This window comes from Miscanthus floridulus, chromosome 1, assembly GCF_019320115.1.
Source record: "Miscanthus floridulus cultivar M001 chromosome 1, ASM1932011v1, whole genome shotgun sequence".
In the NCBI taxonomy this organism is placed as follows: Eukaryota; Viridiplantae; Streptophyta; class Magnoliopsida; order Poales; family Poaceae; genus Miscanthus; species Miscanthus floridulus.
Window position 1 is genome coordinate 35,621,824 of NC_089580.1, and position 71,455 is coordinate 35,693,278.

Below are 71,455 nucleotides of genomic sequence, written 5' to 3' on the forward strand. Positions count from 1 at the left end.
GACAATTTAGAGAAAGAGGATGCTTTTCATGGACTGTGTGCAATGGTATATCCAGACCTCCAGGTTATGGCTGCATTCTTCCTATCTAGGTGATTTTCTTCTAAAATCTTATTTGGTTACACCAGGTGGCGGCAAACCCTACAGGAGTCACTAGTTCATTAGCTTACATCTACCAGACCTATGCAAGTTGGACTATGAGTTGCGATTCCTATTGGATTGGGAGTCCTTTTTAGGTTCACCTATACTCCTATTGAATTCAATGCGTGCTCTTTGATCTATGTAAAGGAGATAAAAAGTGAAGGTCTTCACAATGAAGTGTGCCAGATTCTGAATAGGACAAGTAGGTAAAGCTGGCCTCTTTACTCGCCATTGCATTTGCATTATGTGATGACAAGGATGACAAAATAACGGTGGTAAACTATTTTTTGTCTAGTTGCTTGGAAACGGTGGGTGGGAACAATGCATGGACACCCTGCAACAAGATGTTGTGCAGAAATTAGCAAGATATGGAGTATGATGGCAATCGAGAAGCAAGGTCGTGTGGTTTATTCACCTCATAGACCATCTTTATGGTGGAGACAGAGAAGCAGAAAGGGCCATGAGAATGTATGTTTGTGTCTGTCTATGAGGGGTCATCGAGAGTGCGTGCTGCTGATGCATCTTACATATGTGGCACTTGAGAATCGATTTGGTTCATTGGGTGGTTGGTTGATACTCCATTGTCCATTGTATACTGGTCTACTAGTTGGTGAACAGCACAACACATTACAACATTTGAATGTTCTCAAACTGTAGGAGTTGTCATGGAGAACAGCCATGAGTTAGCATTGCTGTTGTTTCAATTCATTTGAATGTTGCAAGGGCTGTAATGGGATGTTGTCATGTGTTTGAATTGCAATAAATGTTGCCTTTGCCGCCATTTTTTTGAATTCAAACACTTGTTATAATTTGATCGACTGAAGCTGGGCAGAATCCACTATGTGCGGTTGATTTTGGTATCTGTAGCAGTACCAGCCAGCAGCCGGAAATCAAGCATCCAAACAGGGCCAATGCGGCTCCATGTCAGACCGAACCATGCTACATGCCATGTGGGACCGTCATTGAACCAATATATGGAAGAGCATGGCTAGCGTCTAGGCATTCGGATAGACCATGCAGCCCGCCTCCGTCCGCCTCACTCTGACTCGCACGTGCACCCCGCCCGCCGCTCCTTACGTTCGGATGGCCGCACCACCTGCCCCCGTCCGCCCCCACGCACCCTACCCCCGTTGTTGTGCCCCACTCCTTCTCCCTAACCCCATCCTCTCTCTCTCTCCGTGTGGGCGGGACCTAGGAGCTAGCCCCTAGCTCGCTACACCCCATCCGCTGGTCCCTAGATCACCGCGCCTTGTCCCTCGGTGCTTGGGCCATGCGCCCATCATTCACCATGCCCCCATGAAACACTTGCAACATGCAACACTTGGATGTAACATACGTCTGACATAGATAAAACATTTGAAATATACTGTTGCAACATATGTGTGAAACATATGCAACATCCAAATAAAACACTTGCAACACATGTGCAAAACATATGCAACATCCAGATAAGACATTTGCAACATGTGTGTGACACATATGCAACATCCAGATAAAACACTTGCTGCAATATATGTCTAAAATAGATGAAACATTTTTTTCAAAACGCTTGCAACATACCACTAGAAACACTTGCAAAATATGCAACATCCTGATCTACTTTTGCAACATCCATATGTAACCATTGCAACATGCCTCTAAGACATCTTAAATATTTGAAACATACATTTGCAACATAGGGGACGAAAAGGTCGGAGCCGGTAGATTTCGGTCATTCGGGTGGGATCCGGCGGCGAGCGACGGCGCGCGAGCACCACTAGCACCAGCACCAATGACGGCGCACGAACACCACCGCCGCCGCCACCAGCAGCACCGGCCTTGGCTTGGCCAAGTAGGCGGCGCGCGCTACGGGAGGGAGCAGGCGGTGTGGCACACGGCCAAATCGAGGAGCGAGGTACGGGTGGGGCGAGCGATGGGCTGGAGAGAGGAGCGAGGGGCGAGCAGCGCATGGGTCGAGGGCGCAGTGGGAGAATGCCGCAGCAACAAGCGGAGTAAGGCACGGCGTCCGGATGGGAAGGACGCCCGTGACCAAGCATTACCGGGGCTACAAATGTATGTTTCAAGTGTATGTTCCACATGTTTCATCTGTTTGAGACGTATGTTGCAAATGTATGTTCCAAATATTTTAGCTATTTCAGACATATGTTTCATATGTTTTATTTGGATGTTGCAATGACTATACAGGTATGTTTCAAGAGTATACTGTATATGTTGCAACGGTCGAACAAATGTTGCAGAGGAGAAGAGACGTTAGGAAAGAGAAGGGGCGCGACCGAGATAGAGCACGGCGGGGATAGCGCTGCAGCGAGAGGAGCAGCACGACATGGCGGGGGAAGGAGCATGGTGGACTTGACGCCAGAGTGCAGCTAGGATGGGATCGAGTTGCGGGTGGTCGGACACGGACGCTGACGCGGGATGGGTCACGGGCGGCCGGACGTGATTCGCTAGCCAGGATCTAGTACGAGGGCGGGGACGTCCAATGCGATGTGGGTGCACACGTCGAAGCTACGTCCGAACGCGGACCTAAAACCGGACGTCTGGGCGCTAGCTCTGTCGCATCAGAATTGATAGAAATAGGGTGTGCGGACATCCAGACGGCATCAATTTTTTGTACACAATGTGCCTGGGCCCGTAAGGCCCAATAGCTTAGTCCACTTATGAGTACTTGGCTTCTCCCCAATTTCCGTATGTCATTCGCCCAATTTCCCTTCCTCGTTGTTTGCCAAATGCCGCCCGCTCGAGTTCCTGCCTCGCTGTTCACGTGATGCCAGCCACCTTCTCCACCTAGCTCGGTGCTAGCCGCCTTCTCCACCTCGCTCGCCCGCCGGTTGCCTCTCTCTCCACCGCGCCCTACCACCAGCGCTCACGTTGTTTCTTTTCCACCGCGCGCTCGCCTATTTTGCGCTCCATCTCTGGCGACAACTCCTACTGGGAGCGGCGAGCAAGTAGCATACTATCTCTCTCTCTCTACCACGCCCATTTGCCTTCATCCATCGACAAGCCGCTGCTCACGGACGCCTAGATCCACACTCTCTTTGGATCTAGGGCTACGATTGCTCATGTTCTAAGCTAGGACACCTTGTGGTGCTCAGGGACGTCCAGATCCATACCCTCCTCTTTGCATCTAGGGCTACAATTGTTAAACATATGGTTTTTGGAATGTTGTATTTGTTATTTTTTCAATGTTGCATCAGGAGATTTTCTCATATTTCCACAACAAATTCAGATGTTCCAGTATATGGTCTCTCGTGTTGCTGCAAGAAAACTAGCATGTTGAGTTACATGAATGTTTGGTGTTGCATTAAGCGGTGATTCCTTGGTGTTTCAGTAAGCAATTATTTTCTCATGATGATTAGAGATGTTTCATCATATTTATTTTGATGTTCCAGTAGCTCATTGTTGGATGTTGCATTTTGTTGATTTTCTATGTTGTAGCAGACTGAGATGTTATAGTAAATGATTTCTCATGTTGCAACAATAAAATTGAGATGCAAAGCTGATGATTTGCCTGTTGATTAACATGTGTTGCAACAAAAACATTTTATGATATTGCAAACATGACCTTTATTTCGATGTTGCAATATGTGCTTTTGAGATGTTGCAGTAGCAATTCATGGATGTTGTTGTTGATGTCTTGATTTGTTTCATGAATTTTCTTGCACAAAAACGTGCTACAATGAGGCAGAAACTAACCATTTTTCTGATGTTCCTAACTATAGCTTCTATTGTTGAGATTGAAACATTTTGACGTTGCAAACATGGTCTTTTTCTGCTATGTTGCAACACGTGCTTTTATGATGTTGTAATAGCAACTCATGGATGTTGTGGCTGATGTCTTGTTTTGTTTCGTGAATCTTTTTCATAAAACAAGTTGTGATGGGCCACAAACTAATCATTTTGTTGCTATTCTTATCTCTAGCTTCTATGAGATTTTATCGATTTATGCTACAGTGACAAATATTTTTCTCCATCTCTTTCTTGTTTGTCTCTCTCTCGTGCGTCGGATGTGTGTGGCAGGAACACGGCAACACGAGAGCCCAATCCGCCGTAGATGCCACTCGAGCCTCCTTGCGTCTGTCAGGCATGGCGGGGACGGGGGCGCGGCATCGTGCTGCGCGCTCCTATGTGGAGGAAGTCGCATGGAAGGCACAAAGAAAGGTGCGGTATCTAAGCGTCCGACTAGGACTAGGGGTCCGGACACAACTTGTTGTATGTAACATATTACCTCTGTTACATACAACAGTCACCACCATCTAGATTTAATCGTACTCCAAACAAGTGACCCCAATCTTCCGGAGATCCGTGAGGCTGTCGTTTCTCTCCTTTTCTTTTATATAAATTAGATTACTCAGCGCTTATATTGGAAGCAATAAGCTAGGTTTGTAGCACAAGAAGTAGATGCCGGGTTTACTATACCAGCTTAACAGGAACAAGCAACAAAAGCACTAGGCAGCAAAAGAGAAAAGGCCTAAGAAGTAATTGCCCTTTTACACCAATACTAAATTTCTCCAACATCAAAGATAGACACGCACAACATTTGGCTCCAAGCTGTGAAGGTGGTTAAATAGTTTCTCCACCACGATGCCTAGTTTTCCATGATACATTTGCTGCTAGCAGGGTTCGCCACTTTGCAAGAAAGCAATACCGGTGAATACAACATCCATTTATTTGGAAAGGAATGCTCAATCGGCATCTTGTCATCTTGTTTCTGCTATTCCACGTTTAGCTGGTCTGGTATTTGATGATTCCTAGACCACAATAATCTTTGGGCCTATTCGCGGTCTCTCACTTAGTACTTGAATTCGTTGCTGGAATTTAGCTTTGACATAATCCGTTTTTTTTTTCACGAGTGCTACAACAAGGAGGAGGTAAAATCTCATATTGTAAGTGGGGAGTGTGCTCAAACAATTGTTAGTAAGAATTAGTCTACATCCATAAGTTAAATGCTTATTGTTCCAGGGGTCTAAGCTTTTAAGCATTTTGTGTTAAGAATAGCCTTGAAACGACAATGCCTAACAAAGAATCGGACCCGAGATTGGAATTACAAGATATTTGGGGGATGATATATAACTGTCCCAACTCCCAAGTTACACTTCACGCTTGTGATAATTAATTCTGAACCCTGATATCCATTCAAAAGAGCACCAAATCAGTTTGAAGCCAACAATTTACTTGTCTGATCCATCTATCATAAGAGCCTCCCTAACACAACTGACAGCACGGATCAAATCTGCAATGCACCGTGGTAGGAGGACTACCTCAGTTGACGCCTTGGGGGCCTTGGCAGCAATTAAAAAAAATACAGCAACGACGAACGTCCACAGGTGCTAAAGGCCCATGGCCTAAGGGTCCCCAACTGCCCGACCTGTTAACGCGTCAACAAATACAAAACACGAGAAACCATTTGGTCCCTGAGAATATATTGGTCCCGTTGTGTTAACCATTTGGACATACTACACACAGAGTGGCTAGTACGCATTTGCACGTCTATCTTAGCTGCTGTGCCTGCAACGCGGACATCTGGTGTAGCCGGGCACTGACCGCTAGTGCCCAACGCCGGAAGTGCTGGGAGGAAAGGGAGGGCACACGCCGCCGACGTTGTTCCCGTAGGTGCAGTTGGACGGCTGCGCTGAGGAATCCGTGCCTGACGCCAACTCCACCGAGACGACGACGCGATTGCCGGAGCCGCTGCCGCCGCTCTGCTGCCCCAGCCCCACCACCGGCCGCGCCGCCGCGCCAACAACACCGCCGGAGGCGAGGACGACGACTGCGAGGACAAGAACCGCTGCTGCAACCGTCGACGACGACCTCATGATGGCCGATGGGTCGTCGACAGGTACCAGGCTACCACTACCAGCCAACCAATCGATCCGAAGCACCGAAGCACTTGCTCTAGCTTAAGCGCGCTGCCCGTACTTGCGTGTTTCTCCTACGACTAGGATCGGAGCGCGCTCATGTGATGAGCATGAGCTGTGCTGTGTCGTGTATGCATGGATGCGCGAATGTATAAATACACGCGCGCGCAACGAGGGAGCACGGCGGCTGGATCGGACGGAAGTGCGTGGACGGAGACGAGAGGGAGAGACGTTTTGCATTGTCATTTGACCTTGGATGAACAAGTACTGGTTTGGAATTATTGGAAGCCGCTGCATTATTTCCACAGATTCAGACTTGCAGACTTCATGCGTCCAGCATGTTATTATTAGTTCATTCAGTCTAGGAAAGTAGGAAGCAACAACAAGGGGAGGCGAATGAATGACCTAATGTATTCGATCTTTTAATCCGTTCTAATTCCTTTTTTGACTTTTTCTTTCTACGTGTCATACTACCGCTGTGCCCTCGTTGTGCTCATGCTTGACTCTGTACTGGAAGCGGAGGACGGACGGCAAGCATCACTTTGGAAGGCAGCAGGGAGTGTGCTCGCAGTCGCAGAGCGAGGTCGGCGAACCTGGGCACGACGACGTGGCTGCTGCCCTGCTGGGCTTGCATTGCGTGCCTTGGCAGGGGGAGACGGATCATGGGACGGGCCTAACAGGCTAACTCAGGAGCCCTTTAATTTCGGCTCTAGTCTTGCATTGTCCGCGCGCGCACCACCGCAAACTCCGTGCGCTCATGAGCCACCGTCGGCGCCGGAACGCGCACGCTCACGGGTGCCGCGCGGCGGCGCGCGCGTGCGTTGCCGCGTGCGTGGTCCACCCGGTGCCAGCGGCAGGAAATGGGGCGGCGGTGAACAAGAGTACGTGGCCGGAGAAGGCGAGTGAGTAGACAAATTTCAAAAACCAACCACTATTTTGACACGGTATATCGGTATGATGCGAGAGCAAAATCGTCTCCTGCAAATTTCAAAATCGACACGCATAAGACCTTTTGTATCAGTACATATTTGGTTGCCCAGGAGGCCCCAGTACAGAGTGCAAGGCCAATATATATTCTAAAATTTAGAAAAAGAAACAAATAATCTTAAAAAAGAAAGAAACCTTTGGAAATTGTGTATACACACACACAAACACAAACACACGCTGGTCAAATCGCAAGCACTAAAACTCTGCAATGCAATTCCGGTGACTTCACGCGGAATGCTCAGCGCACTTACTTGCATACTCACAACCTCAATCACAAGTTCACAACCAGATGACAGCAACCGCATGCACTTCACATGTGTTCCACTACAATCAGCTCATCATTATTTACACCCTAAAAAAATCAACAGCCGTCAGTTAGCTCAGACCGAGGATAAATAAATAATAACCCATACAGTACTAACCAAAAATAGTACCACGGGATCAGTGATTCAGTAGAATTCAGAAGATTAAGTTTTTTTTTTGACTGAAATTCAGAAGATTAAGTTCAGTCAATGGGAGAGCATCCCTGACTGAAACATTGCATTACCTCTGCTACAGAAGCCAGTCGCCACCATCTCCACTTCTCCAGCTAATGATCCTACTCCTTCCAACCGATCCCCATCTTCCGAAGCTCCCTGAGGCTGCCAGCGATGTCGCGGATCAGCTCCTCGCCTTCTTTGCCATTTCTCAGCGAGTTCACACTGTGCTCCAGGAAGCTCAGGTCCGCTTCCAGTGCCATCAGCCTCTCACTGACCTCGGAAATCTCGTCTTCAAATGAAGCCAGGTCATTCTCACTGACCATGGCATGGTACTGCCCCTTGGGGTCACTTTGTTTCGAGTCCCCGGAGCTGTATTCATTTCTTCCTAGATGCTTCTCGAACACGGAGTCATCCATTTCGCCGTCTTCGTAATCATCATCGCTGCTTCTGACGTCAACTGGATCTTCTTTGCCATCACTGAGCTTTTGCACTGGAACATGCTTGCTATTGTTTGAGAATTCATGAAGCTTCTGCCTCAGCTTCCTCAAGCATTTCGCGATGTACGTCTTCTCGTCCTCAAAACAAGCGAGTGATTTAATTCCGGAGATGCTAGAGCCAGCATGTTCTTTCTGACATGAAAGGCGCATTTGGTCACGTATTTCATTGACGAGTAACTGATCTTTAAGTTTCATCCTGTAGCCTTCGATCTCAGCTTGAAGATTTTGAACGATTCCGGTCATCTTCTGAAGGTCCTCACGGTCATACTCGCTTTGCTCTTCCATCATCCTCTGGTACTGCAAGGCTTCCATCTGCTTTGCTGCCTTCTCTTCCTGCAGTCTAATGATCATGGCCATCGTTTGGTTCGCTGCCACAGCTGACGCGTTTCTTTCTTCCTCCAGCTCCTTCCAAAGACGGCTTATCGACTTGCGGTCCAGCTCAATTTGTTGCTTCAGTTGATCAATCGTGCACTCTCCTTCAGCTTCATTTACCATGCTCTCGGAGATACCTGAATAATTTCTGTCAAGGGATAGTGCTCTTGTGATATTGTTTAGTATGGCTTGTTCATGGTTGTTCTGTACAGTAGGGCTATCACTGTCAGTTGCACGGGATGCAGTAGACAGCTGTGACAACAGTGATTTCAAATCTTCATGGACTTTAAGAGAATTATTCCTTGATCTTCTTTGAGTAAATTCAACTTTGTTTTCATCTGGCAAGGTGTCGGTTTCAACAGATTTAGTGGTTATTGAAAACTCATCAGAAGAACTAAGAGCATTGTGCCAAACATCATCTTCAGATTTATCTCCTGGAAAAAGAGAGAGTATCCTCAGCACATATAAACGAATTAATCATAAACACAAAGGGTAGCAGATACTTCAACATGGTGAAGGATATAAATGGATAATTCAGACCTCTTGTATTAGAATCTTCAGCAATTTGCTGCCTGTCTTTGTTCGAAAGATCAGTTGACTGAAGGTTTGTGTTGCCATCATCTTGGATGTTGTGCAAACCTCCTGAACTTTCAGAAGGCTGATTATCGCAACCATCATTCTGGACTGGTATCAACCCAGGCTCCTCAGGTAATTTCTCCTGTGAGTTATCATATGGGGGTCTGTCATCTGCAATCTTTGTTAGATGATGGTCCCAATACAAAACCTTCCTTCAAATTATCTTGGTCATCCTTGAGAAAACTTCCAACATTACCACCAGGCTGCCAGGGCTCTGATTCAGTGTCAGAGGTCTTCAGCTCACCGTATGCAACATAATTGATCTCATCGATACTCTGTTGGTCTCTTGAAACAACTCTGCAAATCCCCTCGATGCCAATGCCACTAGCTTTGCTTTGAAGAACCACAAAAGGATGTGATTAACTTGCAATGGTCTTGAGCAACATGAACATAGAGTGTCCTTCTTCATGACTGGTGCTTCAGTTGCATCATTCTCAAAGTGAAGTTGTTTCTGCAACCCTACATTGCTGACACCGACACCGACACCGAGTTTCCCCACCAAGGACCGGTATGTTTCTAGGTTAGATTTCTTGTCAGCGGCAAATGACAGGAGGCAGGCTTCACACATCCTGTGAACATCAACAAGGTTTTGATGGATGTGGCAAAATGCCCATGATGATGCTTCTGCCTTGTGAGAACTGCACATTAGTTCTCGATAAAAGCCCGGCTGTGCCTTGCCTAAGACATGATCCAGCCTCGTGCATATTGGGCATGGGGGTTGCAGCTTGCATAGCTGTGCAAATGTTGTCACCAGATAGGAGAGCAGACCCTCAAGCAGCAGCAGAAGCATCAAAACCCATTCTTGGACTACTGAAGTTAGTAGAGCAGAGAACTGCTGATATCTGCATGGATCACCAGTACTTGTTCTTGAAGCCATGACTTCAACTTGGGATGGAAATTTCTTACTGGATGAATAGTTTGTATATTTCATGTTGGAAAAGAACTGAAAATATAATGTGCGGTTAGAGGCAAAACAATAACCTAAACTCTGAAACTTAAGCCAACTGGCAACTGCAGCACAAGTAAAAAGCCCCATAATTTGATTCAAATTGAACATATCCAACTCAGATTTCCATTTGCAGGGGAGGATTAAGGTTGAGGGTTTTAGGAATGAAACATGTGATTCCATCATGCTAGAGGGGCTCCTAAAGTAAAATCTTCACCACGATTAGCCATGTTATGTCAAAGATTATTCAGATTAATGTAAAATAAGAACATATACATCTTACAGCTTTAATTTAAACTGGAGGCTAATTTATGACCCAACTATATACAATAATCGCACAAGAACACAAGAAGTTCAGGTTGTACTGGATCGGCCACAAAACTCAACGGCAAGAACTCAAATGAAGAACCAATTCATTCATACAACCGAAACTTCTAATCCTACTATCCCAGTACACAATCCGATCAAGCAAACCGGATTAACTCCAGAACTCCCAATTCGCATCAGCAATTACTTAAAGAAAAGGGAAGATCAAACGGCTTATCTGGCATACCTTCATCACATTTCTAGGTGACCATGGATTTTGTTTGCCTCTTCGGGATACGAGACAGGAAGTGAGGAAAGGAACGGCTTGCTCAGATCTCCCCGACGCCCCCCCCCCCCCCCCCCCCCCCCCCCTCCCCTCCGTGTTCCTGGAGCACAACTTGCCAACTACCATGGAACCAATAAATAAACCGAAAATTAAAGGATTTACTTGCATCAATAAATAATTGAAGGACAGGTTAGAAGGTATCAAATGGAGAAATATGCCCTGTTCGTTTGGCTTATAAACTATACTTTTTCAGCCACCAAGACTTTCAGTCATGGCAGCCAAGCAAACAGGACAATAAAGGTGTGGGTACCTCCCAGAGTTCGTCATAACAGGCTGTGATAGTACAGAAGATTAGTCGGAGAACAAAATAAACAAATAAACAAAAGAAGAGGCAAATGAGTGCTGATCTTTCATTTCATTTCATTTTATTTTATTTTCAATAAATATGATAGTGGCCTTCTCAATTTACGATTCAAATATGCCATCATGCCCTGTCTGACTTTTTTATATTTTTTATTTATTTTCTGCCACCGGGTCACACCGACTGAAAAGCCAATCTAACTATAACCAATGAACTAATTGATACCTTGCTCTCGGCTCGACTCATTCCCTTGTCAACATTGACACTGACACGTGGGTCCACGTCATTAGTCAATACTGCTTCGAGAATATTTGGACCAAATTACCCTAATTGGTTTGTCACTGAGACGATAATTGCACTGAGGTTTTGGCTGCATCTTTCCAATATCAACTTGAAACCGACCGTCGATGCAACGAACCACCAGGAATTTTTTACACACCTCAGAAGAAGGCATGGTGGGTCTTCAGCATCTGCAGGCACCACCACAACCCTTAACAGGGCTTCCAACCTGGGGATGCATCAAACAGAACAGTGCCATTCCGATAGCTTTTTCAGCTCACAGATCAGTTAAGGCCTCAAGGGCTTCACAGGACCAAAACGCCAGGCTCCCTACAAGGATCCTCAAGTAATTTACATGGAATGTCAAATGGTCCCAGCAACAGAGTTCTTACGAGTACAAGACGAATGTAAGAAAATGGGCAAGGTGCAGCAGCGCGAACAACGTCATTGGCCCTACAGCCTTCTTTTGGTGGAGATGTTGGGTATAAAATAAAACAAAAAATGCATGGAGATGGAAACGGCTAAGAGTTAGGCAATTCGGTTTGTACAGAGACAACCGCAGCACTTGGCTGCTCCATGCTCTTCAGACGGCCTTCAGCTCAGGCTTGACAGATCTAGTTTTGGTCGCCACACCACTCTTTGGCGAGCATTGTACTCTGTTAGCAGTCTTTAGAAGTCCCAATGCTGTGACGATGTGACCAGGGTAGATGTTGCATTGGTATTTTTCCCCTCAGGTGTCTGTGGTGTATCACTGCAGCTCTTTCTCCTTGAACTTGTAAACTTTGGTGATTTGGCACGAGTAGGAGGCACCTTGACAGAACAGAAGGCAAAAATTAAATTCACCACTAGAACCATCGAAAAGTATAATACTTCACACAATGTATTCATGCCGCAAGCAACAATCATGCATTTCTATTTTTGTCAGGAAAAAACGTTCTCAAATACTATTTGCTCAAGGCTCAAACTAATTATACCCACGTCATTATTGGACAATCAGCTTGGTATTAGTGGAACCATGTGTTGTTCAAAAAAGGGGGCACAAAATCTGTCCTTCATTTTAGAATAGTGTGCACATTCCATTCTTGGAATTACTATACCCTCAACAATAACCATGATTATGACATGCAAAAATCAATAAAAGTCTCAGGACTCACAGCTACACTTTTTATTGAGAATTAGAAACATGAAACTGGAATTACCTTCTTAAGTTCAGCCTTTGGTGGGGGCCCTTCTTGATAGAAGCTTGGCATGGGTTTCGCTTTAATCACCAATGACTTCCTTAGTTGTTTTAAAGCAACGTCTTGCTCTTCCTACCCAAATAATGAACATTATAAGATTAGTTAATGATAGATAAAGGTAGTAATAGTGCTTTCCATATAGACAGGACTAGAAAACAAAACTAGCACAAACACTTACTAAAGGAAAAGCACAGATGGACACAGTCAATCAGACTACTGTACAATTTGAAAGAAACAGCATATGGTGGTCAATGGCATCAAATAACAATACCTAACTTAGCCCAACATTAACTAGATCTAGATGCATATGATAGTAGATGTCATTCAACCAATCATATCTAAATGAACACATCATTGATTAGATAATCACAACCAAGTCTTGAATTTCTGTTTTGTCTACAACGTGCAGATATTGCTTGTGTACAACTTGGATTTCATTTGAAAAACTTATTGACATTTCAGATTGAAAGACAGAAAATGATTACAATAGCAGGCAGGAAGATTATATAACAGGTGTACATGTGACGAAACTATATAGATGAAATATGTGAAATTTAATAGATCCCATATTCCAATTGCTTGTAGGAAAGATTGAAAGGCATTTGAAACCTCAACAGTTACATATAAAGGAAAACTGGAAAAAGAACAAAGGAAATGAATGAAATAAGACTGGTGCGTAAGTAAAACAGAATGAAGTACTATGTGTTGAGCGAGAATCTTGAGTTTCCATAAATTTTATAAAGAACAGGTAGCATAAAGCTCACTTGTGTGTACCCAGAAACAACTCAATTTGAATACTGTCCTTATTGCTCTTATTTTCAAAGCAATAATTACTATATCGATCAAAAGAATAATATACAAAACTCAAGTGACCTGACCTACAATAGTCTGATTGCAAGAGAGAGATCAGAATTCAGAAGCAAGTTCTTACCTTTTTCCTGGCCTCAGCCTCGTCCTTCTCTGCTTCCAAAGCTTTATGTTTCTCCTCTAATTTTGTGTAGAACTGGGTAATTAACAACACTGTCACTACCAGAACCTTTTTTTGGAATAATAGTGCTTGCTAGTTGTGAATAATCAGCATGAATTAAGCGATCATCTGGAAATAATGCAAGAAACTATACACACACCTCCTTCCTCTTGTCAGCACGGTTAGCACACACAAATGATGGGGCAACGGGAACAGTTGTCTTAGTTCTGCCAGCTCTTGTTGATGTTGTAGTTCTTTACACAAGCTCAGGAAAAGGGCCACATGCAACTCTGAACGCTTGTAAAATTCATGTGTTTCTCAATTTAAACATTTAACTATGAAAATGGGCATCATCTTGAAAAAATATTGAGCATAAGAAAATATTGTAAGTTTAGTGGATACAGAAAAGCACCGTTTAGACGATGCTTTCATGTTCAAAGAAGATAATTGTATGAGTATGAGTGTTCATCATTATTTACTGTGAAACATCAAAGAATTTGGTGCTTAATTTAAGAAAAAACAGTATGTGATTTTATGGTCATCAATGAACATGAATATTCAAATCTATTTGTCGGGGACCGAATACCGGGGTACCCAAAGAGGAGGAGCTAATAACCATCAAACGTTGATGCTTCCGAACAGACAAGAACGCAACTACACTTCTTGCCCAAACGACCGAAGGTTGGCTCCGCCTCGCCCGACCCCTGAGGACTGGCTCCGCCTCGTCTAACCCCCGTGGGCTGGACTCCGCCTCGCCCGACGTCCGGGGGCAGGCTCCGCCTCGCCCGACGTCCGGGGGCAGGCTCCACCTCGCCCGACGACTGAGGGCTGGCTCCGCCTCGCCCGACGACTAAGGGCAGGCTCCGCCTCGCCCGACGTCTGGGGGCAGACTCCGCCTCGCCCGACGACTGAGGGCTAGCTCCGCCTCACCCGACGTCCGGGGGCAGGCCTTGTGCGTTGCTCCTTCATAACTACGCGTGCAGATAAGGCGGGGCATTCAAGTCAACCGCAATACCGAGGACCATACCCTGCACACCTGCAGGAAAGTACCATCAGGATATGACCAGACGGGCGCTTTAAGCCCTTCCAGGCATGTCAGAGCCCAAACAGTGCTGTGGGCGCCGACATTTGTCCTACAGTGTTATGGGTGCCGGCATTTGCCCTCGAACACGAATCCTGACGGAAACATACGACAATTGCTACGGTCCAAGAGGAAACTCATGTCATCTACAGTAACGAACGTGGGGGCCTCTACGTCATCTGCTCCCCGTAGGGTCGTGGCTCGGCACCCTGGTGCGTCGCGCCGCCCACCGGGGCAGGATGGGACGTGACCACTTGCTGAACGAAGCCAGAGCACGGCCCTATCAGGATCACCGAACGTGCTATCTCTGGCACCGTCTGCCGTGTCAGCAGGGCAGGCTCAAAGGAAAAGGAGGACCTTCTTGGCATCTGGTTTTTCTTCTTTCTCCCATCTGTAAATCCCTGCTCCCCCTTGATCTATAAAAGAGAGGGCAGGGCACCCCACTAAGGGGAGGGATCAATTCAACACACCACGCATCACATAACACACAGCTGAACAGCAACCGAGCTCTCAGCACCCATTCGACCTTTCCATCAGAGACTTGGGACCTGTCCCTTTCTCGACCGTTTGTACCCCCTACTACGAACATTTCAGTGCTAATAACACGAGCAGCAGCAGCAAACTGGACGTAGAGACATTCTGTCTGAACCAGTATAAACCTTGTGTCTTTTAGCACACCATTCGGGCCCAACGCGCAATTTTAGCACACCATTCGGGCCCAACGTCCAACAAATACAAATTTACTAGTTGGTGTTTATTCGAAACACTGACACTATTATTCCATCCTTACGTAAGTAGGTGTGAAACATCCGAAGCTTATATACCGAAAGTTTAAAAAATTAGGTGCATAGCTATGAAACAGCATAAAAAAAGGGATGAGGTGCTCAACAAATCTTAGCACACAGAAAAAGGATACGAGGAAGTCACAGAACAAGAGTCCTCTTCCACAGGGAGAAATGCCTGCTCAGGCTGCAAAGTCTTCCTAGGTGGCATCGGCGTACTCTGAAATAAATAGCCAGAGTAATTCTGTTAGTATAGCCTCCTATTTCACAAAAGTATACCGCAGAATATTTTCAGACAAGAGAATAAATTAGCCATGTTCCCAATTAAATAGAAATGACATGGGTTCAGTTTGTGCAACAATTTTTTAGATGATCCTGTGTGGTAGAAAACTTAAACATGGAAGAAGTCCATGATCAGGTAGCTTCAGTGCATAAGATAGAATATGTATGATCTAGCTAGTAAGAATTAGCCCAAGAAAAACACTTGCTGCATAATAAGAAATAACAGAATCAAAACAAGAGGTAATGATATAGGCAACACCAAAATTTAATGAGAAATGTGCAGAAGGCAATGACCATACCTTCTTTGTCATACTTGCTGGAGAGATGCTACTTTTATCACCAGATTTATCCTTATTTTCTGATGGATTAGGTCACACCGCCATTTACTCCAGATGACCTTCTTTGAGTAGAAAGAGAGAATGGTTGGGGAACAACACGTTTAGGCCTCTCCGATCCAGAACTGGCAGTCGCAGACTTTGCTGGGGACTTGGGGGGAGCAGACTTCTCTTGATCAATCAACTTCAGTGAATCTTGATTTACACACTTGTCTTCCTGTGTGTCACCTTCAACATCAGGGTCCTTAATGGAACTAGTTTCCTGGCCTTCTGGGCTATCATAATCATGACTACCACTAATGGTTTCGTCGCATCCATCAGTGTTGCCATTCAGGATGGCATATAACAACACCATCCTGATTCTTCATCTGTAGACATTTCCACAGCCTCTTTCAACATTGGACTGCAGAAAAGAATATAAAGATTAAATACACATGTAGCTTCTGCAGCTGGAGGCCTAGAGAAATTCAAGTAGAACTATAGAAGAGAAGAATTGATATACAATACATGGCTTGAGCAACCATCATGGACAAAAAGAACAAATCATAAATATTATTCACAAATACCATGCTCCCTACGTTCGAAATTCTGCAATCACGTTCTCACGATAACTGAAGGACCTGGTTCTTTTAGCACATTCTGGCAGCCGATTACCTACGCACATATATTCAACTATAACCATGCCAGCAGTCTTTGAGGTATGTGACTACAAAGGTATACCTGGAAACAAAACTATGGGGGTGTTTGGTTCTTTAGTCGCTCCTAAAATTCATGTCACATCGAATGTTTAGATACTAATAAGGAGCATTAAATATAAATTAATTATAAAACCAATTACATAAATGGAGGCTAATTTGCGAGACGAATTTTTTAAGCCTAATTAATCCGTCATTAGCACATGTTTACTGTAGCACCACGTTATCAAATCATGGACTAATTAGGCTTAAAAGATTCGTCTCGCAAATTAGTCGCAAGTTGTGCAATTAGTTTTATAATTAGTCTATATTTAATACTCCATGCATGTGTCCAAACATTCGATGTGACAGGAATTTTAGGAGGCACTGCAGAAACCAAACATGCCCTATTTATTATCCAAACTGAGCACATTTGAAGAGAATAGCCTTCGGAAAAGTAAACATTAATTAGTATGCTCCAGACATTTTTCAGTGAAATTCAAGGCTAAACAACCATCGGATATGTAAAAAAGGAAAAACATAAGCAAACTCGGCAATCCTAACAGGAAGCTGCAGGTACAATATATTAAATGCCAGGATTTTCGAACATCAAATGAGATACCTAAGGAATGCATGTGAAACATTTCATGTATGCAAGAGTTCAGAATCGCATCCACAATACAACTTTGAAGCACCAGTGGAATGATTTCAGCATGTTCAACAAGTTGAGGCATAGAGATGTCCAGATTTGCCTCTTCAAAAGGAAGAAACAGCAGCTCAAGTTCAAATTTCGTGCTTGATAATTCCCAGCAGTTCCACACATTCACATAAATGGAGAAATGTTGCAGAGGCCCCCACTGGGCCACTTGAAGAGCACATTGCTTGGGGAAATACTATGTGTGATAATCTTCTACTAAGATTAGTACAAGCACCGACAGCGATGAGGGACGCAATGCAACATGAACTAAGACACCCAGCTTATAGAGCAACACTCGACCTTTTGTATCCCCGCAAGCTCCAAATCTCCAAGCTCACCAATCTATCTCCTACTAGAGCAACCAAACCCTAACTCGCCAGCCCAGACCAAGTAAAAAAATACCACCAAAAATCACTAAAAACCGTGTGAATCACGGAGACCTCCGCCAGATCTGCCAACAAGCTAAGACGATGAACTCCGACAGCGACATTGCTCCAGGGACTACACCCACACCCACATAGCCCACCGAAACAAACTGATAACGAAGGGAATGCAGCTGAAGGCAGTGGCATTACGTGCTCTCGGGCCCATTGTTGGTGAGATCCCAGCGGCGGCGCGCCGCCGCCGGATCCCCGCCGCTGTCGCCGGTGGCCGACATGGAGCGACAGCGCAGCGTGAGCCCGCCCACCCGCCGCGCTCGGCTACGCTAGCAGCTAGCTTCCCCGCGTCTCCCGGCCTCGACCACCCACGGCGCCCGCAGCGCCGTCGGCCGTCGCCTCCTACTCCTCCCTCGCCGCGCAGCCGCAGCCTCGGTGGCCCGAATGCGTGCGTTTTTTTGGTGGGGGTGGCTCCCTCGCTGTGTGCGTGGCTCTGTGTGTGGATCCCCCGTGCACGAGGGGTCGTCGGCCGCTTCATCATTCCAGTAGCGGAGCGCAGTGGGGGAGGACCGAGGAGTGTGCCGTGCTCGCCGTTCGGGCCCACGTGTAAGTGGCGGCCGAGGGTACCTGGGTTGGGTTAGGTTAGGTGGTTCAAAATGTGATGCAGTAACGGTAACAGTAAAGTACTCGTTTTCACTGTGCTGGCAGAGGCAGGTGATCAGTCTTGCTCTTGCAAGCTGGAGCTGGAGCTGGAGCCCCTGCCCCGCAGTGCCGCAGAAGATCCGGACCCGTAGAAGCTGGGGAAGGAAGACGACGGCGAGTCGGCGACCGGTCGGTCGGTCACCGCTTCACCAGGGACTGAGGGAGTACCCGATCCGGTCCCCGTTTGCTACTGTACCGTGACCAACATCGGATGCTTGTACCTGACAGTTAGGCCGGTCAACCGTAAGCCTCGCCGCAGCGGCAGCGGCAGCGCCCCCATTCATCGCTGCTTCCGGACGTGCTCCAAGCCTCCAAGTATTTTTATTAATGCCATCATTGCCATGTCTGGTTTGGGCCACCGACGTGTTCGGTAGACGCTCAGCACACCACAGTATGTGGTCGGAGGCTCCGTTCGCGATTGGAACGAGTTTTTTTTTTTTTTTGTTGCAAAATTCGTTCTCCTCGAGGAATCAACATGCTTCAGCACGAGCAACTAGCCTGTTTCAGAAATCAGAACGTAAGAAATGTTCAGTCGACAAGGATGTGCTATTAGTAACTCTAAAATCTGGATGTTGACATTTTACTTTTTGTTCCACACCATTGCTCTTCATATAAATATATGTGGATATGGCATTGTACCGTGAAGACGTTGCTTGTATTTGTATATGTTTTCCAGGCTTTACATTGCTCTACAGGTCGATCGAGTCAGGTAGAAGGAAAGCCCATCATGCTTTTTATCAGACCAGTACAGGTGAGGAGTGCCAATTAACCTTTGATGACGGCTTATCTGCTTGGATTATTACAAAAAAGCAACTCTTTACACCAAAGCAAAGCTTATACCAATTTTCCATTCATACTATCTTGTGGTACAATCTAGTGCTAACTTTAGCTTCTTTAAAGCGAGCCGTTTGTGCCGGTATACTGCACGGAGGACCTTGATGGTGAAGCTTGAGCTACCACACAAGGTTATTTCTTGCGTGGCAGTTTTTCTGATTTCGTGGGCAGGTGTTCACCCGTTTCCATAAAATAGGGCTACTACCTCCGTCTCAAAAGTTTTGATGCTTAGTTTTATCCTAAATCAAACTACTTTTAATTTTAATCAAATTTATACATATTATTATTAGGACATTTATGATATCAAATAGATATGCTTTGGAAATATGACTTATTATGAATGTAATGATACTTACTCCCTTGGTCCCAAAAAAATACGCTTATTTTTTCAAAAAGTTAAACAATTTCATGTTTTCTCCAAATCTACAAAAATATACTAATATTTATGATGCCAGATAAGTAACATTTATGATACTAGATAAGTACTATTAGATTAATACTAGATATATTTTAATAGTAAACCTTTTTTGAGACATAAATATTGATATTATTTTTTCTATAAATTAGTAAAAGTCAAGTTTAAGAAAAACTGACTTTGTCCAAAACTATATGAGCACACTCTTAGGATGGAGGGAGTATTTGGTAATATAAACTTGGTAGTTTCTTATATAAATTTTGCAAAGTTGAGATAGTTTGATTCAGTTTGAAATAGAATATAATGTTTTTCTTTTGGGTACAGAGGTGATTTGAAGAGTGCCGCTAGCTCCTCACTCAGCTGAGGATACAAACATTAGAAGTGATCAATCACTGACGTCAGACTTCACTGCTTCTGGTACAAATGATAATACACCAGGGAGTGTGCGGTTTCTGCATGGAATATGCACTGCAAGTCCAGCAGCAGCACGGCTCGTATACATGTGACCTTGGTCTGGTTTGTTTTAATCTAAAAGAACTAGTAGATTTTTACTAATTTCTTTTTTGGAATACATCTAGTTAAACTAGTTTGAAGTTCTGTTACTTTTTTCTAAAATGAAAAAAGATAAAAAGTTTGAAGTGGTGTTACGTTACAGCGAGTTGTGCCGGTCGCTAGGTCTCACATTGGGTTGGGCCGGCTGAAATGGCAAGCGAGCAAGTGGTGGGCTGGCAATTCTTAGCCGGGGACCAGCTAGGTCCTCCAGGTATTGTCACACACAGCCGGACTAGGCGGCCAGGCCAATCCCAGGCCTGCTATCGTCGGTTTCGGCACTTATTTTGGCTCGACTGATTCGTTGCGAGAGGAAAATAAATGTCCGTTTCATTTTGTTTCTGCAACGCTTTTTCGTCTCCGCCACGCTGACGACTCCCATCAGCCCCGCGGGTGTGGGTCCGTCCATCAACCACCGCGCCGGCCGCCGGCACGGCACCGTCCGCGTCCGTTCGTCAGGTGCTCGCGGGGCTCCCGCGGCTGCGTCCAGATCCACGTTCACCAGCGCCAACTCGCCCAGCTCCGAGTTTGCCACTGAGAGGCTGTTTGGTTGGATGATTTGAGCCCGTCGTCGCTTCGCAGTGTTTGATGTTTGGACAGACCTGCCCGTAATAGATGGCAGCGTAAACGGAAACAGCGCAGTATATCACTGTTACCCCCTCCTATCCCAGCGGTATTCGCTCCGTTCCCGGAGTCAAGGTCAAAGCGACAAAATCAGAGTCACGTTAATCCTTGCTCTGTAACGGTTCGCGCTGGTTTCAGTTTCGATTTACGCCGTTGCCTGCACTGAAACAAACAGCACCTAAATGGTGTGGTCTAGCTCTAGCCTGTGCCTGTATGTAGAGGCCGTCACGTCACGGCAAGCTTTCCGCTCGCACGAGCAGGCGAGCTCGTGCTTCCCGTGCAATGCACCACCGGATGTCTGTAGACTGACAATGTATGAAGGGTAGGTGCAGAAATGCAGCGCTGCCGTATCGTGTAGGATCGGATCGGTCGACTCGTTTCGCCAGCTCGTCGTTTTTTACCTAGTTCCGTGGATTCGTCTGCCCATTCGAGTCAAGACACGACACCGGAGAGGCAGAATCCACATAGGGCTAGTTTGGATGCCAAAATTTTTTGGTAAAACGCTACTGTAGCGTTTTCGTTGTTATTTGACAATTAGTGTCCAATCATAGTCTAATTAGGCTTAAAAGATTCGTCTCGTGGATTTCGTCTAAACTGTGTAATTAGTTTTATTTTTATTTATATTTAATGTTTTATGCATGCGTCTAAAGATTTGATGTGACGGAGAATCTTGAAAAATTTGACGTTTTGGAGGGAAACTCAACAGACCCCTATGCATCCCCTCCGAGTAGCAGTAGGCCAGTACTGCTACTGATAGTAGTGGAAAGATATCCACCTCGACTCCAGCTATCAACAAGCGAGATTGCTAGCTAGGCGCAGCTATGTCAGCCTGGCTCGCCCACTGGACACTCGACCGCGATCAGGTGCGGAAACGGAGATACTCCTAGGAGTATCAGCAGCAGTCCAGTACAGCACTGAGAACGATGTGATGCAGGGAAAGGAGAAGTCGTTCTCGCTGCAGCAAAACCCAAGAAGATGCAAGATGACCGAACAAACAGCGAATAAAAGCAGTACTGTAGCCAGTTTCACAGCAAAAAGAGGCGCACACCCTTCTCCTTGGTGCGTATCTTTACGCTCCAAATCAAAAAAAGAAAAGAGAGAGAGAGAGGGACGACGGCCTGAGAAACCTTGAGCTCTCCCGCCTCAAACCACGCCTACGAGTGGCGTCTAGTACGTGTCAGCCAGCGGCTCGGCCACGCCACCAGACCTGCCTTGGCGCGGGGCGTCAGGACATGCAACGCGCGGCCTGCAAGGGTTTCAACTGTTTTATAAGCCCAGATCAGCTCAGCACATCAAACCATATATAGCTTATCCGAAACGATACGAAAATCACGACAATAATAATAATAATGAAATAAAGATCACTATTACAGCTCATGAAGCCCCTGTAGGCTACCAGACGTAGGACGAAAGGCAACATACAAATCGTACGTATACAATGGATGCTGTGCATGTTGGTCACGAAATGCACACCGAACGATCCTATTTCAGATCTGGAATTCAGAGGACCCCCAGCCAAGAACAGTTTGAACATACAAAAACACAACAGTAAATCAGCAAAGGTAGGTAATTCTCGACACAAACTTTATCACCACATAAACCTTAACAACTCAATGAGCACAACTCCATCAGCTACAGAAATACACCCTTCTTCTAGTAATAATAACACAGACTCCTTCGTCATCGTCGCCGTCGCCGTCGCCGTCGCCTCCGCCCTTTCACCATGGGTACCGACTGACCAGTGTACCCCCGCCCCCCATATCAAATTTACAAGCTAAGTACCCCAGACAACCACCTCGACTAAGGGAAGACCAAAAAAGAGTAAACATCTAGCACCAAACGAGAACGAAACCCTAGATTCCTCCGGCGCCGACAGCCGCTCTACTTCTTCGCCTTCCGGGCAGGCACCTTCCGCGCCGGGGCAGCAGACTTCTTCGCCGGAGCGGCCTTCTTGGCAGGGGACTTCTTCGCGGCCGCCGCGGGCTTCTTGGTCGCCGGCGCCTTCTTCCCCGGCGTGCCCTTGGCCGACGTCTTGGCGGCCTTGGCAGGGCGTCCGGCCTTCTTGGCTGCTGGCTTCGGCTTGGCGGCGGCGGCCTTCGGCTTCGGCTTCGCGGCAGCTGGCTTGGCCTTCGGCTTGGCGGCTGCCTTCGGCTTGGCTGCAGCCTTCGGCTTGGCGGCTGCGGCTTTCGGCTTGGCAGCGGGCTTCGTCTTAGCAGGGGCCTTAGGCTTTGCGGCGGGCTTCGCCTTGGAAGGGGCCTTGGGCTTGGGCTTGGGCTTGGCGGCGGCCTTGGGCTTCTTCGCGACGGTCTTGGGCTTCTTCGGGGCGGCCTTGGGCTTGGGCTTCGGCTTGGCGGCGGCGGGGGCGCGTGCGGCCGGCAGCTTGTACGAGTTCTTCACCTTGGTGAGCTTGCCTGCGGCGACGAGCTTCTTGAGCTGCACGAGCAGGAGCTTGCGGAAGTTGGGAGGGAGCTTGTCCTTGTGCTTGTCCTCCACGAACTTGGCGATCGCGTACTGGCTGGACCCCGTCCTCTCCTTCAGCGACGTGATCGCCTCCGAGATCATCTGCGCACCAACCATCCACAATTGCGTCAGATCCAGACGCGACGGAGAGCCAAAGCACGACACGGGAGGAGGAAGCCAACACGGCTAGCAAAGGGTTCAAGGGAGGGCTGCAATTACCTCGGCGTACGGCGGGTGGGTCGGGCTCGTCTTCTTCCTGGGCGCGGCGGCCTTCTTGGCCTTGGCCGGCTTCGCCTCGGCGGCTGGCGCAGCCGGGGCCTCGGCGGGGGCCTCGGGGGCCGCCTCCGCCAACGGCGCGGGAGTCTCAGCCACGTCGGTCGCCATCAATGCAGCACTTGGACCTCGACGAGGAAGGAGAGCGCGGCGAGCTCGGGTGTGCAGAGGAGAGAGAGAAGGAGAAGCTCTGCGGTGGTGGGTGAGGAGGTCGGGGAGGAGGAAGCGGTGCTTAAATAGTGGCGACGACACGAAGACGAGGAGAGCCCAACGCCGCGCGCTGATTGGTCCATACGGCCGCGCCTCGGATCGCCCCCATCAGCGCCCCACATTGAACCTTATCCGTTCGATCCTCCCACATCCAACGGTCGTCACACCGCCCCCCGCGGTGCCGCGGATTCCTGCCCCGCAGCCGGCCGCCGAGCGCACGAACTCGGCTCAGAGTGTGCTTCTCCTCCCGATTTGCGATCGAATATCTCTTCGCTTGATCAACCGATCCGTCTCAAACTTCGTATACACGTAGTAACGGAGCATAGATTTCAAACAAGTGTAAAACCAATGGATTCCGTTGAGTGTACAGAGAGATATTGGCTCGGGAATCCGAACTGGTCCGGCCGGCGCATTTGTGTGAGTTTGGACGGGATTTCCGGCCGGCGACACGGGGTGCACCGGCGAACAATGCCTCTTCCCGGCACGGCCGTGTAGCAGGCTAGCAGAGGAAGCCGGTGAGCCCCGGGATCTCGCGAAACCGACGTCGTTTCGACGGGCTACGGCCGGACGGAACGCGACGCAACTGACACACCCCGGAGCAGTCATCCCGGGCGGTGTGTGACCTTCAGCCACCTCTGCGCCGTGCGCCGGCGCGGTCGCCGGCCGTCTCGCCGGAGCGCCGCCGCCCTCCTGGCGCGCCCGTCCATGGGGAAGGTGCTCCCGCATGCTGCATTTGCGTTGCCACGCTCTGATCCGGAGCTGATCGCTCGAGAGTGGTCCGAGCTTGCTGCTGCCGTTGGGGGGAGAAAGCATGACGGGTGACACATGCTTCCTCGTTGCACTTGCGAGCCCAGTTTCGTTCGTTCAGTGAGAATCTTTCGAATTGCTCGACGCACGAATCCGTTCGAATCTGATTTCGCGATGGGGAGATGAACTGGGTGTAGTTTCGAAAGTTTTCGTTACGGAGGTCGCGGAGGAATCCGTCCTGGAAGAGGTCAAAGCAGGCAGGGCCGTGGTAGTACTAGTACCCGTCGTGCCTGATGGAAACGGACCGGCCAAATTCACGCTCCAATACGTGGTATACAAGCACAAAACTTTATACTTTTGCTGCGCTCAGATGCGTACAATCTTCAGGCCCAGGTTGGTCAAGGATTCACCGATAAAAATTTGGAAGTTTAAACCGGATGCTAATCCTGTTTTTCACGAAACGGGAGCAGGAGACCGCTGTGCGGGTGTGTGGTCTCGGTTCACCATGAGCCTGGAGGAGAAAGGCTTTGTAACACGGGGATTCGCTGCTCAAAAACGTCACGCGAACGCGCTGCAAAACTGCAGTCGGCGACGGATCGTGAGCCGGATCGAACGAGTGGTCGTGGCAGATGAACGCACGGGATATGGATCATCGTGGACAGATGTATAGGGCTGTGCCGGTGTATCGTCGTCCTCCGTGCACCGAGCTGCGCACCCTCATACGTGGAGTGTCTTCATCCATGGAGATTAGCCAGGGTCTCGACTCTCGAGCTCGCACGGTAAGTACTAGCTAACTACCGTGGTGAAATGATGGTAATGCCCTTGGATCGATCTGGTTCGTCAGTTTTGGGCGGATATGATGAAGGGAATTGGCCGCTACACAAAAACTGCCTGGTTGACAGTTCCATGCCACTCTAGTTGGCTCGACTCGATTGTTGTTGTACGAAGAGCATCGCTACCTCCTATCTTTTACTATCGGTTTACAATCTTGACGCGAATTGTTGCTGAAGATTACAAAAGGACACGATGAAACGACTAGCTTTCGTACTCGGCTCGGCAATTGCCCAGAATTAGGTGGAGTTGTCATCATCAAAACTCAAAAGGGACTAGTCGTAGCTACCATTCGGTTCACTGATCGAGCAACCATCTCTGATCCATCTACACCTTCACCCCAGGCGCAGCAGGCCAGTGACGATCGAGGTGAAACTGGCTCGAGTTCACTGTGGCCTGCGATTCTGCGACCTGCCTGCCTTTCATTCCCCGGGCCGGACCTTGGAGTCTTGGATCTATTCTAGATGGCGCCCTTGATGATTTCGACGCGTCTCCCCGTACAAAACGGCAGGGGTTGGACATGCGTAAATCTTGCTGCGCCGCGCCGATGTGTATGTGTACGTCTACGTCACCGGCCTCCGACGATCCGGCGACGGAAATCAACTCGTGTCGGCGTTGCGTTGGGTTCGTTCGCCTTTGGCTCGTCTCGTCGGCGTGTGGCAAGTGAACTGAGCGCCTGAGAGTGAAGCGGCCGGTTCGCCGTGAGCCCTGAGGCGACTTTTGTTGGGTCGGAGGTAGAATGGACACCGGACAAGCACACGAGAACTCACTTGTTGCATGCATACTAGCTCAAACACATGACGCCAACGCTTCCTAGTAAACGGGCCGGCCGGGGATCAGGTAAAACGGTGGACGGCACATCACATGATCATGGATGGCGTGCTCGATCGCCTACTGGCTAGGGGCTGTAAGTACAAGGTGTATCCTCATCACAGCAGCGGCTCGTTTTTGTGAACCGTGCTTCATGCACGCCATGGAAGAAGCTTGCTTGCCGGCATCGGCATCGGCATCGGCATCGGCATCCATGGGGTTTGGGGACACTCCAGCTACGCGTGAATAGTTCGCTGGCTATCACTGTGGTGGATTTCTTGTAGTAAGTACCACTCAACTTTGGGCAGGCCGGATGGGGGAATCTGGCTGCTGGCGCGGACAGCACTTGACCTGGTTGACCGTTCCATACAAACAAAGAGCTAGCGTCATTATTCCCTGCTATTTCTATCCACGGCCACTCATTTTTAGCACGCCAAAATCCAAATGTTACCAAGCAAAACCCGCTCAAACAGCTGGCGTGTTCTGTTCCCGCTCGACTACCAAATTTCGGACGGGAATCTGTTGGAGCGTTTGAGGAGCCAGGCAGCTTTTAGTTTGTTTGTCTCACCGGGCAAGCAACGCCCCGTCGCATGCCGGTCGTGGTACGTGCCGGCGATGAGGTTGTAACCTCACCTGCGACTTGTCGTGAGCTCGGCAGCAGTGAGGACCCTCGTGTTATGTAATTCATTCAGAATCCAGTACGTTTTCTCGTGGAGCGTCGCGGGGGAAAAGAAAGATCAGCTAATAATGGATGGATGACGACCGCTGACCAGGGGCGGGCACCGGGCACCTGGCGGATGTGTGTGATTGGGCGAAGCAAGTTCACCGTCCGCACGAATGGCCAGGCGCGCGGGCACCCGCTCACTCCATCTGTGGGCGGTGACGAGGACGTCGCAGCGTCGCGGGAGGGGAGGGGATGGATGGATGGACAGGAGGAGCTGCTCCAGGTGCTCTTTAGCTACCCACAGGCCACAGCCCGCGGCACAAGCACAACTTGTGTAGCCCGGCCGCGTCGTGTTTCTTTGACGGTGCAGGCTGGCTTGAAAAATTGTTGAGGCTGATGTTAATTTATTATGAGAGAAAAACATTGTTATTTTACTGGAACGGTACGACTGATAAGTTGAAACGAAAAGACAGGAGCGTCAGCGACAGGCAAAAGCCAAACGAGCACTGGGAAGGGCTGCACGTACAGCACGGCTGGTCCGTGCTCAGTCTGTTTTTTTTTTTTTGAAAGTGGGCTGGTCGATCAAGCAGGCAACTCTCCCACATCGTGGATTGGACTCCGGAACCTGTAAGACCAACCTGCACTCCTGGAGCGATCATTTTTCAAGACTTCATTTTCCATTCTTCAAAATGGCCCTTCTTCTAATGGAACAAATGGGACAAGGATTCAGCATGGGTGAGGATTTCGGCAAGGAGAGACCTCCTCTACCGCCCTATATATGTTCATCCTAGACATCGACACCATGCACCATGTACTCTGCTCAGAGGATGTAACGCAAGACTCCGCCTATCGTTATATGCTGACGATGCGGCAGTTTCTCCAACTCATCCACAATGTTACTTGTTAAGTGAGTAGTAGCTCACGTCCGATTGTACCGGTCTCGGACTTTTTTTTCTCGATGACGTAAAAGGTTTACGCGTCTTCGTATTAAGGTAGAGAAAAAGTTTGATACAACACGTCATCGGACGTCCTAGGGAGTCAATAAAGATTTACATGAAAGCTTAGATCCTCTCTAGTGTTGTGTAAGCTAGGTTGTTACATTGGACATAGATCGACTTAAATTTGCGGCGCTGGTAAGGGAAGCCTATGCCCTAGCTGTCGGGCAGCGCCGCCGCTTGCGCGTGCCTAAGTCGCCGATCGCGGACTTGGATAGTATCCTCGAAAGTTTCCATGGGCAAAGGGTCGGTTTCACAATAATCTCTATATAGGAATCCTGCCTCCAAAAGCGGGCCTGCGAAACAGGCCACGTCGGCCGTTAGCCCATTAGCCGTCCGATCAGGCAGACGAGCAACGTGGTCCGTCCTATGGTGGAGCGGTTTGGGCCTCTACCCGTTTCTCTGCCCATCCGGCGGCTCGTGAATCTTCACGGCCCATTGGCTCGTCCTGCTCCTCGGACGGATGAGCGGGGTGCAACAAGGGCGGCGCGGTGATCGGTGAGGAGACGCGAACGCGTCCAGCCACACGGACGCTATCGCCAGTTCAGTTGTGGATCGATCGAGTCCCTCGTCCATCAAGCCAAGACTCCGACCTGAAATCTCTCGAGCCTCACGGAGTCATTGCACATCGACCTGTTCGCTCGAGTAGAGGGCGGCAGCGCGGGTGCTGTAGTGGCGGCAGCCGGTAGGCCACCGGCGCAGGCGTTCCCCACGGCAAATGCCACTGTGGCCAAGCGACGAGGTGGCCAGGGAGCTCCCTTCCTCCCTTCCCCCGGGCAGCACTAGTAGTAGCAGCGCTCCATCAAGCGCAGCAGCAGCAGCACGAACACGCGATCTTCGCCGTCGTGTCTAGGCTCACTAGACGATCGGGGTAGGAACCAACAGATGCGCAGCCACCTCCTTCTGCTGGTAAGCGTCACACCTACTGACCCGCCCTTTCAATGGTGTGCCTTGTGTGAAGTTCAACAAGGGCGTTGCTCTTGATGAGCTATATTCAAGGCCAACAATAAAGTCTACATTCCAAAGATCCAACCTACAAGTGACAAGACAATCAAGACAAAGCAATTCGAGGCCCCCAAGCCACAAGCACCACTTTCACGGTGCTATGCTAGTGACTATATGTGTTGTTGAGGTAAGGATGACAAGATTATGGTTAAGTATGTTGGTGCTCAAAAGAGAAAGGAAATTATGATGAGTGTTTGGGTGCCCAAGTTTTATGTGACTAACCCCCTAGGACCCAAATCCTTTGGGGTACCTAAAACAAAAGCTTGATTTGTCTTTGTAGGAATATTCCTCTGGTAGAACAAGTTGGGTGTTGGATAGTGGATGCACCAATCATATAACCGGAGAGAAGAACATGTTCACGTCATTCCAACCAAGTCATGATCAAAGTGGGAATATTGTATTTGGTGACAATGGAAAAGGAGAAGTTCTCGGTTTGGGTAAAATTGCTATACCAAATGATAATTCTATTTCAAATGTTTTACTTGTGAATTCGTTGAGATACAACTTGTTATCCGTCTCACAACTTTGTGAGATGTGTTATAATTGTCTCTTTTATGAATAAGGGTGTGGAAGTCTATAGAAGGGGGGATTCCTCTATTGCATTTATAGGTCATTAAAAGGGAAACTCTATATAGTTGATTTCACATCAAATAGAGTAAATCTCAAGACTTGTTTAATGGCAAAATCTAGCATGGGTTGGTTATGGCATCGCCGACTTGCCCATGTTGGGATGAGAACTTGGCCAAACTTTAAAAAAGCGAACACATCCTTGGACTAACAAATGTTTCTTTTGAGAAAGATAGGATTTGTAGCCCATGCCAAGCGGGAAAATAAGTTGGAGCTAAACATCCCGTCAAGAATGTTGTGACAATCGAAAGGCCATTGGAGTTGCTTCACATGGACATATTTGGATCCATCGCTTATATAAGCATTGGTGGTAACAAATATGGTTTTGTAATTGTTGATAATTATTCTCGTTTCAATTGGATATTCTTTTTGCGTGAAAAGAGTGAAGTCTATGGTATCTTCAAGAAGTTTGCAAGAAGAGCCCAAAATGAGTTTGATGTCAAAATCAATAGAGTTAGAAGTGACAATGGGACGGAGTTTCAAGAACACTAACATTGAATAGTTTCTTGATGAAGAAGGAATAAAGCATGAGTTTTCGGTTTCATACACTCCACAACAAAATGGTGTTATGGAGAGGAAGAACCGAACGCTCATAGAAGCCGCAAGAGCAATGTTGGATGAGTACAAGACTCCAACCAACTATTGGGTGGAAGCGGTCAACACGGCATGCTATGCCATCAACCGCTTATATCTTCACAAGAAAAGAGAAAAGACTGCGTACGAACTTCTAACCGGTAAAAAGCCTAAGGTGCACTACTTTAGAGTTTTTAGATCCAAGTGTTTTATACTTAACAAGAAATCCAAAAGCTCTAAGTTTACATCAAAGGTTGATGAAGGCTTCATGCTTGGTTATGGTACTAATGAACATGGATATCGTGTTTTCAATAAAACCACCGGTTTGATTGAAATCGCGGTAGACGTGACTTTTGATGAAACCTGACGGCTCTCAAAAGGAGCAAGTCAATGTTGAGTTTGTAGGTAATGAAGAAGCTCCACACAAAGCAATCAAAAAGCTTGTCATTGGTGAAGTAAAGCCCGTCGAAGACAAAAATGAAGACCATGTTGTGCATGTTGATCTTGATCCAATCATTCATCATGTTTCATCCAATGAACATGGTGAAGCTTCCGCAACAAGAAATAATCAAGATGAGAGATCAAATGAAGCACAAGGTCATTCTCATGAAGATGGTGTCAACAATGAGCAAGCTCAACCTCAACTCAACAATGAAGAAAGAAGTGAAGTCAACCCTCCACAAGCTCATGGTGGTGATCCTCCAATCGATCATGACCATGATGATGATGATGATGATGGCCTCATCCAAAGATCAACTCAAGTGCCACATCCTAGAGTGCATCAATCCATTCAACAGAACCATCCCGTTGATAACATATTAGGGAGCATTCGATGAGGGGGTGGAAGAGGCACTTGATGATCCAGATTGGATGATAGCCATGCAAGAGGAGTTGAACAACTTCACTCGAAATGAAGTCTGGTCCTTGATGGAAAGGCCCAAGCAAAATGTGATTGGAACCAAGTGGGTCTTCCACAACAAGCAAGATGAGCATGGTGTGGTAACAAGGAACAAGGCAAGGTTGGTGGCTCAAGAATTCACTCAAATTGAAGGCTTGGATTTTGGGGAGACCTATGCACCAGTGGCTAGGCTAGAATCAATTCGTATTCTACTTGTCTATGCCGCTCATCATGATTTCAAGCTATATTAAATGGACATGAAGAGTGCATTTCTCAACGGGCCCCCTATCCGAGTTGGTGTATATAGAGCAACCACCGGGCTTTGAAGACCCCAAGTATTCAAACCACGTCTACAAGCTCGACAAGGCGCTCTATGGGCTCAAACAAGCCCCTAGAGCTTGGTATGATTGCTTGAAGGATTTTCTAAACAAGATTTTGAGATAGGAAAGGCCGATGCTACTTTGTTTACTCGCAAAGTCAATAATAATATCTTTGTTTGCCAAATATATATCGATGTCATAATATTTGGTAGTACTAATGTGGCTTTTTGTGATGAATTTAGTAGGATTATGACAAATAGGTTCGAGATATCCATGATGGGAGAGTGGAAGTTCTTCCTTGGATTTCAAATCAAGCAACTCAAGGATGACACGTTATAAGTTAAACCAAGTACACCAACGACATATTGAAGAAGTTTAACATGGACAAGGCCAAGCCCATCAAGACACCCATGCCAACCAATGGACATCTTGACCTTGATCAAGGAGGAAAGGACGTTGATCAAAAGGTATATCGCTCCATGATTGGATCCCTTCTTTACCTTTGTGCATCTAGGCCCGATGTTATGCTTAGCGTATGCATGTGTGCAAGATTTCAAGCTAATCCAAAAGAATGTCATTTGATGGCCGTTAAGAGAATTTTTTGGTATTTAGTGTACACTCCTAATCTTAGCCTGTGGTATCCTAAGGGCTCCACTTTTGAGTTACTTGGCTATTCCGATTCGGATTATGTCGGTTGCAAGGTAACCCAAAAGAGTACTACCGGGACTTGCCAATTTATTGGCCGATCCTTGGTGTCTTGGAGTTCTAAGAAGCAAAACTCCATTGCTTTGTCCACCGCCGAAGCCGAGTATGTGGTGGCCGGTGCATGCTGTGCCTAACTACTTTGGATGAAGCAAACCCTCAAAGACTTTAGATGTGAGTTAACCAAGATTCCACTTTTGTGTAACAACGAGAGTGCCATTAAGTTGGCAAACAACCCTGTAAACCACTCTCGAATAAAGCACATAGACATCCGGCATCACTTTTTGAGAGACCACGAAGCCAAAGGAGATATCGCCATTCACCATGTGAGCATCGAAAAGCAACTAGCCAATATCTTCACAAAGCCCCTAGATGAGTCAAGATTTTGTGCTTTGAGGAGTGAACTAAATATCATTGATTCTCGTAACGTGGCTTGATGTCTTGTACACACTTTGTTTGATCTAGTTAGGAGAAAATAATTAAGAAAATATTGTGTGACACTTTCAAAATCTATTTTATAATTTTCACAAGTGACTATTGCTTTGTGTTGGTTGAATGAAATCTAGTCACTTGTGAAAATGTTAGTGTCCATCATTTTTTTGCCCCACATGGTATAGTGAGTTCAAGTTTAGGTGTTTTTAAGTTTCCCTGCGTCGGAAGTCCCGACGTAGGTCGAAACTCTCGATGATCGGAAGTCACGGCTCGCATCGAGACTCTTGACCGCCAGAAGTCCTGGCCCAATGCTAGGAGTCCCGACGTAGATCTGGGTCGTCCGTTTTGACCGTGCCGCATCATTTGATCTAGGGTTATTATCTCATTTATACCCGGTCGCACCCATATTACTATGGTTACCACACTCCCATCGCCCCGCAGCTGCCTCCTCACGCCGCCCTCGCTCCTCCTTGCGCTGCCGCGTCGCACCCCGCCCGCGGCTCTGGCCTACTCTGGGCCAACGGGAGCTCTGCCCCCATCCCTTTCGGTTGCGCCATCGGGGGTCCTATCGACACTCCCGTTCTCTCGTCCCCTTTCCACCGCCCATGTTTTGGTCTTCTTCCTTGGCTCGGTGGTGGAGATTCTTTTCGTGGAGGTGCTAGCTGCTCGTTAATTTGTTTGTGGCCTATGGATTTCGTTTTCCTTCATCTCCTTTCCTCATTCAAGGTACTACCATGGTGCCCTAACCCTAATGTCAACTGTACCTTATGATTTGCCTCTATTCCTTCTCCCTCTCTACTCCTCTATCCTCCTTGTGTGAATGTGTGTCGAGATTTGAAGCCCCATGAATGGCGTAGTCACCATGTGCGTCGGAAGTCCCGGTGACCGTTGGAACTCCCGACGTCGGCCGAAACTCCCGGCTGTCGGAACTTTCGACTCTGGTCAGGACTCCTGACCCAATGGTCACCACTCCATTCATGTTTCTTCACTTCTCGATATTCGTTCGCTTCTCGTTGTCTTGTTTTTTAGTTCCCCTTCGTGTTTTTCGTAGCCATGGATGGTGGTAGTCCCTCGCGTCGCAAGGAGAAGAGGTCCAAGAAGAATCAAGACCCTGCTACTGTCCCTAGGCCATTTGGCCACACCAAAGCGGCATGTCCCCATGCTGGTGCTGGTGGTTCCCATGTTTCCCATCGCCGTGACGATCGAGGCTCATCTGCTGCTGCTCCTCGTGCTCTTGTCCCTGTTGGGGATGTTCCTATTGTTGATGCAGAAGAAGAAGAAGCTCTTGAGCGTGCTAGCCGCACCATTGCTGCTCCACCTGTTGAAAGGTCCTAATGGCTAGAGAGGGGTGAATAGCCTAATAAAAATTTCTACAACAACACTTAACAAAATGATTAGACAATTAATGAGGCGAAGCAAGTATTAGCGTAGCCTACTCAAAATGCAAGCAACCTACCACAATTCTAGTTTAGATAGTATCTATTCACACAATAGCTATGACACTACTCTATGTTAGTGTGCTCTCAAAGGCTAACTAAAGAGCCACACCAACCAAGCATGCAAGCTTCTCACAACTAGCTACACTAAAGAGCTTGACAACTAGTTTGCAGTAAAGTAAAGAGAGTGATCAAGAAGATTATACTGCCGCGTAGATGAAGGAACCAATCAATCACAAGGATGAATAACAATGAAGACCAATCACCTCGGAATCAATGATGAACACAATAATTTTTTATCGAGGTTCACTTGCTTGCCGGCAAGCTAGTCCTCGTTGTGGCGATTCACTCACTTGGAGGTTCACTGCGCTAATTGGCTTCACATGCCAAACCCTCAATAGGGTGCTGCACAACCAACACAAGATGAGGATCACACAAGCCACGAGCAATCCACTAGAGTACCTTTTGGCTCTCCACCGAAGAAAGGTCAAGAACCCCTCACAATCACCACGATCGGAGCTGGAGACAATCACCAACCTCCACTCGATGATCCTTGCTGCTCCAAGCCATCTAGGTGGCAGGCAACCACCAAGAGTAACAAGTGAATCCCATAGTGAAACACGAACACCAAGTGCCTCTAGATGCAATCACTCAAGCAATGCACTTGGATTCTCTCCCAATCTCACAAAGATGATGAATCAATGATGGAGATGAGTGGAAGGGCTTTGGCTAAGCTCATAAGGTTGCTATGTCAATGCAAATGGCCAAGAGAGTGAGCTTGAGCTAGCTATGGGGCTTAAATAGAAGCCCCCATGAAATAGAACCGTTGTACCCCTTCACTGGGCGCAAAACGGATTGATCGGATGCTCCGGTCATGTTGATCGGACGCTAGACCTCAGCATCCGGTCGCTTGACGACAGCCACATGTCCCGATCTCAATGGTCACTTGAGTTGACCGGACGCGTCAGTTAGAAAGTGACCAAACACTGGATCTCAGCGTCCGGTCATTTCCAGTAAGGTTCCAAACGCGACATTTCACGATCGGATGTGTCCGGTCATGCTCGATCGCACTCACCCAGCGTCCGGTCATTCAATGTCTCCTCTGTGCGCCTCACGTCAGCATACGTCAGCACTAACTGAACGCACCCGACCAGCGTCCGATCGTAGAGCGACCTAGTGTCCGGTCGTTTGACCAACGCCAGCATCTTCGCTAATACATCTGACCGGACACGCCGGTCCAACCGTGGCCAGTGTTCAGTCACTTCCAGTGACCTCCGTCTTTTCTATCTAGAGCGTTGGTGGCACCATTGGACTGTCCGTACTCTACGAGCGGACACTCCGCCGGTGGAGTTTCTTACCCTTGCTCCCAAACTTCACCACCCTTGATCAAATGTGCCAACCACCAAGTGTATCACCTTGTGCACATGTGTTAGCATATTTTCACAAACATTTTCAAGGGTGTTAGCACTCCACTAGATCCTAAATGCATATGCAATGAGTTAGAGCATCTAGTGGCACTTTGATAACCGTATTCTGATACGAGTTTCACCCCTCTTAATAGTACGGCTATCAATCCTAAATGTGATCACACTCTCTAAGTGTCTTGATCACCCAAACAAAATAGCTCCTATGGTTTATACCTTTGCCTTGAGCCTTTTGTTTTTCTCTTTCTTCTTTCTAAGTCCAAGCACTTGATCATCATCATGGCATCATCATCATGTAATGATCTTCATTTGCTTCACCACTTGGAGTGTGCTACCTATCTCATGATCACTTGATAAACTAGGTTAGCACTTAGGGTTTCATTAATTTACCAAAACCAAACTAGAGCTTTCACCTGTTCGCACCCCAACTCACGGCTCGGGTTTTGTCAATGAGCTCGTTCCCTTCTCGGGGTTTTGCCAATCATGCGGGAGCCCACCATGGCTCCTAATCCTATTGGTGGCTGGACACCTCCTCTACCTATTGACTACCATCATCGGGTTCAAGACATCATGTAACACCCCGGTGTTACGATCCTATTTAGCGCCACATTTTTGACCTAACAGGTTTTACCGAAACGAGTTTCCGGGGCTTTAAAAGTCTTAACTTAGGTTTTAAAGTATCACTCGTGGCAAGTTATATCGCACTAGCTAGTTGAATAGTTCTGGGATGCAGTCAAAACTAAAGGTTATAACTTCCTAAATCGGAAACGATAGGCGATGGCGTATTAGTATTTAAATTCTAGCTAATTTTCTTAAACGTTAACGTTATATTCTTGCATCGTTAGTTGCCTCATGGTAAGTACTTTGGCGCGGGGTGGTGCGCAGAATGGTCTGAAGTAGCAGGGTTGACCTAGAAGTTTTCGGAACCCTTCAGAACGAACGTAGAACTACGTTCGGTGCTCTATTCGTGAACCGACGCGCTGTGCGACGAACGCGTCTTGGCCTTCTCGCGTCTTCTTCCCTAGTCGCTCTTTGGTCGCGCCGAGGGTTTTCCTAGCAAGCTGGTGGTGTGAACTTTGGGTTAGCGAGGTTGGTCGAACCTTAACCGCACTGTTTGGCAGCTTTGGCGTCGCTTTAAGAAGCGTGCACGGCACTGATTTCGCCCTTTTGGCCTTTGGGTCGCGGTCACTAGGCGTGTCTGCACGTTTGGCCATGTCCGGCTGAGCGCTGGCCGCGCTGAGCCACCGACGTCGCGTTGCTGTCCCCGCGCGCTTGGGTGCCCGTCTGCCATGCCTCGCCCCGCTGGCCAGTCTGTGGACGTCGACCACACGCCGGGCCCGACGTGGCCGCGTCCGCTCTCTGCTGGGCGCGAACGGTTGCCGGACGAGCACTGCGCTCACGCCCGACATAGGTCTACGTCCCGACTGACCGTCGCTGCCTGCCTTGTCACGTTCCGTCGCGCCATGCTCAGCCAGCGCCATGTGAACCTGCCGCGTTTACGAACGTCGCGACACCGCGCGGCTGCTGCACGCCGTGTCACTACGCCTGCGTCGTGGTCGTCTCGTCGAGCTCCTACCGTGTTGGTTAGTCATTGCCCTGCCCGCGTGTTCGTCGTTTTGCTTCAGCTGCCCGCTCCCGAACATGGCCAGGTGGCCCCGTCGTGTAAGCCGACATCTCCTCTATTCGAACACTGCTGCACTGTGCCCTGTCGCGCCTCGTGCCGCTCTCGGCGCGCCGTTCTATTTCTGGGCGTTTGGGCCGTCTCGGTTCAATTATTCGCGTTGGTAGCTAAGTCACGTAGATGGCCAACCGTTCGAACCGTAGTTAGCCACCAAGGTTCTTCAGCGATGGCCAATTTACGAGTTTCGTCGCCGCCGGTCACGTGTGCCACCAAGTTGGTATATTGGGAGGTATGGCTCGTGTGATCGATAGAAATTCGATTGCTTGTGTCCTTGATCTCACCACGACCCCCTCTTTCTGATGCTCGCATCATTTTGGTCAGGGACATCATCGGTGATGCGGTGGCACACCGATGCCACGCTCGGAGCACCGCTGTATCGCGCGGGCGCACGTGGCCGGGATCCTCCGGACCTTTCCCCATCTCAACCGGCTACGCGGCTTGTTTCGGGGTAAGCTCTTGTTGCTCCCTCACCTCCCCGTTGCTCTCGTAACTGCGCTAGCTCGTCGGAACAGCCGCGCCATCACCGCAAACCACCGCCTGCTGCTGTAGAGGACCCTAGGGCGCCTCCCCGTGCTCCACCGCTTCCTATCGTCATAGGCGGGGTCGTAGACGGTGATCGACCCCGTAGTTGGGCCAGCGCGGGTCCCTGGTGTCCGGCGCAGCAGCCGTGTGCCGGTCGGAGCCGCGCCGGCGTGCGCAGGGCTGGCGTGGACCGCCCCTTTGTGAAGACGGTAAAGTACGAGGTCTATAGTGCAAAGTTCATCTCTTGCGTAATAGTAGCTCCTAGTGTCGCTCGATTACTCAGTAGTGCGGGGTCTCTTTTGCAAAACAAAACAAAAACTGCGCAGCGGTAGCGAGGCGGGCCTGCTGGGCCGGCCTGCTGGCGCGCGGCCGCGTTTCTCGTGGGCCGTTTCGGCTGCTGGGCCACTTGGGTCACCGCCGGCCCTCTTTGGTTTAAAAAGCATTTCCTGATTTAGTTTCCGTAATAAAATTTTAAATTCGATAAAAAATTGTGTAAGTGTCCAAAAATAGTGAAACCAGTTTGGTTGAGTTCCTAAAATCGTGATCTATGTAATAGTGTATTTTATTCGCATAGGTTCGATATGTTTTTAGGGTTGCTCTAATTATTTTAAAATGCTTAATATTGCTAAAAATAGAACTTGTAGGAATTATTGTGATGAATCGGTAATATTGCTGAATCTGGAATTTGTACAGTAGATTCCTAGCAATATTAGGTACTCAATGTAATTGTTGTAGCTTCGGAATAATTAGTTGCTCGATAACTAATAATGTCCTATTGCGAATAAAGAAACACCGTTGGTTTATATAACTAAAAATCGTGTTGGGAAATAACGTCTTATTCGATAACATGGATATGTAGCCTAAGTACGGTCGTCGTTAGATCTAGCTCGTTAACTTGAGCGGCGTAAAGCATATTTATGCGAGTCACGATTGCAGTTGATTAATTACATCTTTGTATTGCATCGCATGCATATCATATAGGTACAATGATGGATCAACGGATCAATTGAAGGATGATTGGGACTCCGAAGATGGTGTGATGGTATTCTCTCCAAGAGATGATGCAATGGGCTTGTTATTCAGCTGATGGTGGATGATCTGAAGATGCAGATACTAACTTTTTAATATATCTTACCCAGGCAAGCCCCGGTGCATAACCCCTACTTTCTGCAGTTTAAATTATATTTGTGCATTAAGTTTTAAGGAATTGAATGGAACCCACTTGCATACACATCTTTGTTCCCATGAGTCTTACTAGTATGATAGGATCGTGTAGGTTGCTATGCTACAGGACTCCGGTAGAAGTCGAGTGATTGCCGGTCACTCGCGAGAGATAAGAAATATATTATTGTATTACTATCACTTGAAAAATTATGAAAATGGTGGAAAGGGAAAATGGTGACTGGGCAGGGATATGGTTTGGGTATTGGTGGGTGTAAGAAGTTGTGTCGCCGCGGAGGCGGGTCATAGCTTGGTTACACCGTTTCTCCCTATCTGGTCGATTAAGGACCAATCGTGCATATGACTCTAGGCAGGTCACAGACTTATTATCTCGAGCACATACTTGTGTATGGGCGCTTGGAAGACTTGTTGCTCTCTTGTCGCGAATTCGGCTCTTTCTGGACCGACTGTTAGGGTTTGTTTTTGGTAGAGGAGGTCCTTGCACCGTGCTGAGTCCGGGACTCAGGGGCGGGGGCTTGGAGTCCCAGTTTGGACGAGGACCTAGACACCCGGGACAGGAGAGTGATGGGTCGGTCTTGCTTGTGCCTTGGGTACAAGCGGGGCGTGTGTTTTCGGGGTACCCAGCTGGGGGCATTGATTCGCGAATCGCCGGGAAATCCGGTACGGCTTGTCTACGGTTTAGCATCGTAGTAAGAACTGAAAGATGAAAGATGGAAGATGGACAAAGGAAATCTGATTGCTTACCACTTGCTTGAAAGTAGCACAGGTGCTTACATAGAATGGTTAGTTAATGAACCAATGCGGCTATTAATAAAAATCAAATATAAGGACGCACGCTTAATAATGCTTTCTGCAAATGCAACCCACAAACCTGATAGCATTGCATATCTTTGGAGTCTTTTCTTTTCTCCTATCGGGTAAGTCTTGTTGAGTACAATTGAGTACTCAGGGTTTTACTCCCCCTGTTGCAGGTGATAGGTGGACGCTTGAGCTGACCTTTATGTGTGGATTCCTCCTGGTGGGCTCAGAGAGGATTTCCTTTACGCTGCGATCGTAGTTGTTATTTATAACTCTCACCAAATACTTTTATAAATGAAAGTTTCATAAACTATTGCCGTAGTCTATATATATCAATACTTCACCATGTCATTAATAGATGTTTATTTCCGCTGTAACTCTGATAACATGATTTCATTCCGCTGTTATATTAATAAATATTATACTCTGATGTTGTATTAAAAGTGATGTAAGAAATGGTTACGAATAATGTAAACTTTATTCTCTCATTTGTGATTCTGGTGGCAAAAATGTGGATTTTCGGGTTCTCCCCTGGGGTGTGTCCGACGGAACCGAGTAATATAATATTCTCCCCTAAGTGCTTAGTGTCTAATGGAAGACAAGCACTCCTGTGAGGCATTAAATTAGGCGGTTCTGCCACACATCAGGTCCATGAGAGGCAGAAATCTTTATGCTAGGGAATAGAAGGATCTCTGGCTTGAGTATCGCTTCTAGCAGTCGTTTCACTTTGACTTCTATGATTCTATCATCTTTCAAAAGTTCTAAAGAAGAGGGAGCCACCGATTATTCAGATGAAATGCATTGATGCCTATTCTCTTAGATTTGAAGCCCCATGAATGGTGTAGTCACCATGTGCGTCGAAAGTCCCAGCGACCGTCGTAGGTCCCGACCATCGAAACTCCTAACGTCAGCCGAAACTCTCGGCTATTGGAACTTCTGACTCTAGTCGAGACTCTTGACCCAATGGTCACCACTCCATTCATGTTTCTTCACTTCTCAATATTTGTTCGATTCTCGTTGTCTTGTTTCTTAGTTCCCCTTCATGTTTTTCGTAGCCATGGACGGTGGCAGTCCCTCGCGTCGCAAGGAGAAGAGGTCCAAGAAGAATCAAGACCCTGGTGTTGTCCCTATGCCATTTGGCCACACCAAAGTGGCATGTCCCCATGCTGGTGCTGGTGGTTCCCATGTTGCCCGTCGCCATGATGATCAAGGCTCATTTGTTGCTGCTCCTCCTGCTCCTGCCCCTGTTGGGGATGTTCCTATTATTGATGCAGAAGAAGAAGCTCTTGAGCATGCTGGCCGCACCATTGCTGCTCCACCTATTCGCACCCTGACTCATGGCCCGGGTTTCGTCAGTGAGCTTGTTCCCTTCCCGAGGGTTTTGCCAATCATGCGGGAGCCCACCATGGCTCCTAATCCTGCTGGTGGCTGGACACCTCCTCTACCTATTGACTACCATCATCGGGTTCAGGACATTAGGTTCATGAGGCAAAAATCTTTATGCTAAGGAACAGAAGGATCTCTGGCTTGAATATCGCTTCTGGCAGCCATTTCACTTTGACTTCTATGATTCCATCATCTTTCAGAAGTTTCTGAAGAAGAGGGAGCCACCGATTATTCAGATGAAATGCATTAATGCCTATTCTCTTGGATTGTTCAAAGAGCTCGAGCTAGAGCAGATGGTTCATGATATGCGCTCCCTAGGGCTGTCCTACTTGATGGAATTTAGGAAGCATTGGAACAATGAGATTATCTATCAGTTTTATGCTTCCTATCCCATGAGAAAGACCCTACCTATGCCATTGATATTATCCATTGGACCACTGAAGCAAAGCACTATAAGGTGGATTTCATTACTTTTTCTCGCCTTCTTGGTTTAAGTGACATCGACCGCACTGCACCTGAACTCACTGAGTATGAGGATGTGGCTTTGGAGGAGTACCAACATATGTATCTTGATGGACATCCAGCTGATGGACAGACTATGTATCTAAAGCCCTACTACTATGTTCTCAATAACATTCTGCGACAGATCTTGTATCTGAAGCGAGGTGACTCCACTTTCCTTCATGATGATTCTCAGAAGGTGCTTCAACGCTTTGGTGATGAGTCGATACATTTGGAACAAGATACATGATGCCACTAAGGATCCTGTGAGGCACCTTCCCTATGCCCCCTACATCATGCATGTGATTGAACAAGTGTCCGACATTTAGTTTCCCATAGACATTTAGCACAACCTCCTCAAGATCTCCAACAAGACATCTATCATAGCTATGAAAGAACTAAGGAAGAAGGTTGATGTAGCCAAAGCCAAAGGCAAAGGTGCTTCAGGTTCTCACTCTCGTCATGGTGCTTCACCACCTGTTACTGCTCGCTCTTCTAGTGCTGACCCACTCTCTTCTTCCTCCTCTGGTAAGAAGCCCAACAAGTTCAAGTTCCTCATGACCTATATGTTTGGACAATGTTGTGCTAGTGCTCAATGTGAGCATGATATGCAAGAGAGGCTCTATTGTTTGGAACAATAGGCTGGTATTGTGTCTTCTCCTCCATCGTCGTTTGTGCCTCCCCATGATCCTTTGGCACTCTATGATGAGGCTTGTGCGACATATGAGGATACTACTGCTTCTCGCCCTCATGGCAAGAGCAAGGCTACTGAAGTAGATGAGGACTACATGGAAGATGACGATGCCGACGACGACGATGGTGGTGATAATGGTGACCAAGATGATGATGAGGACTACGAGGACGAGTAATCGGTTCTTCACGTGGCCTACCCCTTTTGGCACTTGTTGACAAACGGGGAGTGTTAGGCTTTGATCTATCTTGTAATAAGTTTCTGGGTCACTTAGTTTTGAGACTTTATAACCTTTAGCTTGTATGAACTATGTCATGTGGTGGCTAGTATGTGATGGACAACTATATATATGTGTTTGTGATGCACGATTGTAGGACAAGTAATGGTTATCTATCTACCTTATTAGCTTGTGCTTGTCTTTACTTGTGATGGTGGATGTATTTTGGATGGCCATGTGTTGCTTCAAGTTTCTACTTTGAAATCTTGGCCATCATATTCTTTTTTACTTGTTGTGTGAATATAACATGTCATATTGCATCTCTTTTTATGGATATATATTTGTTAACACACACTTATTGCACCCCATAGATTGCAAAATTTAGAGGGAGCTTTTGTCTTGATGGATGCAAATCATGTATAGATGACTCTAATTGAAATTCAAATTCATGCATACATCAAGGGGGAGCTCTTCATAAGTTTTAGGTTTCAAAAGCTTTAAATTCTTTCATTCTTATAAAAGCCTAAGTTGGTTGTCATCAATTACTAAAAAGGGAGAGATTGAAAGTGCATTTGCCCCCTATGTGGGTTTTGGTGTATTGATGATATCCAAATTAGGGACTAATGTGATCTTAATGAGATATGTCACAACTATTAGTCCCATGAAATATTATTAGAGTTGATAAAGATAAAATGATATCCCTCAATTCTTGAAGTTGTAAAGGCGGACGAACTCAAAGCGCTCTCCAAGGGTTTTATTCTTGTTTTTGAGTTTAGGATCTGCCACACTATAAAGAGGGATGCAAACTTAGTTGGTCTGAGGAAGATAGAGTGCTCAAGCATAAAAATAAAATCAAAAGAGAAACACTCTAGCACTCCACGAGCATGTAGAATATTTTTTGGTGACTGTTGGTGTCGAAAGTCACGACTCATGCCAGAAGTCCTAATGCCTAGTCGCTTAGCCTATGCGTGACTGTGGCCGTCGAAAGTCCCGACGTAAGCTGGAACTCACGATAGTCAGAAGTCACGACTCACGCCGGAAGTCCTGATGCCTAGTCACTTTGCCTGCATGGTGACCATGGCCATCGAAAGTCCCGACGTGAGTTGGAACTCCCGACCCAAGTTAGGAGTCCTGACACCTAGGGTTTTGCTATCCGGTTGACAGCGCCCATCGGAAGTCCCGACATACGTCGGGAGTCCTGATGTACGTCGGGAGTCCTGACAGTCAGAAGTCTCGATGTTTGTTGGGAGTTTCGACATTGACTTGCACATGCTGACTTTTACCCTGCATGAACAATGTTTTCTGTTAAGGTTGGAAGTCCTGAGATCTGCGTTAGAACTTCTAATGTAGATCTGAACAGTTAGATTTCTACTATGAGTATAAATAGCCCTCTTCTCTCTTCTAACCATTACGGACTCATTCACAGCTCACCAACCTTCGTGTTCAATAGCTCCCAAGCAACAAAGGCACCCTCACCTCCCTCCTTTATTCCAATCTTTGATTCCCCTAGGGTTTTGAGTGAAAGGAGAGTGGATTAAGTGAGAGAATCACTTTGGCAAGTTTGAGTACTTGATTTCTTCATCAAGCTGGTTGGATTTGTGTCTATTACTCTTGGGGCTTTGCCCTAGCTAGCTAGATGTTGCCCAAGAGCTTCCATCTCATGGAAAGAGCCTTGGGAAGTTTGTATTACCCTTAATTTCTTAGTGGAAAGTTCAAGTGACCTTTGTGGTTACCCTGAGAGAGGCAAGGAGGTGAAAGAGACTCCAACCTTTGTGGTCACCTCAACAATGAGGACATAGGAGCTCCTTTGTGGGGTTGCCGAACCTCAGGATAAATCTTTGTGTCCCATGTGCTTGTTGTTGTGTTTGCTCAAGATTACTTATATTTGTATGTCTCTCTGTCTCAAACTTCATTTTAGGGTTTGGACTCGATCTACGGTTTGGAGGCATTTCAGCATCAAGGAAGTGGCCCAACATCTTCACCAAACCATTAGGAAGTGGGGGTATAAGATTATTTATCCGCAAAGTTAAATTTGACACTGCTTTTGTAGTTCATGTAGGCGTTAGGACTTCTAATGTTTGTGCCAGAACTTCTAACAACGTCGGGAGTTTCGACCCAAACTATTGGGACTTCCGACATTGATTGACAAATTTGAACTTAGCATTTACAGTTAATTTTTAGATATGCCTATTCATCCCTCTCTAGGCATTGTTAGATCCTTTTAGTACCTAAAGAGGAGGGACTAATGATCATCAGTACCGATTCACCCGAGCAGTCAAATGCGTGACTACGGCTTCAACCAGCCCCCAGGTGCGTAGGCTCCGCCTCGCATGACCACTAAGGTTGAAAGATCCTAATGGCTAGAGGGGAGGGGTGAATAGACTATTAAAAATTTCTACAACAACACTTTATAAACCGGTTAGACAATTATGAGGCGAAGCAAGTATTGCGCTAGCCTACTAAAAAGCAAGCCACCTACCACAATTCTAGTTTATATAGTTTCTATCCACACAATAGCTATGACACTACACTAAGTTAGTGTGTTCTCAAAAGCTAACTAAAGAGACACACTAACCAAACTAACAAGCTCTCACTACTAGCTACACTAAAGAGCTTGATAACTAGTTTACGGTAAAGTAAAGAGAGTGAGAAAAAAGGTTATATCGCCATGTCGAGGAAGGAGCCAATCAATCACAAGAATGAATAATAATGAAGACCAATCATCTCGGAATCAAATGATGACACAATGATTTTTTACCGAGGTTCACTTGCTTGTCGGCAAGCTACTTCTCGTTGTGGCGATTCACTCACTTGGAGGTTCACTCGCTAATTGGCATCACACACCAAACTCTCAATAGGGTGCCGCACAACCAATACAAGATGAGAATCACACAAGCCACGAGCAATCCACTAGAGTACCTTTTGGCTCTCCACCGGGAAAAGGTCAAGAACCCTTCGCAATCACCATGATCGGAGCTAGAGACAATCACCACTCTCCGCTCGACAATCCTCGCTGCTCCAAGACGTCTAGATGGCGGCAACCACCAAGAGTAACAAGCGAATCCCATAGTGAAACATGAACACCAAGTGCCTCTAGATGCAAACACTCAAGCAATGCACTTGGATTCTCTCCCAATCTCACAAAGATGATGAATCAATGATGGAGATGAGTGGGAGGGCTTTGGCTAAACTCACAAGTTGCTATGTCAATACAAATGGCCAAGAGAGTGAGCTTGAGCTGGCCATGGGGCTTAAATAGAAGCCCCCATGAAATAGAGCCGTTGTACCCCTTTACTGGGCACACCACGGGGTGACCGGACACTTCGGTCAAATCAACCAAACGTTGGACCTTAGCGTCTAGTCACGCGATGTGTGCCACATGTTCCCTCTCTTCAAATGTTGATCGCCCAATCTCAATAGTCAAGTGATGACTAGACGCAGCAGCTCAAAGTGACCGGACGCTGAACCCCAGCATCCGGTCGTTTCCAGTAAGTATCCAGAGACGACTTTTCACGACCGGACATGTCTGGTCATGCTCGATCGAACTCACCCAGCGTCTGGTCACTTAACGTTTTCCCTATGCATGATCATGTCAGTGTGACCAGACACAGCCAGCCAGCGTCTGATCATTTTAGCACCAGCGTCCGGTCGATGACCAACGCTGCACTTCTTCTGCTGCTACTGACCGGACGCGCTGGTCCTTCAGAGACCAGCGTTCGGTCACTTACAGTGACCACGTTCACCTGAGTTTAGGGCGTCAGTGGCACCGTTGGACTGTCCGCACTTTATGGGTGGACACTCCACCAGTGAAGTTCCTAACCCTTGCTCAAATGTACCAACCACCAAGTGTATCACCTTGTGCACATATGTTGGCATATTTTCACAAATATTTTTCGAGGGTGTTAGCACTCCACTAGATCCTAAATACATATGCAATGAGTTAAGCATCTAGTGGCACTTTGATAACTGCATTTCGATATGAGTTTCACCCTTCTTAATAGTACGGCTATCGATCCTAAATGTGATTACACTCACTAAGTGTCTCGATCACCAAAACAAAATAGCTCATACCATTTATACCTTTGCCTTGAGCCTTTTGTTTTTCTCTTTCTTCTTTTCAAGTGCAAACACTTGATCATCACCATGGCATCGCCATCATCATGTCATGATCTTTATTTGCTTCACCACTTGGAATGTGCTACCTATCTCATGATCACTTGATAAACTAGGTTAGCACTTAGGGTTTCATCAATTCACCAAAACTAAACTAGAGCTTTCAAAGGTGTGGGTCTCGCCTCGCCCGACCCCTGGGGCGCGGGCTCTGACTTGCTCTACCGCTGGGGTGCAAGCTCTGCCTCACTCGACCGCTGGGGTACGGGCCCCGCCTCGCCCGCCCGCTGGGGCATGGGCTCCGCCTCGCTCGACCCCTAGGGCACGGGCTCTGCCTCGCCCGACCGCTAGGGTGTGAGCCTCGCTTCACCCGATCCCTAGGGCGCGGGCTCCGTCTCACCCGACTAGGGCCCACACCGCCTCCAACCTCTACGTGTCAGAAGGTATGACCCCAAGGTCAAACTTCTGACATCGGGCAAGAAGCAGGCATGTCTCGATGTGACCCATGGCCTCGGCAGGCCATTCCTAGAAGATCACATCGCCAACAGTGATGAGTGCGAGGTCACTACGCTACCTACTCCCCGTACGGCCACTGACCGGCACGTCAGTTCGTTGTGTTGTCCACCGAGATAGGACGGGACACCACGACCAGCTAATGACGTCGGGGCATGGCACCAGTGGTGAACAGGAGCCCAGCATGGAGCCGTCCCCATCACCATCTACAACATCGATAGGACTCGCATAAAAGGAGAAGGACCCAGGCCTTTTGCTCCCTTGCTTTTCTCTTTCTTTCTCTCTATAATCGACACCTTTCCCTTCACCTATAAAAGGGGGAGCCAGACCCCCCAACTGGGGAGAGGCAAAAAGAAGAAAACACACACACACATTAGACACTTGGGAACTTCTCCCTCTCTCGCCCATTTATAACCCCTACTACAAACTTTTAGTGCCAGTAACACGAGCAGCACCAAACTAGACGTAGGGACATTTAGCCTGAACCAGTATAAACCCTTGTGTCTTTCGAGGACACCATCCAAGCTAGACGCGCAATCTAGAAATTTACTAGTTGGTGACTCAAAACACCGACAAGGATATTGCTCATCACTCCTTGACACATGAGATCCTGTAGGATTTCTTCAACATGTGCATCTTGGTGAATGATTCGGGCTTCGACCCAAATGATGTGCTTGAGGATGAGACCACCTGAACACTAGAATTCTCTAGTGGGTGCTCAGCGACATTGGCTTACAAGTTCAATCCATGGAGCAGTGTAAGTGTTCGTTCTCAAGGATCACCTAGAACAGGGGTAAAATCTTTTGTGTGGCTGCTCCTTCAAAAACCGCCTCTGGACTGCTAGCGAACTACCCTTGAGAGGTTGGGTAAACAACTATTTCTATCCCCTTTGCCTTAGAAACTTAGAGACAACTGTGCACCAAATCGGTTTTTGTGGAAATACATAATGAGCCCTTGAATTGGCTCTCAACCAGAGCTACGTATCTCTTTGTTGGTTAGTCAATCAAATACGAGTAATAGCTTAATTCTTACTAGTCATCTAGGCAATCGGCCTAATGTGGCTTAGTCGGCGCATATCGCGCATGTATCCAAATTTTTCTTATTATAATATATGTCAGCATAAACCTTGGATCTACAAAATAGAGCAGTTGAGATCTCTTTATGCTTGGTGGAAGAAACATTGTAAGAGTGGTAAAAAACAACCTTACCATTATGATTTACATTTTGTGGAACATTTGGAATGAAAGGAACATAACAACTTTCCGTTATGAATCGATAGCCCCCGTCTAATCCACTACAATATAGAATTACCACACCAGCCTAGATATGAATGTGATCTCTCAACCTTCATTTACTACCTTTTTCTGGAGAGGTTTCTCTTTTGGTTGGGTTTTTTGTTGTGACCTTTAGTAGTGCTCTTTCTTTCTCATTGCTCTAGCTATGGTCTGTTAAGGCCCTGATGTTGTACTCTCTCCACTCCTATTACTTTATCATGTCAAAGCTCATGTTGTCTTTTTAGGAAAAACATGATGATCCATGGGACATGAATATGTGACCCAGGAAGCAATATCCGATCTATTCCTAGGCGATGGTGCATCCTATCTGAATGTAGGAAATCACAAAGATGGTATGTATCATAACTCTACTGTTATACCTAGATCAACCATTGGTCAATACTTTTGTTGTACAGAAGAACAAATTTAAATAAATAGAACAACTAATTGAGGATTAAGTGTTTTTAAGGTGCATGAATTCATGATATGTAGATCACACGACCTTACCACGTGATTCATGATTTGTGCTTTAACAATGACTATCTCCTATGATAAAGTTATGAATAGGGTTCCATGTTATGGTGGTAGGGTTTTTCTAGGAAAATGTTTGACTTAGAGGGAGACGGTGATGCAAGGCTAGATCACAATGGCTGTCGACTGCAAGAGGTGAAGGAGATTGGTTGCTAGGGGAGGGGAGCATCACGAGCGTGGGTTAGTGATAATGGGTGGCGGCGACAAATTTGATTTGTAGATACACATCAGGAGGGTGTGGTGGAGCATTGACCAACAATAGCCTAGGTAGTGGTGGGGAAGATATCAACTGAAGAAAATGGTTGCTAGAAAGTAGATTAGATTGAAGGGTATGTGAGCCATTTGACCTATCCCATCCACCATCCTAAATATTATGTGTTAGATGGGGCCGAGACTGAGAGAGATGGCGAATGCAGGGGTAGGTCAGTAGCGACTATCGACTGTAGGATGTGGAGGAGTCTTGTTGGTAGGGTTAAGACTGGGGAATCATGACTCGAGTTACAGTAGCAACAGAGTGTACTATGGTGGTGGATCCAATGGCAGATGCAACTAGATACAAGAAAGGCACATAGGAGTTAGTTTTGTCTTTTAGTAGTGTCTTTCTTTCTCGTAGCTCTAGTTGTATAGTCTGTTGAGGCCATGGAGTTATACTCTCTCCACTCTTGTTATTTTATCATAGGAAAACTCTTGTTGTCCTTTTGGGTTAAAAGCATTGTGATCCATGGTGCATGAATATGGTGACCCAAGAAGTAATAACCTAATCCATTCCTAATTTCCTATGTAATTGGATCTAGCCATTCGGCACATCAGACCTAATGATATGTTTCATAACTTTGTTGCTATCCATGGATCAACCATTTATCAATCTTTTTGTTGTATGTAAGAGCATGGTTAAATAAAGTAACAAAAGAAGTTGCTTGAACACCTAGTGTTTTTGAAGGTGCCTGAATTCATGATTTTAGATTGTACCACGTTACCTTGCGATTCATGCTTTGAAAATGGCTAGCTCCTATGATGAGGTTAGGATTAAGGTTTTAGGTTACGATGGTGGGTATTTTCTAGAAAAATGTCCATCTTAGAGGGAGGCAGTAATGCTAGGGCTAGAGCTAGGATTTGAGCATTTTTGGGGAGAGGGAGGGCGTTGGCAATACCGACGATAATCACATATGATGAAATAAATGTGCACGCACACATATATATTGAATTTGAAAGAGCATCGATAATAACCAAATTAACATTTGTTTCATGATATAAAATAAAGCTAAAAGTCTAAAATAATATTGAAAACTGTAGAGAAAGGAGAGAAAATTGTAATTAGCCCTAAGTATCTAATCTCTAGTCGACTAATCTAATTCATAGGCAAAAAGTCATAGAAATAGCAGGAGATAAAAGAAAGATAATCCTAAACCATAGAGATGCCATTGGAGATTAATAGGGAGATAGGAATAATAAGACAAGCATTAATTAACATCATTAGCTAGCTAATATAGCGTGTATTATGCAGGCCAATTGGGATGTTGTGTAGGAAAACAACCATAACAATAATAACAATAACAAAGTAGAGGAAGAAAATAACATAGATATATATTAGTCATAAATCATATAGATGTCATTAAGATTTAACACAAATAAGAGAGGACAAATAAATAAATCATTAATTAGCAATTATCATTATTTTTAGCTAATCAAAGGTACAATGGAGCATCTAGGGGATTGGGGTGCTAGGCCCCCTCCTTCCTCCCCTGAGTAATACGAGGCCCAACCACAATGGCTGGCCATTGCCCCATTGTGGGTTGTGGAGGTGGAGGAGGTCGTTTTGGGTATGGTAGGGGAGGAAACATCAAGAGTCGGGTTAGTAGTGACTGAGTGGGTGGGTAGATGGGTGTGGTGGATCCGATGGTGGGGTGTTGGTAGATAATGGTAGGAGGGCGTGGTGGAGCATCGACCAATAATAAATTATGTATGGATGGGGCACGAAGCAATTGAAGAAAACAATTGTCATGAAGTAGGATTTAATTGAAGTGTATATAAGCCATCATATCGATCTCATCCACCACCCAAAACATCAGGTGCTTGATGGGCCAAAACCATCAATTGTGGCGGGGTACAGGACGAAGCAATAATGATTGCCGATTGTGGGAGGCAGAGGGAGCTGACCGGACAGGGTAAGGGTTGGCATCATTATAGTTGCGTTTCACCAGTAGCAAAAGAGTGTATGACTATAGTGGATCCAATAGTGAGTCAGGTTACATCAGTATCAATAGAGTATACTTGGAAGGAGAGAATGAACAATTCATTGATATGTTTATGGGCATGAAGTCCATCGTCCATGTAAGGAAACTAATTAAGAGAATGAACTAATCATAGATATTTTTATGGGCATCCATGCAAGGAAAGAGAGATTAAGAAGTTGGCATGCAACGAAAGGAGAGATATTTAGGGGGGAGAAAGGAAAGTCTAATCTGCCATGCAAGGAAACTAATCTGGTGGAAGAGGCTAGCTAGAAAATACGTTAGGAACTAGCGCAGTGAGTGAGCGTTGAGTAAAGATTGTGCAGTGGAGTTAGACATGAACATCCCTCGGCTGGATCGGGTTAGGCCAAAAAACCCGACAGAAAATGCTTAGCCCAAGTTTGACCCATGGCCCCAAAAAACTGTGGAAACATCAGCCTGATCCTGCCCATGGCCTGACCCCATGTCCCGCGGGGCAGCCTGTCGGCCCAAAGACACATGTAATACCTTAGAGTAAAGGAGATTTCACAGAGTTATAGATTACAGCTCATAGATTCGATAGATGACAGTTTGATAGAGTTAAACTCATACACAACCAGACACATTACAGTTCATAGATGACAAATTTTAGTCTCACACTCATTATCACAATCACAAACAAACTCTGACATAGACACATGCATCACACGATAACATAAACATATTAAGTCTCTCCAATAACAAAGGCACACAACCATCACATGATAACATAAACATATTAAGTTTCTCCAAATGATATCATCCATATATGTTTTTTGGTTAGCTCATTGAGAGGAATGCAATGATGCAATACATTCTTCCATTTGGGGGAAGTTGATGGTTATGGCTGGGTCAGCTCCTCGAAAATCTGTTTTGTTTGTTCGGGCTCCTAATGATATGACCCAATTATGATTTATGACCGTCGCGACGATATAAATATGATGGCTGAGTCCGTTACGTTCATTGGACAATTTTAGGTGTCAACCAGGAGGTTCACCGACTACTGGATTGGAAGTCTCCATGCTTGAAATTGGGGATGAAAGTTAGGACAACCTTTTAAGAATGGTATTTATATGGTGACTCAATGGGTCGAATAGGCCTTTTTTGTTGGCTGGCAGGAAGATTGCAGGAGGGATTTTTTTTTGTCTCTGGCATGATAGGTCGTCCCGTGGGTAAAAAAATTGGTCCAAATCCTATCTGAAAATTATAGTTTGTGAGAGACTTAGATCTAACGTCGACCAACGCGTAGGCCTGGCCCAATCAGGTCGGTTTGTGTTTATCGGGATGGACAGCCTGTGAATGGGAGACTATAACAAACCAAGATTCACCGTGTTTGGAAGGCCAAAGCAGAACCAAATTAAAATGCCGGTTCTTTGCATGGACTTTGACGCCTCTTTCGTGCATTTTGCAATTAATTAACATCCTCGGGGATTTTGTTGACGCTAAAAAATCTGAGCATCAACCATTTTGCTATTTTACTTGGAAAACCAGGAGAGTGGAGTTGCAATGGCGCTGAGAGACCTGCCCCCCCCCCCCCAACTGCTGCGGCAGTGCTAGCTCTTCATAAAGTAAACAATTGTGGCAGTGCTGTGCCAGACAACAATTGTGGCAGTCAAGGTGTTCCCTTGATAATACATACCAGCTAGCTGCAATCCTTCAGATATATACCACCACAGCCAGCAAAAATATCAAGAGTTACAAGAGAGTTGTCTGATGGTATATCCTTCTTTTTTTATCTGAACCAGCTAGCTCATCATCACGAATTTGCTTTCCTTTATTCTTGTTGGAAGCACAAGTACCTTCCTTATCAGTGACATGGGTTTAGCCTTGGGTCATTGGGTGGAAGCTGGTTCAAGATCATTCAAAGATAAGCTCAGTTTATCATCTCAAGAAATGAAAGCTGATCTGGCCCAAACACAACGGCCCAACAAGACAAACAATACTGCACCACTGACAGAAGCCAAGCCCAGACTTCGGCCATTGCCACGTACACGTACTGAACCATTACCTGCATTCTTCTTCCCTGCTCGTCGCTTCATTAACTTCTCCACGGATCTCTTGCTCATGACATAGAACCTCTCTGATATTTGACATATAGGCTAATAGGCTTTTGTTGATGACATGTCATCAAGCCTGTAAAACCCTCTTACATTGACTTTTGTCAATTGTAGATGTGCTTTGTTAGATCCATCAGGAGATCGGATACTCAATACATGTCATACAGATACACCGTATCAAGTCCGAATCCGTTTAGAGGATCAGTGAGATCTGTTCGTATCCAAGTTCGAATATTCAACATCCGATACTGTATCCATATATGAACACTCAAATCACATATTTATGATGTCGATATCCATTCGTATCCTATCCAACGTAACTAATACTATCATGTTCGAATCTGAACCCAAATAGAAATACGAAAACATATGTAATAGCAGCGATATTCGTCCGTATCATATCCGACCCATTTGCACCCCTAATGAATTCATCACCAACTAGCATCAACTAGCATCACCAACTAGCATCACCTACGTAATAGAGTACTGGACATTGACGGTCATCAATTCTTTGATGTCACCTAATTAGAATGCTAGACATCATTAGTCTAGAAAACATCAGTTTCATTTGCAGCACTGCCGAGAACAATCTGAAAACCTTTTTTTAAGAATTCTTCAGTGAATTTTCTTGTACATGTTTTACATATACTCAACAAAACACATGATGCCTTCTCCATGAATCATCTTCCAATGTCACTGATTGACCAACACCAATACTAAGATCGCGAAGTCTAGCACATTTGTACATATAATAGAACTTCACTTGACACTGTTTTTTGCAGCTGTTTGCCCTTTCCATTTCAATGGTGACTGACTAGACCGTGATGTGCTGATGGCCGCGTCCTCGCAGCATGTCCCATTTGGCCATTTCGATCCTTTTCTTCTTCTTGCTCTTCACCAATTTTCGATCCTTTGCACATCGGACAGGAGCGCAGCCAGCAGGCAGGCTACTATATAAACAACCGACTCAGCGAGCCATTCGTTAGAACCCGAACAAACGCCAAACCAAACCTCCCCGCCCTCTCCCCTTTCGTCCCCTCCCCGCAACGGCCCAACCGCCATCGCCATGGCGTCTTCCTCCTCCAACCCCTCTTCAACTTCGTCCTCCAGCGCTTCAACTCCCTCCGCCGCTCGGCCCAGCCGCCCTCACGCCGGGCGCGGAAGAGGTAGACCCGCTTGGGTCCTCTCCGAGGAGGAGTGGCCTCGGCTCGGCACCGCTCCGCCCACCAACCCCGCCCGCGCGCATCGGAGGGGAGGTCGTAGTCGGAACTCCGCGGGTGTCTCCCAGCCCCGGAACTCGGGCGTGTCCCAGCACGTCTCGCCGTCGCTGCAGTCGGGGTGGGAGAGCGCAGCGCACCCGACGTCCACGTTCGCCTCGGTGATGTGGTCCACCGAGGGCTCGTCGTCGTCTGCGTCGGCATCGTCCGAGCCCTTTTCCTCGTCGAGCACCGTGGCTTCCACCCCTACGGACACCAGGGCCGCCTCCGCCGCCTCGTCGAGCACCACGCCGTCACCCGACATCAGGCTGGTGCCCAACGCGTCCACCTCTTCCGCGCCCGACGTGACGAAGATCGCCGACCTCGCGCCGGAGCCGGACGCGTTCACCTCCCCCACCTCTTCCGTGCCCGGCGTGAAGACGAGCGCCGGTCTGGAGCCGGACGCGACCACCTCCACCACCCCTTCTGCGCCCGGCGTGGAAACGATCGTCGACGCCGCGCCGGAGCCGGACGCGTCCGCCTCCACCCTCTCTTCCGCGCCCGGCGTGAAGATGATCGCGGACCCCGCCTCCACCCCCTCTTCCGCGCCCGGCGTGACTACGATCGTCGACCCTTCCGCCACGACTTCTGCACCCGGCGCAGCACGGACCGCCTCCGCCACGACTTCTGCACCCGGCGCAGCACCGACTATCCCCGGCCTTCGAGACAACCGGGTTGCTGAACATTGGGGCGTACCGGCACGGTCCGTGGAGCGTTGTCCCGGGCAGCAAGCGTTCGGCGGCAACGGCATGTCTGCCGTCGAAGCCCTCTATCCGAACCCGTTGTGGGCGTGGCGAGGGGAGGAGGAGGTCCTGCCGCGCGTCTCGTTGTGTTGGGAGTGCCGCCTCCGACCCGCACGGGTCGAGGCTAGACCTTGCGGCCATTTGGCCATCTGCGTCCGGTGCTACTGCTACGCCAACAGCAATAGGTTCGTCTGCCCCTTCTGTGGCTGGCCTATTACCTGGATACTGTAGCGTTCAGATACGTATCGATTCTTGCTGGTAGCATATTGCGAATTGCAAATGCTGTTGCTCTGTGAAACCTATCAATTAGTATAGTTCTAGTTCTGGGCAAAGTTCTTGGCAACATTTGGATAATCTTGGTTCAAAGTTCTTGGCAACATTTGGATAATCTTGGTTCAAAGTTCTTGGTAACATTTGGATAATCTTGGTTCAAAGCCACGTGGGTTGGGATGTTGATCTTTGAAACATCCATAGTAACATTTGGACAATCTTGGTTCAAAGCCACATTGGGTATAACATTTGGTTCAAAGCTTCTTTTCATCGATTGCGTCTCTGGTTCAACGCTTCTTTTCATAAATACTCTTTTGTTCGAGCGCTGTGCTGAGTCTGGTTCACAGCTTTGTTTTCGTCAATGCATCTCTTGTTCGAGTGCTGTGATGTGAGTATGTAATAGCTCAGCCTGGCAGCTTGTTTCACACTTCAGATCATCAGATGCCGTCCATATGCGTTTCACAATTCATATGCGGTCCATAAGCGAGCTTGTGCAGATTAGACTTGGCATTAACGGGCCATTTGAGCGAGCTTGTGCAGGGACTTTGACATTGGCAGCACAAAAGAACTCTCGTTCCAGTAGCATGAACGTGGAACGCGCGATGCAGTTTCAAAAGAGAAGTGAAACTTAGCAACAGGCATTACATGCAATGAGGTATATGGCAATCAAATTGAACGTAAAAAACAACGTAACAGTTAATAATGGTTCACAGCCAGTACGCTCATTACATAGTAGTAGGTATACAGAGTTTTAACTTGGCAGCTCAGGCTACATGGAAACAAAAAATCCAACTGATAGAACAGAGGCCCATATTTGGCCCTCACTTTAGAGGAATGAACCGCGAAGAGTGGGTAGCACCGATACCGGGCCTACCGTGCTTGACTGGCTTGTACGAGATGGAGAACTCTGCGAGGTAGTGGCCAATCATCTCCGGCTTGATCTCAACCTGATTGAAGGTCTTGCCGTTGTAGACGCCGACGATGCTCCCAATCATCTCAGGCACAATGATCATGTTGCGGAGGTGGGTCTTCACAGGCTCAGGCTTCTCACCGGCTGGAGCATCCTTTTTCTGCAAGCATGAAAGTCAATGCATCAGTGTCACAGTAGAAACATTATAACAGTGAAAAGGATGACCACAAATACATCTTAAACGTCCACCCGGAAATTCTTCTTGGTACACCTGACAGAAGTGAAGACACAACTGACCATAATGCATATAATAAGAACACATTTCAATACCAAAATCCTTGTTTACACACCAACTTATTTCCCAGAGATTAACTGGACAGAAATGCTAACCTACAAACTGAATCAAGCACTCAAGCTACTACAAACTTTCTACAAAAATGTTTTAAACTAAAAACACAAGCAGCAATAATAACAATAGAAGGGTAGCAAACACACTACAAGCAAAGAAAGATGTGACATATAAAGAAGCAACTGGTAGAACAAATGTAGCTTGCGCACACCAAAATGGTTGCAATTATTCCAGCAAAGTAAGTTGTCTGAGAAGCCAAACTGGACTACCGAGTACATGTAGGACAACAAATTCTTAAGAATACAAAAAAGAAGCAGCAATATCTTGCATACGACAACTCAATAGCTCAATACAAACTAGATTTGGTAACTGAGTTTCCACTAGCTTCAGACAGATGTAGCAAAAGAATAGATAATTTTCAAGCAAATGTTTATATACCTCAACTGCTCCAAGAAAACTAAAAGTCAGGTCATCAACAGTTCTAAGTGATCAGCATCATAACAGAAGGGCAAATCAATTGTTCCAGTGACAATGCGAGATCATAGGGACAATGTAAGAGCAGAAATTTAACAGGCATGCTTCTGGACAATGGCTAAAATGCTAAAATGCTAAAATGCATCATTCAATGGGAAATAAGCAACAAAAAATTAGAGAATTAATCATCCAATGCCTATCTATACAATTTAGCTATCCATCTAAAACATCAATCAGGCAGACAACTATGCTTCTACCTTACTTGAAGCACCAAAAAAATGCTGGATACATTAATATTTATATTAAAGCAGGCATCCACAGGTCTACATTGCGGTTCTAATGATTAGAGACAAGTAACTGGCATATATAGCTCCAAAAACAGGGCTTAGATACAAGTAACTGGTGATTCTAACAATCTGCCCCACAGCTCCAAAAGACATTTCACATCATGGTAAAACATCAATGCATGTATTACCACTGCGGATTTCATTCAAGTAACTGGCATATAACGCTGCTATACCATAATAATAATATAGTAGGTCTTAGCAGATGTGATGTGCCCCGGAGTAAACAATCCAACCTATCTAAGGGTATGTACGAGAGTAAACAAAGAGAAAATTGAGCTCGTGACAAACACAAACAGATCTAGAGAAGCCTAGCACCAAGCAATTCGCAATCCAACTCTAATGAAAGCAAAACAAATCCAGCACCCACCGCTTTGCGGAGCTTCTTGATGAGCGCCATGGGCTTCCTCTTCAGACCCCTCTGGAACCTGCGCGAATCCAACACATCAGATCGGAAGACCAAACCCAAAAAAGTGGCACCACCACGATAAGGTACAGTAGTTACCTCCGCCGTGCGCGCGCGGGGAAGAGCTGGACGAGGTCGTCGGTGGACATGTCGAGCAGCGCGTCGAGGTCCACGCCACGGTAGCTGTACTTGCGGAACGTCCTCTTCTTCGGCCCCGCGGCCGCCACCTCCGTATCCACGTCCACGTCCGCCTGCCACAACGCACACCATGGTCAAGGGGTGGAGATCAAGAATCACCTAGGATTTTCTTGGAAATCCGCTCACCATGGTTGGTCGAAGGGGAGAGCGGGAGCTCGAGACGACGTGTACTGGTAGCGGAGGCGCGCTGCTTGGAGCGGGAGAAAGCGGCGGCGGGTAGGGTTTCGAGTGAGCGTTCGTGGGGGGCTTATATAGTAACCAAGAGTGCCACGTGGCGCACGCGTGGTTGTTTGAGTGGTAAGGTTGCTGGGCTAAATCTGGGCCTAAATGAGCCGGCCCGGCCCGTATAAGGATTCCAGAATCCGGAGAAGCCCCTCTTTGTGACACGGTTGCACCATGGGCCGGTAGGGAGCTACTCAGTTACTACTACGTGTACTTGCGTATCCACAATTGCACATTTTCACGTGTGACATACTTGCTATGTTGACTTTTCTCTTACCAAAAACTCGGAGGCGGGCGTCCGTCCGCTCGCGTCGGTTCGCACGCGGCTTCCATTTCGCCTCGCCCGTCTCTCTATCTCTTTGCTCCGTCTCGCCCTCTTCATCTATAGGCCCCATCTTCCCCTAAAAAAATCTATAGGCTCCATCTCCACGTCTCTCTCGTGTTCGCTGGCAGCAGTAGAGCTCCGCGCCGCCACCATTTCTTCCTTCATCCACCCAAGCCGACCATGCAGTCTCCTTCCTCAGTTCACGCAGTGCCTCTCCGGCCTCTTCCCCAACCCAGTGATGTCAGGATGCGTCGCCGCCGCGGGCCACCGCTACCCTGGCGATGGCGGCTGGGCACAGGTGTCGGGGCGCCTCAGGTCGTCTCCAGCCAAGCCAGGGGCACCCATGAGCGCGGCTGGTGCTAGCGGTGCTCGCACGCCGTCGGCTCCCACTCTGGCAGCCGGAATCGGCTGGCCTTGTTCTCTCTATCCTATGCTGCAAATGTATGTTTCAATTGTTGCAGATGTTTTAGAGATATGTTGCAAGTGTTTCGTATAGATGTTGCAAAAGTAGATCGGGATTATTGCATATGTTACAATGGCTATACACGTATGTCGCAAGCATCTGTTTTTCAGACATATGTTGCAAGTGTTTTTATTTAGATGTTGCCTATGTTTCACACATATGTTTGCAAGTGTTTTTGTCAGGATATTGCATATGTTTTGAATGGCTTTTCAAGTTTTTAGGTGTTTTCACAAATGTTGCAGATGCATGTTCTAAGTGTTTCATCTTTCTTTAGACGCATGTTGCAAAAGTTTCATCCGGTTGTTTTAAAAGTAGATCGAATGTTGTACATGTTGCAATGTGACTCACCTATCATAGTCGCCTGCTGCAACTGTTGGGGCATTGTGCATGCGTGTGGGAAGCGCCAAACCGAGGGATGGAGCGTTGCACGGCTACGGATGCGGGAAGCGGCTCACTGGCGTGCAGCAGCCGCGGGCGTCCGTCCAGACGTCCGGGCGCTAGTACTACCCTTTCTCTTAATATAAAAGTTTCTTACACTGTCTGGCTAGCTTACCAATTGTTACTATAAGTTAGGAGTAATAAGAAAGAATATATATATATATATATATATATATATATATACATATATATACTTAATTTTTGCTTCAACAGCTACACATCGATTTTATCAAAATCTATACAATGATGACCCATCAAATTTTCTTTCGACCACCGGCACAAACCCATAAAGTATGGTGAATAAAGAGATAATGTAAAATACGATCCTACTGAAAAATTCTAGATAAAAATTTGAAATAATAATAATTTGATCTTCAGAAGAATATAAGAATAGTAATAAAAACCCTAATCAATATATATAATCTAGTTATTAAATAACTACATTCAAATTCAGAAAATGCAAAAGATATAGTAGTTTGATGCTAAAACGAAGCTAGAGTAACTTGAGGAGGTGCATATATGGTGAATTTTTGTACCACATTAAGTGTTTTTCATTTTTCAGAACGTGCACTTCCCACCCACACACACACGCCAAATACAGTATCTATACGTCTAAAGTGAGGAAGTTTTTTTTAAAAGGCGGCAAAAGCTTTGCCGGTTTTTTATTAGACGAGGATAAAAAACAAACACAAAACAAAACGGGATTACAACTTATTTACATGGAGATCATGTTCTCAGCGACTTTGGCACACAAGCCGTGACATAGCACACTACTCAACCAGGTCTAGCAAAAACAAGAAAACAAGTACACTTCGTAAATAGCGCATCTTGCTAATCATCTCCGACGATTGGTCTTGTTGCCATTTGATACTGTTGAATTTCATCCTTGCACAGTAACGCTACTTGGATTGGTTGTAAGGATTTTTGTTGGAATGTTCTTCTTTTTCGCTCCTTCCAAAGGTTCCACCAAAAGTAGATCAAGATGCCATCTATTCTTTTCATTTGTCTTCTATCAAATTTAACTCTACATTTATGCCAGTAACCATGCAGAGATCCGGTCATTCCCACTGAGTCTAGTATGGATAGGTCGAGCCACTGTTTTAAGTAGGACCAGACGTGCTTTGAGAAGGGGCAGTCCTTGCATAGGTGAGTTGGTGTTTCTGGTTCTACTCCGCATAGTTTGCAGATAGGATCATTCGCCCAATTGTGTTTCATTAAGTCGTTGGCGGCGAGAATCTTCTTGTGAAGGAGTGTCCAAACAAAGAATCGGCATTTTGGTTATGCTACTGCTTTCCAAATTGGCGTCAGTTTTAATCTAGTGAAAGAGCCTTCGAATTGGATTTTGTATGCACTCTTAGGTTGTGTATTCTCCATCTGGTGTCCATCTCCAATGTATGTTGTCCTCGATGTTCTCTTGTAATCTAATTTCTTGCACTCGTTCCCAAAGTGCCACATATTCCTTTATTTCTTGTGGCGTTTGGATTGTAAGTATATGTGAAATCCACCGGTTATCTTGCATTGCCGTTTTGACCGTAATCTTTTTTCTCTTTGCCTTTTGGAATAGCGTCAGTGCCAAACTCTTTGGTGAGCTCCCCTCGATCCATGATGATGTCCAGAAAAGCGCAGTCTTTCCATCTCCAATCGTCACCACTGTGGAAGCAGCAAAAAGATCACGGTCACACCAATTGCACGGCAAATCCAGTCTGTTCCATACTCGTTCTTTGTGTTTCCACTGGAACCATAGCCACCGCAATCGCAGCGCACGAGCAAACCGTTCAAGGTCCAAAATCCCGAGCCCCCCTTTGTTGGCCAATTGACCAGAGAATGGCCCCCGTATACTTTGTCTAGAGTTTCTCCCCTCCATAAAAAGCTTCTTCGTAGTCGATCAATCTTCTGCACTAGCCATTTATACGCCGGAAAGGCGGTCATGTGGTAGATGGGCTGTGATGAGAGCACTGTCTTTACTAGCGTTTCCCTACCTAACATGGATAGGAGTCTCCCTTTCCAACCAGGCAATCTTACCCCTATCTTGCCTATCAAAGGTTGGACTTCAATTTTGCGTAGTTTTCGGGTGTGAAGTGGAAGTCCAAGATATTTCTCAGGGAACTTGCAAATTTTCCCAGGGAAATTCTGAAGTAAGTGAGGTACAGAGTTGATGTCCACTCTAATAGGGAAAATTTCTGTGTTTTGAGATGTTAATTTTTAGCCCTAACCAGTCACTGAAAAAGGTCAATATTTTGTATAACCAATCGAGCTCCTGGACCGATGGGTCCACAAAAATGGCCGCGTCATCGGCATAGAGGGAGCAACGAAGGTTTGCCGGCTTGGGGAGTATCTGTTTGAGTATGCCTTTCTGAGCTGCCACTTCGATAATGCGCTGCAATGGATCAACTGCCAGGATGAATAATAACGGGGAAAGGGGGTCACCTGCCTCAAGCCGCGTGCGTGCAAGATCTCCTGGGTTGGCTGGCCGTTAACCAGGACTTTAGATGATGCGGTTCCAAGCAGCGTTGCTATCCAATCTCTCCATTTATTGCTAAATCCCAATGCCTCCATAACCTCTAGTAAAAAACTCCATCCTATAGAATCAAAAGCCTTTGAAACATCTAACTTTATGAACAGAGCTGGTTTCTTTCTTTTGTGGAGGAGTTGTATGACTCTTTGCACATATATAAAACTATCATGTATGCATCGTTTCTTGATGAAGGCATTTTGGGCGATTGACACCAAGGAGTTCATGTGTGGAGAGGCGGTTGGCTAGCAGCTTGGTTATTATTTTGACCATGCTGTTGATTAGGCTGATTGGCCTGTAGTCCGACACTTGTGAGGCTACTTGATTCTTTGGCAATGGTCCATTATTGCTCAAAACTGTTCGACTGAGATTCGACGAACCCAGTCTCTCATGAATACATATAAAGTTAGAGTAGCGTTGAAGCATGAATGCAGAGTCCGATTCCGAAATAAATTGAAATACAAAACGTTTTTATGGCCCGCATCTCTCTCTCTCTCTCTCCTGTACCCGTATGGGTTAGAGAATTGTGTTTCAGCCATGGTGTGGAGTCCGCCCACATGACACGATTATTAGTTAAATCTCTAAGCCCCTCCGATTAGTATGAATTGGAGCAGCATGCATCTAGACCCAGTATGGAATTCGATGCCAATACGAATTGCAACGTATGATGTGATCGTTGAACATTCATTTCAGAGTCGCAAGTCATTCAGGTGAACACGCAATAAGCTACATGTTCCATTACAATGTACGAATATGTTTACTGGTTAGATGTATAATGTAGGCCAGGCCAATCCAAATCCAAAATAAGTGAAATACAATGTAGTGGTGTTTGGTTGTCCTTGGCAATGACAAACAAAACGTCCTAAAAAAGATTGTGCCTGGTCATGTACGTATCGCATATTCGCATCGCATGTGGTCACCTCTTTATCCCCGTGGAGGGATTACCGTTCCCCTCATCGTGCCACTCTCTCTTCTCCGATCCCTTCCCTCGCCGCTGTTCCCCAAACCAGCACTCCAGCGCTTCTGGGGGGACAAAAGCCGCCACCAGCGACCTTCCCTTCTCTCACTGTGATTAGATTTAGGTGTGGATTAGACTCAGGGCTGGCTGCTCAGTGCTCACCATACAAGGCCTGCTGGCAGCCTGCTATGCATCATCAACGCGACCATGGACGCCGACTACGGTTGAACCGGCCGGCCTGGACGCCGCGCGTGCGGCTCTGTCGTGAGCTGCCCACACCACATCGACGCCACCTCACGGACGGATTCGCCATGCCAATGCCATAGGCCATGGATTTGCATTGTGAGTGCGCGAGGGTCGCGAGTACGGGACTCTGTTTCTGCCTGCGTGTATCACCATTCACCCGAGATGTTTCCTACGGTGCCGCACGTTTATCTGCCATGATCACCTGATGCTAGCTAATTGCCGCGGCCGCTTAGGACGCGCGCGCTTACGTGTCAACCGTGTCGAGTTTGGTATCCGCTCTTACTCGTGCAAGCGAATCAAGCGTGTGAGGTTGCGCTAGGTCCCCGACGAGACGAACCGAGGCCACGCCCCGACGAGCGACGACGCGCGTTCGCGGTCTCAGGTGATGCGGCCGGCCGGCACAGGTCACGTTCTTGCCAGTCGCCACCACGCCCAGGCGCCCACGGAGCGAGCCCGGCTGCCCAGGCCGTCGAGTCATCCCTCATCCGTCCAGTAAACTTGCTCGCCCAATCACACAAATGCTTTCACTGCCCGCCCTGCTGGTTACATTTCCGCTGATGTGCCGGGTCGAAGCTCTGCACCGGAGACGACTTGGCTTTTCGCTATGGACGGGGTGGGGGCACGAGGCAGTGCGCTAGCTAATTTTGCCACGAGCCACCCAGTCCACGTACACACACCTCAGCATCGATCTTCTTCGTGCCGCTACACCAGAAAACTGGGTTCAGAGTGAATTACACCCACACGAGATTAGCGTGGCCAGCGCATGTGGTGGGGCGAGGAGCGTTGCTTGCTCGGAGGGTCGGTCACGGTGAGACAAACTCTGTTTTTAACCTGGCTGCCTCCTCAAACACTCCAATAAACTCCATAGCGAAAGCCTTGGATTCGTACTTTGACGTGTCTGTGTGAATCACCCAGATTGGTTCACTGATGTTTTTTTTTTTGGCTAATGGCGCAATGGTCGTCGTCACGTACGTGTGCACGGGCACAGCAAGCTTGAGAGCGTCTGCAATTGAAGCCGGTCTCGCAACATTTCATCCCTCTGCGACTGCGACGTCCTTGTCACTCACCGACGAACGAGCGGGAGCGAGCGAACACCGGCCAGCACCAGCACACAGATGCCTGAGTGTGCTCCGGTTCATTCCTCCGACCGACTAGTAGCTTTGCTTCTCAAATCACAAGCCTCATATATCCAGGGTCATGGCCAAACTGGCCACATATATATCCTGCAACCGTTTATTTATGGGAGTGTCTTTGGGCCATTGGGTTTCAAACACATATGGACCTGGTCAACTTTTAGGTTGTTGGATTGGATGAGCCGATGGCATGTAAACTACAGTCTAATCTTATTTTGTGTCCTTCTTCAATAGATAATGATATAATTAAGATGTTCGGACGGACGGACGCCTCACTCACTCCCTCCCGCACGCGCCGGACGCCTCCCGCCGCTCACTCCCGCACGCGCCGCTCGCCCAACGCCCCTATCCGCTCGCCTTGTCCACGCGCCCCGATGCTCGTTGGGTTGTTTCCTCCATGCGTCGGCGTGCCCATCCGCCCACCCCACTCCATCTCGCCACCACCGGGTCCCTGCAGCGTCGTGCCCCCGCCGCGCCACGCTCCATCCCCTGCGGCCTCCTCTACGCTGCCTCCTCCACGCCGCAATCGCCACCGGGCCCAGTCTGCCTCGCCCGCCTCCACCGTGCTACCTCCTCACCACGGTCGGCCCGCTCGCCGCGACCGCCTCCACTGAGCTGGCGGTGGCCTCCACCAAGCCGGCGAGCCTCCACGATGGATGCTCCAGCAAGTAGGCAAGGGGGACGAGATTTGTGTGACGCCACGCCCGCTGGCGAGTTGCCCGTGCCACTGCCGCACAGAGAGGTACATGCGTCGGCGTCGACCTCCACGCCGGCGTGCCCCCATTTGCCCAAGCAAAGCCCACGTTGCAAGAGTATATTTTAAGTATTTCAGATGTTGCAAATGTTTCATCTTGATATTGCAAAATTAGATCAGAATGTTGCACATGTTGTAGTGGCTATACACATGTTTCAAGTTTATGTTCCCAATGTTTCATCTCGTTTTCCAGACGTATGTTTGCAAGTGTTTCATCTAGATGCTGCATATGTTTTCATACATATGAAGTGTTTTTCAGGTGTTTTTTTTGCAAGTGTTTCATGCGCATGTTTTGAGTGTTTCAAGTTGTTCTGTACGTATGTTGCAAGTGTTTCATCTGGATTTTTTAAAAGTAGATCGGGTGTTGCAACTAGTGTTTCAGATGCATGTTTCATGTGCTTCATCTGCCTCCAGACGTATGTTGCAAGTGTTGCATCCAGATGTTTCAAAAGTAGATTGGGTGTTGCATCTCTGTCCTTACTTTTTTGCTGCCTCACCTTCGCCTCGGTGACTCCTCCTTTCCTCCTCCCGGCGCTGGTTGGGGATCCGCTGCCCTTCCCCCCTCTTCTAGATGATGGCGTAGCCACCTGTTGTAGTCACCTACTACAGCTGCTGGCCGTGTACATGCGCGTGAGAAGCGGAGGGGGCACGAGAGGGCACTCCCTACATGCTGTCAAGCTACGTGGGCCCCGCGTAAGTGGGCGCGGGATGTAGGTGCGCGGGGGGAGACGAAGTGCAGGCTCGGGCATCCGGACGCGGGCATCTGTCCGAGCGCTAGCACTGTCGTTCTTCGATCGGTCTCTTCCCCGAAACCACCCAAGTTGCTTGTGGGCCGATAGATGCTCCACCTATACCTGTTCATTGGTCGTTCTACCCGACGAACCCAACCCGACCCCCAAAATTTACCCGGTCTGACCTCGATGTCTTCCCTGCAACCATCAGAGTTGTTGTTGGCCAATGCTCCGTCTAAACCTATGACTTGATCCTGTAAGCACTCCTGGTCGTGTCTTAATGATGTTATTTATACTTTGATTTCTTGTCCTTTTTCATATTAATCTCTTATAGCATCTTATATAATTAAAAAGTAGTTTTTTTATCGTTTTCTCTCTCTTTTGTTCCCACAATAACCCTCTAAGGCCCTCTTTGAAACGCGGGATTGTTTTCCCGTTCCTGCGTTTTTTCTGTGATGCCGAGCTGAGGCCACTCCTCCTTGGCGATCGTTGTCACGCCGGGCGCGAAGAGGTGGACGCGTCCGGCTCCAGCACGGTGTCGGCGCTCGTCGCCACGGCAGGCGCGGAGCCTGACGCGTTGGGCACCAGCGTGATGCCGACGTAGGGAAGGGGCTTGGACCATGCCGACGTAGACGGCGACGAGCCCTCGGTGGACAACCTCGACGGAGCGAACATGGACGTCGGGTCCGCTGCGGTCTGCCACCCCCGCTCCTGCGACGGCTTGCGAGAGACGTGCTGGGATACGCCCACGGAGTTCCAGGGCTGGGAGACACCAGCGGAGTTCCGAGCCCGACCTCCCCTTCCCCTCTGGTACGCGTGAGCGAAGAAGGTGGGCGGGGGAATGCCTTTGGAGCGGCCCCAGGCGGTGGGGGTGTATGTCGGAGGTCGTTTGATGGAGCGGGAGACGCCGGGCGCGGAGGCGGAGGTGATGGCGTCTGGTGCGACATTGGGCGTGGACGCGGAGGCGATGGCGCTAGGTGCGACGCCGGGAGCGGTGGCGGGATGGCGCCAGTTGCGACGCCGGGCGCGGTGGCGGAGGCGGAGGCGTTGGCGCTAGGTACGACGCCGAGGGCGGCGCTCGCTGCTGGAGCGGCGGCAGGGTTGGGGAGTCGAGGACTCATCCTCCTCTCGGAGTCGGAGAGGACCCGAGCGGCGGAGGGAGTTGAAGTGGTGGAGGAGGACGAAGTTGACGAGGGGTTGGAGGAGGAAGACGCCATGGCGGTTGGGCCGTTGCGGGGAGGGGATGCAAGGGGAGGGAGAGAGCGGGAGGTTTGGTTTGGCGTTTGTTTGGGTTCTAGCGAATTACTCCTGTCTGCTGGCTGTTTATATAGTAGCCTTAGCCTGCCTGCTGGATGCTGCTCCTGTCCGATGTGCAAAAGGAAATTGATGAAGAAGAAAAAGATCGAAATGGGACATGCTGCGAGGACCCGGCCATCAGCGAGGTCTAGTAGTATTGGCGTTGATCAATTAGGCACATTGGAAGATGGTTCAAGGAGAAGCCATAATGTGTTTTGTTCAGTACATGTATGAGAAACATGTACAGAAAAATTCATGGAAGAATTCTGCAAAAAAGTTTTTCAGATTGTTCTCGGCAGTGCTGCTAATGAAAACTGAGGTTTTCTTGACTAATTCGATTATAGGTGTCATCAAAGAATTCGTCACCGTCAGTGTCCAGTTCTCTAGTTTATGCCACCTGGTGATGAATTCAGGGACCAATTTTGTCTTCAAGAATATCAGATACAATGTTCATGACTTTCTGTATATATTAGGCCGAATTTTTTCTCCCAAAAGGGGGGCCATGGGATGTACTCATCTCCCAAATTAAAATGCCGGTTCTTTGCATGGACTTTGATGCCTCTTTCTTAATTTTTGCACTTAATTAACATCCTCGGAGATTTGTCGACGCTCGAAAAATCTGTGTGTTTCTCCCGACAAGCGTCAACCAGCTTGCTGTTTTACTTGGAAAACCAGGAGAGTGGAGTTGCAATGCAATGGCGCTGAGAGACCTGACCCCCAACTGCTGCGGCAGTGCTCTTCACAGCCGAGCAGTATTTGCCATCAGGGAGATTGTCACGAGGTCAGTAAGAATTCATGGAGGAAGTGGATAGCTAAGAGGAATTCAGCAAGAACAGCAGAGACCATTTAGGAATTTACAGCAGAGGAAGAAATTTCTTCATGGCTCTTTTGCATTTCAGTCTAGCGAATTCTTCAAAATAAATGAGAAAAAAAAGCCTAGCGAAGACGTGTTCAGGCCACATCGCAAGACTTCCCAATTATAAACAAGCTGTCGGGCTGAGTTTACACACTCACAGCACAACGCTCGAACAAGAGATGCATTGATGAAAACAAGATTTGAACCAGAGATGCAATCGATGAAAAGAAGCTTTGAACCAAATGTTATACCCAATGTGGCTTGAACCAACCAAGAATATCCAAATGTTACCATGGATGTTTCAAAGATCAACGTCACAACATCACTTCTCTTTTGAAACTGTATCACGCGTTCCACGTTCATGCTACTGGAACACGAGTTCTTTTGTGCTGCCAATGTCAAAATTCCTGCACAAGCTCACTCAAATGACCAGTCAATGCAAAAATCCCTGTCTCATCTGCACAAGCTCGCTCATGGACCGCATCGGAATTGTGAAACACATATGGATGGCATCTGAATTGTGAAACAAGCTGCCGCCTGCCGGGCTGTCCGGGCTGAGTTTACAGACTCACAGCACAGCGCTCGAACAAGAGATGCATTGATGAAAACAAGCTTTGAACCAGAGTACCAGACTCATAGCACAGCACTCGAACAAGAGATGCATTTATGAAAAGAAGCTTTGAACCAGAGATGCAATCGATGAAAAGAAGCTTTGAACCAAATGTTATACCCAATGTGGCTTTGAACCACGAATATCCAAATGTTACCATGGATGTTTCAAAAGATCCAGTGGCTTTGAACCAAGATGATCCAAATGTTACCAAGAACATTGAACCAAGATTATCCAAATGTTACCCAGAACTAGAACTGTACTAATCGATAGGTTTCAGGGAGCAACAACATTTGCAATTCGCAGTATGCTACCAGTAAGAATCGATACGTATCTGAATGCTACAGTTGTAGCCTGGTAACACGTGAGCCACAGCAGGGGCAGAGGTACCTGGATGTAGCACCAGGCGCAGATGACCAAATGGCCGCAAGGTCTAGCCTCGAGTAGTGTGGGTCGAAGGCGGCACTCCCAACACAACGGGACGCGCGGCAGGACCTCCTCCTCCTCTCGCCACGCCCACAACGGGTTCGGATAGAGGGCTTCGATGGCAGACATGCTGTTGCCGCCGAACGCTTGCTGCCCGGGACAATGCTCCATGGACCGTGGCGGTACGCCCCAATGTTCAGCAACCCGGTTGTCTCGAAGGCCGGGGATAGTCGGTGCTGCGCCGGGTGCAGAAGTCATGGCGGAAGGGTCGACGATCGTAGTCACGCCGGGCGCGGAAGAGGGGGTGGAGGCAGGGTCCGCGATCATGTTCACGTCGGGCGCGGAAGAGAGGGTGGAGGCGGACGCGTCCGGCTCCGGCGCGGCCGCGGCGTCGACGATCGTTTCCACGCCGGGCGCAGAAGGGATGGTGGAGGTGGTCGCGTCCGGCTCCAGACCGGCGCTCGTCTTCACGCCGGGCACGGAAGAGGTGGGGGAGGTGAACGTGTCCGGCTCCGGCGTGAGGTCGGCGATCTTTGTCACGTCGGGCGCGGAAGAGCTGGACGCGTTCGGCTCCAGCGCGGTGTCGGCGCTCGTCGCCACGGCGGGCGCGGAGCCTAACGCGTTGGGCACCAGCGTGATGTCGGGTGACGGCGTGGTGCTCGACGAGGCGGCGGAGGCGGCCCTGGTGTCCGTAGGGGTTGAAGCCACAGTGCTCGACGTGGCAAAGGGCTCGGACGATGCCGATGCAGACGACGACGAGCCCTCGGTGGACCACATCACCGAGGCGAACGTGGATGTCGGGTGCGCTACGCTCTCCCACCCCGACTGTAGCGACGGCGAGACGTGCTGGGACACGCCCGAGTTCCGGGGCTGGGAGACACCCGCGGAGTTCCGTCTAAGACCTCCCCTCCGATGCGCGCGGGCGGGGTTGGTGGGCGGAGCGGTGTCGAGCCGAGGCCACTCCTCCTCGGAGAGGACCCAAGCGGGTCTACCTCTTCCACGCCCGGCGTGAGGACGGCTGGGCTGAGCGGCGGAGGGAGTTGAAGCGGTGGAGGACGAAGTTGAAGAGGGGTTGGAGGAGGAAGACGCCATGGCGATGGCGGTTGGGCCGTTGCGGGGAGGGGACGAAAGGGGAGAGGGCGGGGAGGTTTGGTTTGGCGTTTGTTCGGGTTCTAACGAATCGCTCGCTGAGTCGGTTGTTTATATAGTAGCCTGCCTGCTGGCTGCGCTCCTGTCCGATGTGCAAAGGATCGAAAATTGGTGAAGAGCAAGAAGAAGAAAAGGATCGATATGGCCAAATGGGACATGCTGTGAGGACGCGGCCATCAGCACAGCACGGTCTAGTCAGTCACCATTGAAATGGAAAGGGCAAACAGCTGCAAAAAATAGTGTCAAGTGAAGTTCTATTATATGTACAAATGTGCTAGACTTCGAGATCTTAGTATTGGTGTTGGTCAATCAGTGACATTGGAAGATGATTCATGGAGAAGGCATCATGTGTTTTGTTGAGTATATGTAAAACATGTACAAGAAAATTCACTGAAGAATTCTTAAAAAAAGGTTTTCAGATTGTTCTTGGCAGTGCTGCAAATGAAACTGATGTTTTCTAGACTAATGATGTCTAGCATTCTAATTAAGTGACATCAAAGAATTGATGACCGTCAATGTCCAGTACTCTATTACGTAGGTGATGCTAGTTGATGCTAGTTGGTGATGAATTCAGTAGGGGTGCAAATGGATCGGATACGGACCAATATCGTTGCTATTTCATATGTTTTCATATTTCTATTTAGGTTCAAATTCGAACATGATAGTATTAGTCACGTTGGATAGGATACGAATGGATATCGACATTATAAATATGGGATTTGAGTGTTCATATATGGATATAGTATCGGATGTTGAATATTCCAACTTGGATATGAACAGATCTATCGGTGTTTTAGACCGGGGGGTTCTTAACCAACTAGTGAATTTGTTATGCGTGTTCCCGATTTCGGATGGTGATGCAAAGAGACACAAGGTTTATACTGGTTCGGGCATTTCGAGCCCTACGTCTAGTCTGGGAGATTGATCTTGTATTCCTTGCACCAAAGTGCTTGTAGTAGGGGGTTACAGGCTAGGTGAAAGAGGGAGCTAGTCCTAGGTCTCGGCGGGGAGTGATGTGGGCCGCTTGAGACGTTGCTCTCAAGCGACAGGGAAGTGTGCGTGTTACAGGGTGTTGTTCTTCGTGAGAACTTGTCTCTCCCTAGATGGCCTAAGTCATTTTCTTTTATAGTTGAAGGGAGGACAAGGACAGTACATGTGCTAACTATACGGCGTCGTGCAAACAGAGGCGGCGTGTCCGAGCCCTGTAGCCTGTTCCTGTGGTGGTGTGGTCGTTAGAGCGGTCCGTCCTTGGAGCGCTGGGGCGATGTGTTGGTCACATCAGATCCTGTGCGTCATGGGAGCTCCTGGGCTACCTTGGAACGGGTGCGGTGGTCAGTGTGCGGGTCGCTGTGGATCGACTGTGCGCGAGGCCAAGGCTCGGTTGGCGCCGAGGCTGAATCACGGTGGGGGGTCTCGGCAGATGCGAATCCCGAGATAGCTGAGACCCTAGCATAGAGTGCCGAGGCCTGGAGGGAGCGGTCGATCTGGTACACTAATTCGGAGGTGATGATGACCCAAGCCAGACTTCCCATGCCGCGTTGTCTTCGGGGCAGGAATTGCGGGGCACA

The 71,455-nt window shown here is 47.6% G+C and overlaps 4 protein-coding genes and 2 pseudogenes across 4 annotated transcripts; 1 reads left to right on the forward strand and 5 right to left on the reverse strand.

Moving 5' to 3' along the window:
* Positions 1-6,944: 6,944 nt before the first annotated feature.
* LOC136478687 (probable myosin-binding protein 5) lies at positions 6,945-10,569 on the reverse strand (annotated as a pseudogene).
* An 824-nt stretch (positions 10,570-11,393) lies between these two features.
* On the reverse strand, positions 11,394-18,048 carry LOC136478703 (protein WVD2-like 3; annotated as a pseudogene).
* Positions 18,049-22,250: 4,202 nt separating this feature from the next.
* Positions 22,251-23,612, reverse strand: LOC136478719 (histone H1-like). Its single transcript, XM_066477014.1, has 2 exons — positions 23,379-23,612; positions 22,251-23,261 (listed from the first exon to the last, which is right to left on the reverse strand). Exons 1-2 carry the CDS (start codon positions 23,541-23,543, stop codon positions 22,581-22,583), a joined length of 846 nt encoding a protein of 281 aa, XP_066333111.1. The 5' UTR covers positions 23,544-23,612; the 3' UTR covers positions 22,251-22,580.
* A 30,272-nt stretch (positions 23,613-53,884) lies between these two features.
* LOC136454589 (endochitinase A-like) lies at positions 53,885-55,048 on the forward strand. Its single transcript, XM_066454965.1, has one exon. The coding sequence runs from the start codon at positions 53,885-53,887 to the stop codon at positions 55,046-55,048; it is 1,164 nt and encodes a 387-aa protein (XP_066311062.1).
* A 684-nt stretch (positions 55,049-55,732) lies between these two features.
* On the reverse strand, positions 55,733-57,990 carry LOC136478735 (small ribosomal subunit protein uS19-like). The gene is made up of 4 exons (XM_066477015.1): positions 57,895-57,990; positions 57,670-57,821; positions 57,535-57,592; positions 55,733-56,157 (listed from the first exon to the last, which is right to left on the reverse strand). The coding sequence occupies exons 1-4, from the start codon at positions 57,895-57,897 to the stop codon at positions 55,909-55,911; spliced, it is 462 nt and encodes a 153-aa protein (XP_066333112.1). The 5' UTR covers positions 57,898-57,990; the 3' UTR covers positions 55,733-55,908.
* Positions 57,991-66,042: 8,052 nt separating this feature from the next.
* On the reverse strand, positions 66,043-66,767 carry LOC136454598 (vegetative cell wall protein gp1-like). Its single transcript, XM_066454973.1, has 2 exons — positions 66,396-66,767; positions 66,043-66,285 (listed from the first exon to the last, which is right to left on the reverse strand). Exons 1-2 carry the CDS (start codon positions 66,765-66,767, stop codon positions 66,043-66,045), a joined length of 615 nt encoding a protein of 204 aa, XP_066311070.1.
* Between the last annotated feature and the right edge of the window lie 4,688 nt (positions 66,768-71,455).

Excerpts from the sequence above, each read along its gene's own strand:
- LOC136454598 (XM_066454973.1), bottom strand. The coding sequence starts at position 66,767 with ATGGCGTCTTCCTCCTCCAACCCCTCGTCAACTTCGTCCTCCTCCACC. Across the intron at positions 66,286-66,395 it reads CGCCTGGGGCCGCTCCAAAG|CACGTCTCTCGCAAGCCGTC; the intron begins GCATTCCCCCGC and ends GGCGTATCCCAG.
- LOC136454589 (XM_066454965.1), top strand. The coding sequence starts at position 53,885 with ATGGCGTCTTCCTCCTCCAACCCCTCTTCAACTTCGTCCTCCAGCGCT.
- LOC136478719 (XM_066477014.1), bottom strand. The coding sequence starts at position 23,543 with ATGGCGACCGACGTGGCTGAGACTCCCGCGCCGTTGGCGGAGGCGGCC. Across the intron at positions 23,262-23,378 it reads CCCACCCGCCGTACGCCGAG|ATGATCTCGGAGGCGATCAC; the intron begins GTAATTGCAGCC and ends GTTGGTGCGCAG.
- LOC136478735 (XM_066477015.1), bottom strand. Across the intron at positions 57,593-57,669 it reads CCCGCGCGCGCACGGCGGAG|GTTCCAGAGGGGTCTGAAGA; the intron begins GTAACTACTGTA and ends GGATTCGCGCAG. Across the intron at positions 56,158-57,534 it reads TCAAGAAGCTCCGCAAAGCG|AAAAAGGATGCTCCAGCCGG; the intron begins GTGGGTGCTGGA and ends TCATGCTTGCAG.